The following is a 65,000-nucleotide window of genomic DNA, read 5'->3' on the forward strand; positions in this document are numbered from 1 at the left end:
ATGGGGTCACAGGAGAATTTCCAGAACCCTGAAAAATATATATATATACAAATACAGAAATATTGTAATATTGTCTTTGTATCTCAAAATCATTGTAATGTGCTTAACCTTAAAAAATAAAAATAATTAAAATCTCAAGGATAAAATTCAACCAGAGAGCGCCCTTAGATCATGGGAAAAGGCTGCACTTGACCTTTGCACTTGAATCATTCCCACCGTGAATGGCTAAGCCCGCAACGCTATGAAACCACACACTATTGTAGGGACGCTGATACTACCGTCCGCAATTGATATGGTGAAAACAATGTGTGGGGAGGCAGAGGCACAGAAACTTACAACAATACCTTTGTCAGATAATACTGTTAAACGACAAAAACACTGGCTGAAGGACTCAAACTCCACAGCTTATGCTCTCCAAATGGACGTTAGCTGTGAAGGCCAAGATGCCCACGCATTGACTTATCTTCGCTACACATGTCAGGGGATGCTATTCACGAGGACATATTGTTCTGTCTCATGATTCCTGAGCATAAAACGGTATATGGGATGTTCAGTGTGCTGTCTGGCTAAATTGACGAAAAACAGATTCCACATGGGATTCCACATGGGATCGACTGGTGGGCTTTTGCACAGATGGGGCTCCATCTATCACGGGACGGCGGGCAGGTCAAAGGGAATACCCTTCCATCTCCCTATGAGCATTAATGCTGCTTTCAAAACAACTGGGAACTCGGGAATCTCTGACTTTAGATTTCAGTGCGTTCAAGATAACTGGGAACTCATAAAGAAACGACCTCCTACTGGGATAATTTTTTGAACAGTCATCCAACTTGGAATTCCAGCTCGGGTACCTGGGCCTCTTTCGAGAGCTCTGACTTTCCGACCTGAAGTTCACAGACGTCATGATTTGACCTCGTATTTTTACGAGTTCCCAGTTGTCTTGAAATCACCATAGAATTCATGGTAGGCTTCCCTTCACCCGCTCATATCTGGTGAAGGGTAGCCCAGGGGTCCTGGGCCAAAAAAGTTTGGTAACCCCTGCCCTACACCTAAACAGTGCAGAATAATGCCAGGCTGGAGGGGGATGGGCCACATAAACTCATGTAATCCTATATCGCAAGCTCTAATAGACAACTTCCAAGTCAAATGTGCTCTCATTCAGTGCTGTATGGTCCCGCCTGACAAAAATACATACAATTACACATGTATTTTGATGTTGTGGTTATTGTAATCGGCTCTAAGGAAAACAAGTGGGCTCAGACATCAAAATTACATTTTTGGGGTCCAAGGCTCCTTGAAGGATTTTGCATCTTTACCCCTTACTCTTGCAATTTAGTCAGCGGGTCTACCACAGATTATCTTTGGGGCCAGCCTGGATTTGGCCTCAAATCCAATATGACATCAAAAATCCAATATGGCTGCCATAATAGCATTTGTGGAGGATAAATCACATATATTTTTTAAAATTGTATACAACACTCATGCCCATAAAGATTGTTGTGGTGTAAAAAATTAAAATAAAAAGATTCTGCTTCAAATATGGCCAACTGAATTTACTCGTTCGCCTACAAATTAACTGCCCTGGTTTAATTTGTGTTGTGTTATTCAGTCTTTAAAAGGGTTTCATAAGGCTCTTGTTACAACTAGAACTATGAGTGTGTTTGGATAGCTGATGCCAACTAGCTTTTCAATGTGTGTTCAGGTTTTTCACGACACAAGCACATAGCCACTGGGCATAGACGTCAGTTCAACATCTAGTTTTGCATTTACATTTGGTTGAGTTGTCAAATAACATGAATTCAACATGAAATCAACAACAAAAATGTAATATCATTGGATTTAGGTTCAAATCTGGGTGAGAAATAGGGCTTCCCGAGTGGCACAGTGGTCTAAGGCACTGCATCACAGTGCTAGAGGTGTCACTACAGACCCTTGATTGATCCCAGGCTGTGTCGCAGCCGGCTGTGACCAGGGGATCCATGAGGCGGCGCACAATTGGCCCAGCATCGCCGGGGTTAGGGGAGGGTTTGACCGCCCGAGATGTCCGCTCTAGCTACTCCTGTGGCAGTCCGTTCACATGCTTGCCTACTTCGGTCGGCAGTTGTACAGTGTTTCCTCCGACACATTGGTGCGGCTGGCTTCTGAGTTAAGTGAGCAGTGCGGTGTGGCAGGGCCATGTTTTGGGGGAGCAAGGCTCTTGACCTTTGACTCCCGTGTCCGTACGAGAGTTGCAGCGATGGGACAAGACTGTAACTACCAATTGGGGGAAAAAGGTGAAAAAAAAGACTTGCGTTGATGACTTTTGCAGCAACAAGGACAGATTCCATTTCAGGCACTCGAGACTCATTGACTAACTGGAATGTAATATAGGCCTTAATGATGTAGGGGATAATCCAGTGGTAGAATGGTTGGTTGTCTGGTAGTGAAGGAGAGTCTGTGAAAGGACTGTCACAAACAGATCTGCCCTTACATATTTTCAACACCTAATTGACCTAAGTGTTTTTTTATATCAAACGTGGCAAAAAGTCATGCAGTCCTACATATTCCTTTACAGAGCATTCAGAAAGCATTCAGACCCCTTGACTTTTTCCACATTTTGTTATGTTATAGCCTTATTGATTGATTAAATTGTTTTTTCCCCTCATCAATCTACACACAATACCCCATAATGGTTTAGTAAAAATGGGTTTTTAGACATTTTTGCAAAATAATTCAAATTAAATCGCATTTACATAGGTATTCAGACCCTTTACTCAGTACTTTGTTGAAGCACCTTTGGCAGTGATTACAGCCTCAAGTCTTCTTGGGTATGACGCTATAAGCTTGGCACACCTGTATTTGGGGACCTTCTCCCCATTATTCTCAGCAGATCCTCTCAAGCTCTGTCAGGTTGGATGGGGAGCGTCGCTGCACAGCTGTTTTCAGGTCTTTCCAGAGATGTTTGATCAGGTTGAAGTCCGGGCTCTGAATGCCACTCAAGGACATTCAGAGACTTGTCCTGAAGCCACTCCTGCATTGTCTTGGCTGTGTGCTTAGGGACATTGTCCTGTTGGAAGGTGAAACTTCGCCCGAGTCTGAGGTCCTATACTAGAGTTGCTTACCAGGATGATATTGAATGTTCCCGAGTGGCCTATTTACAGTTTGGACTTAAATTAGCTTGAAAATCTATTGCAAGACTTGAAAATGGCTGTGTGGCAATGATCAACAACCAATTTGACAGAGCTTAAAGAATTTTTATTTAAAAAAATTAATAATGTGCAAATATTGTACAATTCAGGTGTGCAAAGCTCTTAGAGACTTACCCAGAAATACTCTGTAATCACTGCTAAAGGTGATTTTAACATGTATTGACCCAGGTGTGTGAATACTTATGTATTTAATTTTCAATATATTTGCCAAATTTTCTACAAACATGTTTTCACTTTGTCATTATTATGTTTTGTGTATCGATAGGTAAGAAAAACAAATACATTTGATCCATTTTCAATTCTGGCTGTAACAAAACAAGATGTGGAATAAGTCAAGGAGTGTAAATACTTTCTGAAGGCAGTCGGGTAGGATGGTTATTTGGCCTATATTCACTGTTGGTAGTTGGCTAGGATTCCGGTTTGGGGCAGGCCCAGCAGGAGATAAGGAGAGTGACAGAACCTGTGAGGGTAATCTCAGGTTACCTAGAGGTTACTTAGAGTGTAGATCATAGACTATGAATATGTTGGTTATGAGGGACGTACACAGCTCCACTCAGCTCCACACAGATACACATTTGAAGATGATCCCTGGGCTTTGATGGAAAGTAAAGGTGTTGCAGGGTAGGTGGAACTGATCAAACATGGTGCACAAAGGCCGCTCACTCACAGTCAATCCCCAACCATCATACACGATGACATACAGCATCTTTGCTTAAGTTTGACCATACTAAGGGTCCTCTTGTTTGCCATAGATGGCATTATGTCCTTAGGGATGTTGGGATTACTGAACAGTTTCCTAGACCAGTGCATGAGTCACCCCAGCATGAGAGCTCATTCTTCACATGCAAGTTCAGTTCAGGTGTCACATGGGCTGGCCAGTCATGGGTAGTAGCAAAATAGGGCAATGCATGGCAGAACTTTCCAGATGGCATTTTGGCTGTTGAATGGCCTCCTGACATATGGCAGTCCAGAACCACGGTGTCTCTGTCTTTATTAACTGCCAGAGGGGGGGCTGATGGTGGAGTGGGCCTATCATGGACAGTTCTGGGAGATTCAGGAGGTGTGTTGGATCAATGTGGTGAACTTGCATCCTCTCCATACACCACAATGTCACCAAGTCAACATGCACATCAACTCCAGGGCAGACTGGGAGATTCAAGATGGAATTAATATTTAATAGGCACAATTTTCTATGACATGTGAAGGTCCACTAAGTTAATGGCATTTCTTGTCAATAAGTGTCAGGTTGTGTTGGATCATTGTAGTGAACACCTGCCTTATGCGCTTGTCATCATGTGTTTTTGCATCTTCCCCATACACCATAATGTCACCAAGTCAACTCATACCGGCAGCTCCAGGGCAGAAAGACAGAATGGTGGACATGATTTTGATTTTTTTTTTAAAAGATGTGCCAGCTCTACCCGAACAGCATAAGAGCGCATACACCAATGAGGATCACAAATGTAGTGAGTCAGCAGAAAGTCATGTTGGATTTTGGCAGCCCCTTTGGACTAGCAATAAATCAAAGCTTACTTGTAAGTAATATGGAGGTGTGACTACCCATCCCGCATGCGGGAGCGTAATCATCGACTGACACTAATTAGCATAACGCAACGGACATAAATATTCCTAGAAAATATTCCTATTCATGAAAATCACAAATGAAATATATTGAGACACAGTTTAGCCTTTTGTTAATCACCCTGTCATCTCAGATTTTCAAAATATGCTTTACAGCCAAAGCTAGACAAGCATTTGTGTAAATGTATCGATAGCCTAGCATAGCATTTTGTCCAGCTAGCAGCAGGTAACTTGGTCACGGAAATCAGAAAAGCAATCAAATTAAATCGTTTACCTTTGATGAGCTTCGGATGTTTTCACTCACGAGACTCCCAGTTAGATCGCAAATGTTCCTTTTTTCCAAAAATATGATTTTTGTAGGCGAAATAGCTCCATTTGTTCTTCACGTTTGGCTGAGAAAACGCCCGGAAATTGCAGTCACGAAAACTCTGAAAAATATTCCAAAATAGCTCCATAATATCGACAGAAACATGGCAAACGTTGTTTATAATCAATCCTCAAGGTGTTTTTCAAATATCTATTAGATAATATATCCGCCGGGACAATTCGTTTTTCAGTAGGACCGATTGGAATAATGGCTACCTCTGTATTTTACGCGAGAGTCACTCTGGGAGCCATCAGGTGACCCCTTGCGCAATGTAGCCGCTTATGGGTATTCTTCAACATAAATGCATAAAACTATGTCACAATGCTGTAGACACCTTCGGGAATACGGAGAAAGGGTAATCTGGTTGATAGCCCATTTAATGCTCAATAGGGACACATTGGAACGCAGCACTTTCAAAACACGAGACACTTCCGGATTGGATTTTATACTCTGTTATAATCACAGACAATATTTTTACAGTTTTAGAAACTTTAGAGTGTTTTCTATCCTAAGCTGTCAATTATATGCATATTCTAGCATCTTGTCCTGACAAAATATCCCGTTTACTACGGGAACGTTATTTTTCCAAAAATGAAAATACTGCCCCCTAGTCACAAAAGGATAACTTATTAAGAGCCCAATCCTGGAGGCACAATTTATCCCACAGTAGGGGCAAGTTGTAGAGCTAGGGAGAGGGTGTCCAGGGTTCTCTTTCCTTTCGTTGTAGCCTCTGAGTTTCCTCATTGATCCTCAGAGGCTTGTGACTTGAAATACTTTGTGTTGAAATACCATGCAGTCTGCTGCTTTTTCTATATCCAGACAATGGTGTTTGAGTGTAATTATGGCAGGCCTATTGGATTCCAAACATAGTTGAATTACACAAAAAATGGTATTGCGTACAGGTCATAATTAGAGTACACAAATCTGAAAGATGTCTTTGATTAAAAGCATGTACAGTACCAGTCAAAAGTTTCAACACACCTACTCATTCAAGGGTTTTTCTTTATTTGTACAATTTTCTATATTGTAGAATAATAGTGAAGACATCAAAACTATGAAATAACACATATGGAATAATGTAGTAACCAAAAAAGTGTTAAACAAATCTAAATGTATTTTATATTTGAGATTCTTCAAAGTAGACAACCTTTGCCTTGATGACAGCTTTGCACACTCTTGGCATTGTCTCAACCAACGCATTTCAATTAACAGGTGTTCCTTGTTAACAGGTGTGCCGTGGTCAGATTACACGTATGCTAGGCTACAGGACTTTTTTGCAAGCACGGACTGGAATATGTTACGGGATTCATCCAATGTCATTGAGGTTTATGCTCCCTCAGTCACCGGCTTCATCAATAAGTGCATCGACGTCGTCTTCCTCACAGTCACCGTACGTACATTTCCAAACCTTAAGCCATCGAATACAGGCAACATCCGCACCGAGCTAAAGGCTAGAGCTGCCGCTTTCAAGGAGCGGGAAACTAATCTGGATGCTTACAAGAAATCCTGCTATGCCCTCAGACGAACCATCAAACAGGCGTCAATACAGGACTAAGATAGAATCCTACTACACCGGCTCTGACGCTTGTCAGATGTGGCACGACTTATAATGGACTACAAAGGGAAACCCAGCCGTGAGCTGCCCAGTGATGCGAGCCTCCAGACGAGCTAAATGCCTTTTTATGCTTGCTTTTTGAAGCAAGCAACACTGAAGCATGCATGAGAGCACCAGCTGTTGCGGACGACTGTGTGATCACACTCTCCATAGCCAATGTGAGCAAGACTGTTAAGCAGGTCAACATTCACAAAGCCGCAGGGCCAGACAGATTACCTGGACGTGTACTCAAAGCATGCGTGGTCCAACTGGCAAGTGTCTTCACTGACATTTTCAACCTCTCCCTGACAGGCTATAATACCTACATGTTTCATACAGACTTCCATAGTCCCTGTGCCCAAGAAAGCGAAGGTAACCTGCATAAATGATTACCGCACCGGCTGGTCATGGCTCTCATCAGCACCATCATGCCGGAAACCCACGACCCACTCCAATTCGCATACCACCCCAACAGATCCACAGATGACGCAATCTCAATCGCACTCCACACTGCCCTTTTCCACCAGGACAAAAGGAACACCTAAGTGAGAATGCTGTTCAATGACTACAGCTCAGCGTTCAACACCATAGTGCCAATAAAGCTCATCACTAAACTAAGGACCCTGGAACTAAACACCTCCCTCTGCAACTTGATCCTGGACTTCCTGACGGGCCGCCCCCTGGTGTTAAGGGTAGGCAAAAGCACATCTGCCACGCTGATTCACAACACTGGGGCCCCTCACGGGTGTGTGCTTTGTCCCCTCCTGTACTCCCTGTTCATCCACGACTGTGTGGCCAAGCACGACTCCAACACCATCATTAAGTTTGCAACAGTGGTAGGCCTGATCACAGACAACGATGAGACAGCTTATAGGCAGGAGGTCAGAGACCTAGCAGTGTGGTTCTAGGACAATAACCTCTCCCTCAATGTGAACAAAGACAAAGGAGCTGGTAGTGGACTATAGGAAAATGAACCAATTAACATCGACATGGAGATAGTGGAGCGGGTCCACATCAACAATGAACTATCAAGGTCCAAACACACCAAGACAGTTGTGAAGAGTGCACGACAACACCTTTTCCCCCTCAGGATACTGAAAAGATTTGGCATGGGTCCCCCAGGTCCTCAAAACGTTATACAGCTGAGGAGTGCTGAGGAGTATTTCTGTCTGTTATTAAAAAAAAAACTTTTGTGATGAAAAACTCATTCTAATTGGCCAGTCCTGCCTCCCCAGTGGGTGGGCCTGTGCCACTCCTGCCCAGTCATGTGAAATCCATAGATTAGGGCATAATTAATTGATTTAAATTGACTGATTTCCTTATATGAAATTGTATCCTGTTGCATTTATATTTTTGTTCAGTATAAAATCCAAAGAGCAACCTTTGACTGAAAATAAATGTCAATTTTTACTGTCTGAGCCTACTTGTTTTCCTTATAACCTATTAGACTACAATAGCCACAATGTAAAAAAAAACATGTTTAACTGTACACATTTTTGTCAGGCAGGACCATACTACACTGAATAAGAGCACATTTGACTTTGAAAGTTTTCTATTAATCAGCTACCAAAATGAGTTATCTTACATTCATCAGAAATATTCCTATTTGATATTTCTGCATATGTGTTTACAGGTATATATTTCCAAGGTGCATTAAGATATCCCAATACTGTTTATTTGTGTATGTAGTGAACTAACTACTTGTATTTACAATTTTAGCAATATCAGCGCTTGTAATATTGGGCAACATTAACTTTTTCACAACCATCCATTTCATAAATGAGAGATATTAGAGATGTGAAAAAACATGGTTGTGTTTTGTTCTACCTTGGGTATGGGTATCTAAAAAATGAAAGCCCTTTTTCAGTATTGGCCACTAGCCTAATCAATTCAATTCAGGGGGCTTTATTGGCATGGGAAAAACATGTTAACATTGCCAAAGCAAATGAAGTAGATGATATACAAAAGTTAAATAAAAAATACAAATTAACAGTAGACATTACACATACAGAAGTTTCAAAAGAATAAAGACATTACAAATGTCATATTATGTATATATACAGTGTTGTACAAATGTACAAAAGTACACAAGGGAAAATAAATAAGTATAAATATGGGTTGTATTTACAATGATGTTTGTTCTTCACTGGTTGCCCTTTTCTTGTGGAAACAGGTCACAAATCTTGCTGCTGTGATTGCACACTGTGGAATTTCACCCAGTAGATATGGGAGTTTATCAAAATTGTTTTTTTTTTTCAAATTCTTTGTGGATCTGTGTAATCTGAGGGAAATATGTGTCGCTGATATGATCATACATTTGGCAGGAGGTTAAGAAGTGCAGCTCAGTTTCCACCTCATTTTGTGGGCAGTGTGCACATTCTCTTGAGAGCCAGGTCTGCCTATGGCGGGATTCTCAATAGCAAGGCTATGCTCACTGAGTCTGTACATAGTCAAAGCTTTCCTTAAGTTTGGGTCAGTCACAGTGGTCAGGTATTCTGCCACTGTGTACTCTCTGTTTAGGACCAAATAGCATTCTAGTTTGCTCTGTTTTTTTTTGTTAATTCTTTCCAGTGTGTATCTTTTTCATGATTTGGTTGGGTCTAATTGTGCTTCTGTCCTGGGGCTCTGTTGGGTGTGTTTGTGTTTGTGTTTGTGAACAGAGCCCCAAGACCAGCTTGCTTAGGGGACTCCAGGTTCATCTCTCTGTAGGTGATGGCTTTGTTATGGAAGGTTTGGGAATCGCTTCCTTTTAGGCGGTTGTAGAATTTTCTCTTTTCTGGATTTTGATAATAAGTGGGTGTCGGCCTAATTCTGCTCTGCATGCATTATTTGGTGTTCGACGTTGTACACAGAGAGGATATTTTTTGAACAATTATGCATGCAGAGTCTCAATTTGGTGTTTGTCACATTTTGTGAATTCTTGGTAGGTGAGCGGACCCCAGACCTCACAACCATAAAGGGCAATGGGTTCTATGACTGATTCAAGTATTTTTAGCCAGATCCTAATTGGTATGTTGAATTTTATGTTCCTTTTGATGGCATAGAATGCCCTTCTTGCCTTGTCTCTCAGATCGTTCACAGCTTTATGGAAGTTACCTGTGGCGATGATGTTTAGGCCAAGGTATGTATAGTTTTTGTGTGCTCTAGGGCAATGGTGTCTAGATGGAATTTGTATTTGTGGTCCTAGCGACTGGACCTTTTTTGGAACATCATTATTTTGGTCTTACTGAGATTTACTGTCAGGGCCCAGGTGTGGCAGAATCTGTGCAGAATATCTAGGTGGTGCTGTAGGCCCTCCTTGGTTGGTGACAGAAGCACCAGATCATCAGCAAACAGTAGACATTTGACTTCATATTCTAGTAGGGTGAGGCCGGGTGCTACAGACTTTTCTAGTGCCCGAGCCAATTCATTTATATATATGTTGAAGAGGGTGGGGCTTAAGCTGCATCCCTGTCTCACCCCACGGTCCTGTGGGAAGACATTTGTGTGTTTTTTGCCTATTTTAACCACACACTTGTTGTTTGTGTACATGGATTTTATAATGTTGTATGATTTATCCCCAACACCACTTTCCATCAATTTGTATAGTAGAACCTCATGCCAAATTGACTTCGAAGGCTTTTTGAAATCAACAAAGCATGAGAAGACTTTGCCTTTGATTTGGTTTGTTTGTTTGTCAATAAGGGTGGGCAGGGTGAATACATGGTCGGTTGTACGGTAATTTGGTAAAAAGCCAATTTGACATTTGCTCAGTACATTGTTTTCATTGAGGAAATGTACGAGTCTGCTGTTAATGATAATGCAGAGGATTTTCCCAAGGTTGCTGTTGATGCATTTTTCAAATTTGTCTCCACTTTTGTGGATTGGTGTGATCAGTCCTTGGTTCCAAATATTGGGGAAGATGCCAGAGCTAAGGATGATGTTAAAGAGTTTTAGTATAGCCAATTGGAATTTGTTGTCTGTATATTTAATAATTTAATTGAGAATACCATCAACACCACATGCCTTTTTGGGTTGGAGGGTTTTTATTTTGTCCTGTAGCTCATTCAAAGTAATTGGAGAATCCAGTGGGTTCTGGTAGTCTTTCATAGTTGATTCTAATATTTGTAAGACTCTCTCTCCCCTCTTCTCTTGCTCCCTCACTCCCCATCTGCCTCCTTCCTTTCCTTCCTCCACGGGCCTGTTGGGTCACTCTAGGTCTGATGAGAAGAGAAAATATGACGTGAAGACGAGAGAAAGAGGGCTCAAGGAGGAGAGAGAGAGGGAGGAGGGAGGGAGGGAGAAGGGGTAAAGGTCAGCTTCCCCAGGTCATTGCAGTAAATCAGAATGTGTTCTCAGTCGACTTACCTGGTAAAATAAAGGTAAAATAAATAAAAAGGTCTAGGAAATTTGTAGCAGATGAAACACGACATTTACGTGTGCACACACCAACCAAACACACACACTACCCTGGTGCCTGGCAAATTTGGAGGAAATCAAATTGCCCCATCTATCCTGTTACCACCTACCCCCTCTACACCAGTGATGCCCAGTTCCAAACCAACATTTTAAGAATGTGCCTGCACCCTTTTAAACTTGCAAATGTGGTAGGTTGAACTGGATGCTTACAAAGTGCAGGTTGAGGAGCTGTTTTTTAATATAGGCCTACTGCACAGTTGAAGTCAGAAGTTGTTTATTTATTTATTTATTTCACCTTTATTTAACCAGGTAGGCAATTTGAGAACAAGTTCTCCTTTACAATTGCGACCTGGACAAGATAAAGCAAAACAGTTCGACACAAACAACAACACAGAGTTACACATGGAGTAAAACAAACATATAGTGCATAATACAGTAGAAACAAGTCTATATACGATGTGAGCAAATGAGGTGAGACAAGGGAGGTAAAGGCAAAAAAAGGTAATGGTGGCAAAGTAAATACAATATAGCAAGTAAAACACTGGAATGGTATATTTGCAGTGGAAGAATGTGCAAAGTAGAAATAAAAATAATACGTTTAGGTTGAAGTCATTAAAACTCGTTTTTCAACCACTCCACACATTTCTTGTTAACAAACTATAGTTTTGGCAAGTCGGTTAGGACATCTACTTTGTACATGACACAAGTATTTTTTTTCCAACAATTGTTTACAACAGATTATTTCACTTATTACAATCAGAAGTTTAAATACACTAAGTTGACTGTGCCTTTAAACAGCCTGGAAAATTCCAGAAAATTGTGTCGTGGCTTTAGAAGCTTCTGGTAGGCTAATTGACATTATTTGAGTCAATTGTAGGTGCACCTGTGGAAAAATCAGTGCCTCTTTGTTTGACATGTGAAAATCAAAAGAAATCAGCCAAGACCTCAGAGAAAAAATTGTAGACCTCCACAAGACTGCTTTATCCTTGGGAGCAATTTCCAAACGCCTGAAGGTACCACGTTCATCTGTACAAACAATAGTTTGCAAGTATAAACACCATGGGCCCACGCAGCCATCATACCGCTCAGGAAGGAGATGTGTTCTGTCTCCTAGAGATGAAAAGTGCAAATCAATCCCAGAGCAACAGCAAAGGACCTTGTGAAGATGCTGGAGGAAACAGGTGCAAAAGTATCTATATTCACAGTAAAGTCCTATATCGAGTCCTATATCGACATAACCTGAAAGGCCGCTCAGCAAGGAAGAAGCCACTGCTCAAAAAAACGCCATAAAAAAGCCAGACTACGATTTGCAACTGCACATGGGGACAAAGATAGTACTTTTTGAAGAAATGTCCTCTGGTCTGATGAAACAAAAATAGAACTGTTTGGCCATAATGACCATCGTTATGTTTGGAGGAAAAACGGGGAGGCTTGCAAGCCGAAGAACACCATCCCAACTGTGAAGCACGTGAGTGGCAGTATCATGTTGTGGGGGTGCTTTGCTGCAGGAGGGACTGGTGCACTTTACAAAATAGATTTCATCATGAGGATGGAAAATTATGTGGATATATTGAAGCATCTCAAGACATCAGTCAGGAAGTTAAAGCTTGGTCACAAATGGGTGTTCCAAATGGACATTGACCCCAAGCATACTTCCAAAGTTGTGGCAAAATGGCTCAAGGACAACAAAGTCAAGGTATTAGAGTGGCCGTCACAAAGCCATGACCTCAATCCCATAGAAAATGTGTGGGCAGATCTGAAAACGTGTGTGCGAGCAAGGAGGCCTACAAATCTGACTCAGTTACACCAGCTATGCAAGGAGGAATGGGCCAATATTCACCCAACTTATTGTGGGAAGTTTGTGGAAGGCTACCTGAAACGTTTGACCCAGGTACAACAATTTAAAGGCAACGCTACCAATTACTAATTGAGTGTATGCAAACATCTGACCGACTGGGAATATAATGAAAGAAATAAAAGCTGAAATAGATCATTCAGTTTACTATTATTCTGACATTTCACTTTATTAAAATAAAGTGGTGATCCTAACTGGCCTAACACATGGAATTCTTACTAGGATTAAATGTCAGGAATTGTGAAAAGTTAAATGTATTTGGCTAAGGTGTATGTAAACTTCCAACTTCAACTGTATATATTTATTACCTTTTTCACAGTTTTCATGATTTACAATTTCAGACAAGGCAATGGCAAGTCAAACCCAATGTCCAAACAACTCATGCCTCTATTCAGTCTTAAATGGTTCCAGTTGTATGTAACAGTGAGCTAGCTACTAAACAAAAAAAAATACCCTGTCTTTCAAAGATAATTTGTAAAAATCCAAATAACTTCACAGATCGTCATTGTAAAGGGTTTGAACACTGTTTCCCATGCTTGTTCAATGAACCATAAACAATTTATGAACATGCACCTGTAGAACGGTCGTTAATACACTAACAGCTTACAGACGGCAGGCAATTAAGGTCACAGTTAAGAAAACTTAGGACACTAAAGAGGCCTTTCTACTGACTCTGAAAAACACCAAAAGAAAGATGCCCAGGGTCCCTGCTCATCTGCGTGAACGTGCCATAGATATGCTGCAAGGCGGCATGAGGACTGCAAATGTGGCCAGGGCAATAATTTGCAATGTCTGTACTGTGAGACGCCTAAGACAGCGCTACAGGGAGACAGGACGGACAGCTGATCATCCTCGCAGTGGCAGGCCACGTGTAACAACACCTGCACAAGACCGGTACATCCGAACATCACACCTACGAGACAGGATGGCAACAACAACTGCCCAAGTTACACCAGGAACGCACAATCCCTCCATCAGTGCTCAGACTGTCCGCAATAAGCTGAGAGAGGCTAGACTGAGGGCTTGTAGGCCTGTTGTAAGGCAGGTCCTCACCAGACATCATTGGCAACAACATCACCTTTGGGCACAAATCCACCGTCGCTGGACTAGACAGGACTGGCAAAAAGTGCTCTTCACTGACGAGTCACGGTTTTGTCTAACCGGGGGGGATGGTCGTATTCACATTTATCGTCAAAGGAATAAGCATTACACCGAGGCCTGTACTCTGGAGCTGGGTTCGATTTGTAGATGGAGGGTCCATCATGGTTTGGGGTGGTGTGTCACAGCATCATCGGACTGAGCTTGTTGTCATTGCAGGCAATCTCAACTCTGTGCGTTACAGGGAAGATATCTTCCTCCCTCATGTGGTACCCTTATTGCAGGCTCATCCTGGCATGACCCTCCAGCAGTTTGACAATGCCACCAGCCATGCTGCTTGTTCTGTGCATGATTTCCTGCTAGTCAGGGATGTGACTGTTCTGACATTGCCAGCGAAGAGCCCGGATCTCAATCCCATTGAGCACGTCTTGGACCTGTTGGATCGGAGGGTGAGGGCTAGGGCCATTCCCCCCCAGAAATGTCTGGGAACTTGCAGGTGCCTCGGTGGAAGAGTGGGGTAAAATCTCACAGCAAGAACTGGCAAATCTTGTGCAGTCCATGAGGAGGAGATGCACTGCAGTACTTAATGCAGCTGGTGGCCACACCAGATACTGACTGTTACTTTTGATTTTGACCCCCCCCCTTTGTTCAGGGACACATTATTCCATTTCTGTTAGTCACATGTCTGTGGAACTTGTTCAGTTTGTCTCAGTTGTTGAATCTTGTTATGTTCATACAAGTATTTACACATGTTCAGTTTGCTGATAATAAACCAGTTGACAGTGAGAGGATGTTTATTTTTTTTGCTGAGTTTAGAACTCTAATCTTAGTCTAATTTCAAAACACACACACAAACACTTCTATATCAGATCGTTATAGAGGACTAATGGAGATATCTGCAAACCATAACATCTGAATGATCCCAACACATCTGCTGCAACAGTACTTACGTGTGTGTGTTTGTGTGTGTGTGTATGTGTGTGTGTGGTTATGAGAGTTTAAGACCCTGTTTCATTGGTATGGAAGGTTTATTATCAAAGAGCATGACTGGTTTATAATAATAATACAAAACCACCTATTAGTCATCTGCAGAGAGAGAGAATAGAGAGAGAGAGAGACATGGAGATGCATGTGTGTGTGTGTGTGTGTGTGTGTGTGTGTGTGTGTGTGTGTGTGTGTGTGTGTGTGTGTGTGTGTGTGTGTGTGTGTGTGTGTGTGTGTGTGTGTGTGTGTGTGTGTGTGTGTGTGTGTGTGTGTGCATTTAGGAGCGATGACATGATGAGAGGGTGATGACGTGATGAGATTCCCCATGTCCCAGGAGATATGGAGGAGCGGAGGTTTAGGATGCTGTGTGTCCTCCATGAAGACAGGGCTGTTTGTAAAAGCTGAGGTAAAAGCTGAGATAACTCCTGACACTCCGACTCATGGGGGACCTTTTCCACTAATTAATACCTAATGATTTTCCTCATTACTTTTTCACTGAGATATTAACTGAGTGTACAAAACATTAGGAACACTTTTACCTAATATTGAGTTGCATCCCGTTCTGTCCCTTTAGAACAGCCTCAATTCGCCGGGGCATGAACTCTACAGGGACAATTGCCCACATTGACTCCAATGCTTCCCACAGTTGTGTCAAGTTGGCTGGATGTCCTTTAGGTGGTGAACCATTCTTGATACACATGGGAAATTGTTGAGCGTGAATAACCTAGCAGCATTGCATTTTTGGACATACTCACCTACTACCATACCCCGTTCAAATGCACTTAAATATTTTGTCTTGCAAATGTACCTTCTGAATGGCACACATACATGATCCATCTCTCAAAGTAAAAAACATATTCTTTAACCTGTGTCCTCCCCTTCATCTACACGGATTGAAGTGGATTTAACATTTGATAATAATAGGGGATCATAGCTTTCACATGGTCAGTCTATGTCATGGAAAGAGCAGGTGTTCCTAATGTTTTGTACACTCAGTGTACCATGAGTTGTTAAACAGTGAGTGAGTGTAGTAGAGGAATAAAGTGGGAGGAGAGCACTGAGATGGAGAGGGAGAGAGAGAGAGATCCATAGTGTGTTTCTACTAAGAGTAATCTGTGCTGTAGCTGAGTGAACAACCCCAGTACCTCCGTCCCACTGTCTGGACCTTGTCAACGAAAGACAACACCATTACTATTACTGGGATTTCAATAATCGTTTATAACGTGAACAGCCTTTGCAGCAACTATGTGGATTTACAACATTATTTTTACTCTCTTAATCGTCTGTTATTCAGGTAAGTTTGGGAGACAGTCACCAGGGCATTTTAGACTTTATGATTGTAGGCTAATTGAGATTCAGCAGTTTGTTGTAGAACTTTTCTCCTCGCCCTGCTAGCGTAGCCTAATGTCGAATGGTGGATGTGATTTTCTACAAGACAACACATCATAATAACCTGTTTAAATCTGTTACCTTTCAAGTTTGTCAAGTTTAAACTGTCGCGCAGCTTTCTGTGAGGAATATAGAAACCTTAGAGCCCATCTCTGTGATGCTTCTACAGCAAACTTTCGTAACATCATTTTTTAAAAGCCAATTAAGATAAGAACCTGTGCGTTTTATGTAAAACTATGTATATCGAGCTGAAGCACTAGACGTAACTCTCTCTGCTCTCATGTGTCTATTCCGCTTGATGTGTTGGTGGAAATAGGCTAAATTCATACACGTTACACTCAGACGAGTCTGACGTGAACTCGCTGATCCCAGCCAGCATTCACCATTTAGAAAGAACATAATGTTTGCTGTAGGCTATTGATACTACTTGTATAGGTATTCTTCCATAATGTGGCTCTTATTAGGCCATACATTTATACACTTTTATTGAGGAGGAGAATACTGGAGTATTAAGACTAAACAGAGATATAGCCTGACAGTCTGCTACTGTGCTGTTTATGTGTGAGTCAACACTGCATTGTGCATGTGTGTGTGTGTGTGGGGGGTGAGAACCACAGCATTGAGTGGATGTGGAACAACATGAGCGTATCAGTCCCTGCTGGAGAGGAAGGGGTGGAAAGAAACTATGTGCATGTGTGAGAGAAAGAGAGAGAGAGGAAGGGTAGGGGTGGTAGGTAGGTAAGTGTGTCCCAGCTGAAACGGAGAGGAGAAGAAAGAGTTATCTGTCCGTCTGTAAGTATGTCAGTAAGGGGACAAGGAGTGATGAGTGTGCATCTCATTAAGACATTCATATTAATGGGGGTAAAACCATGCTAATTTAAACATCATGATGCTGCTGGGTTTGTCTCAGTCCTGATGGGAACATCAATACAGCCTCACTGGACAGGGGCTGGACACTGCATTCAACACCTGCATTTCATACTGTGTGTGTGTTAGAGTGCAGGAGGAATGCATTACAGGACTACCAGAGGAGTGATGGCGTGAGATTGGTCCAACTGCCAGACTCTGCCCTCCATACCAAAAGCAGGAAGTTGAGCATTGTGAAGTGTGCCCGTGGTTGCAGCCGCAACAAGATACTGCTCTTCACCTGCAGGTAGGTGTGGTGCATCTGTGACCAACCCCTGCGTATAGCAACAATTTCTGCGCTTCCAGCTTCATATTCTATGTGTCTATGACCATGTTTACATGCAAACCAATATCCCGGTATTATTCGGGATACTGAAGTATTCTGTTTTTGAGTTGATGCAAATAAACCTATCCCGTTTACAATAACCCAAAATAGTTTGTGTCCCGGTTATGAGAAACCTGGACAAATGCCTGGGATAGGCTGATCTAAGATGGGATAGTGTGGGATGTAGGCATCTTATCCTGTTTACTGTTGTTTTAGTTTCACATGTCATGTGTGTTGTGTGATGATGTTTTATCTGTTTGTCAAACCACTTCAAAAAGTATGCTACCTGCACAGTTTTATCCCCCATAATAATTCAGCCTACTATAATTCATTTACTATAATTTACTACTAGCAACTTTCACCCCTAATTTAGACAAGTTTCTGCTTATAATTTACAACATTTGGTAGGCCATATTATAATTCACGACATTTGGTAGGTCATTTGTTTGTCAAATATAGTTTGAAACATGGAACTTCTCTTCAGTCTTAACTTGTTGCCCCAGAAGACTAAATAAAGAAGTGCTCACTGGTAACAGTGGCGGTAGGTGTTGTTTAAGATGAGGGAGGACGATAATTTTTTCATGAGCATGGCCTTATTTCTATTACAGCATATTGGATGACTGTCATTCATATTCCATTCACCCAGCTCAATGTAACATCAATAGGTTTAGGCTACTGCACGGTGCTAACATTTTCCCTATACCCATCATGAGGTTGCTACAACGTAGCCTATGAATGAAAATTTACAATGTAGGTGCACAGGTCAAGAGAAATTGAGTAATCAAGGTGACAGACATTGACACATTAAATACCACCTAGCACAATTTTTTCCTGCATCTAGCTGATCTAGTGTGTAATCATTTGTCCAACAGTTGCAAACGAGAGTTTCTATTGGTGTAATGTTCGTCGTCTTCCTCTGATGAGGAGTAAGAGAGGTCGGACCAATTTGCAGCGTGGTATGTGTCCATATTTATTAAAACGAACACGGAAATAACAAAATAACAAAGAGAAACGACCGAAAACAGTTCTGGCTGGTGCAGACACACAACAGACAACAGAAAACAATCACCCACGAAACTTAATAGAAAACAGGCTCCCTAAATATGGTTCTCAATCAGGGAAAACGATTGACAGCTGCCTCTGATTGAGAACCATACCAGGCCAAACACAGAAATAGCAAATCAAAAACTAACATAGACAACCCACCCAACTCACGCCCTGACCATACTAAAACAAAGACATAATAAAAGAACTAAGGTCAGAACGTGACAATTGGACAGATTCAGGTATGTTTATCCCTGTTTTGTTCAGTTTGCTTCCATTTAAGAAATGTTTTTCAACAGAATTTGCAGTATGAATACACCCCTGATCACACGCAATCACAGTTCACTTTCATAGCAGCCAGATTATTTTATAAATCCTTCTTTCATCTATGCACTCTCCTCCTCTCACCTTTTCTCTTCACTTGTTGACTCCAGTGCACAACACATTACCTTTCCAAGCCAAACCTTAATTTCATAACCGCTAACAAATACACACGGCCTACATCATTGTCACCATTTTATCTAATGTCAAGGCAACAACATAGCTACTAGATCTAACATGTTAGTAAACCCGCTACAATCATGCAGTAGGAAAATTGCAATTGGCTCAGAATATGGCAGCACAGATGGCCCTTGTATGTACACAGAGAGCTAATATTAATAATTTGCATGTCAATCTTTCCTGGCTCAAAGTGGAATAGAAATTGACTTAATCAATATTTCTATTTACAGTACCATGCAAAAGTCTTTGTGTTTTTCCTATTTTGTGGCATTACAACCTATAATTCAAATTTATTTTTATTTGGATTTCATATAATGGACATACACAAAATAGTCCAAATTGGTGAATTGAAATGAAAAAAATTACTTTTTTAAAGAAATGTAAAACATTTCTAAACGGAAAAGCAGTGGGTGCGTGCATATTCACCCCTTTGTTATGAAGCACCTAAATAAGATCTGGTGCAACCAATTACCTTCAGAAGTCACATAACTAGTTAAATAAAGTCCACTTGTGCAATCTAAGTGTCATGTGATCTGTCACATGATCTCAGTATATATACACCTGTTCTGAAAGGCCCCAGAGTCTGCAACACCACTAAGCAAGTGGCACCACCAAAAAAGCGGCACCATGAAGACCAATGAGCTCTCCAAACAGGTCAGGGACAAAGTTGTGGAGAAGTACAGATCAGGGTTGGGTTATAAAAAAATATCAGAAACTTTGAACATCCCACGGAGCACCATTAAATCCATTATTAAAAAATTGAAAGAATATGGCACCACAACACACCTGCCAAGAGAGGGCCGCCCACCAAAACTCACAGACCAGGCAAGGAGGGCATTTATCAGAGAGGCAACAAAGAGACCCAAGATAACCCTGAAGGAGCTGCAAAGCTCCACAGCAGAGATTGGAGTATCTGTCCATAGGACCACTTTAAGCCATACACTCCACAGAGCTGGGCTTTATAGAAGAGAGGCCAGAATAAAGCAATTGCTTAAAGTGTTTGCCAAAAGGCATGTGGGAGACTCCCCAAACATATGGAAGAAGGTGCTCTGGTCAGATGAGACTAAAATTGAGCTTTTTGGCCATCAAGGAAACCGCTATGTCTGGCGCAAACCCAAGACCTCTCATCCCCCAAGAACACCATCATGTTTTTCATCATCAGGGACTGGGAAACTGGTCAGAATTGAAGGAATGATGGCACTAAATACAGGAAAATTATAAACCTGTTTCACTCTTCCAGAGATTTGAGACTGGGACAGGGGTTCACCTTCCAGCAGAACAATGACCCTAAGCATACTGCTAAAGTAACTCCCAAGTGGTTTAATTAAAGGGAAACATTTAAATGTCTTGGAATGGCCTAGTCAAAGACCAGACCTCAATCCAATTAAGAACCTGTGGTTTGACTTAAAGATTGCTATACTCCAGCGGAACCCATCCAACTTGAAGGAGCTGGAGCAGTTTTGCCTTGAAGAATGGGCAAAGATCCCAGTGGATAGATGTGCCAAACTTATAGAGACAAACCCCAAGAGACTGTAATTGCTGCAAAAGGTGGCTCTACAAAGTATTTTTGGGGGGGTTAATAGTTATGAATGCTCAAGTTTTCAGTTTTTTTTTGTCTTATTTCTTGTTTGTAAAACAATAACAAATATTCAGCATGTTGTGTAAATCAAATTATACAAACTATTGTATACTACTAAAAATCTATTTTAATTCCAGGCGACAAAAGAGGGAAAAAATTACAAAATAAATACAAAAGAATGGTTGTTTTTTTCTTTGTATTGTCTTTTACCAGATCTATTGTGTATTTTCTCCTACATTCCTTTCACATTTCCACAAACTTGTGTTTCCTTTCAAATGGTACCAAGAATATGCATATCCTTGCTTCAGGTCCTGAGCTACAGGCAGTTAGATTTGGGTATGCAATTTTAGGCGACAACTGAAACAAAGGGGCGGATCCTTATGAGGTTTTAATGTTTCACTGTTTTTTTAATGACATGGTCCTCCTCAGTGATAGGTCCTGTGCGAAATGTCCAAATGTCATCCGTTTTAAGGAAATGAAAAGCTGAGAAAACGACGAAACACGTTTCTGATAAGACTTCAGTTAGTCTTGGATGCATATTTTATGTAGTTGAAATACTGTTTGCTTGCAAAACAGTTTCAAAGATAACACATTACACGTGCTTTCACATTTTCTCTATAGAGGTGCTGAATTAAAAAATATATATTTCTCCACTCCTGTTCCTGAGACAAAATGAACATATGTTGTATAATTTCACTCCAGGAAATGCATAGCCAAATTCTGCAGGAGTTAATATTATGTTAGATGCTACATGTGAGATGTTATAGGCCTACAGTCAGTGTCCACATTTCACTTACTATTCCATTTAACTCATATGAATTTAAATGAGGAATATTGAATGTTTATTCATGGCAGGAAGACTCATGAGTGGGATATCAAAGGTGCAAACGGCTTATCCAAAATAAGACCTTAAGTGGGGTATGAGCTACTCTCCGGAACACTGTCCGTATGTAAATATGGTCTATGACAACTGTCAAGAGTTGTTTTCCACCTGTAGTTAGATATTGTCGCTGTCAAGTTTTTGATTAATTAAATGCAGTAACTCCCTTCATTTCATGACTCTAGAACCAAGAAAATGTATTCAAAATAGCTTCGGAATTTTCATAATTGTATTTTCAATAATGGGAAAATATGGTGCTTTTTTAAATTCCTGAAAAGTTTATGTTTTGGAGAAAATACATTTTCATCAGACAGCGACAATATACTGTATTTGTTGTCTAAGCCAGTATGACACCATCCCCTGGCCTTCTTTGGCAGCAGCCCAAACTCTATATCGTAATCATGTGAGGGCTGGAGCCAATTCCATTTCAATTCCAGTCAATTCAGGAAGTACACAGAAATTAAAATTCTCTTCAATGCTTTTCAATGAGGAACATTTGGAATTGGAATTTGGTTTTCTTTTGATTGCCTTCTAAATGGAATTGTTCCCAACCCTGCTTACTGTAATACCCTACCACTCTGTAATGAGAAGTTCGGTTTCCCTTAGTGTCTTTCAGCAGCAAAATTAGTCTGGTATGCATGTCTAGGTTTCCCCTGACAGAATCAGTCCTCTCTGCAGTCTCCTTTCAGCAGTAGCAGGCTTGGCGTCAATCCTATTTCAATTCAGGACACATACTGTATTATCTGCATGTTAATTCTAAGTCCATTTGGATAAACATGCCTGCTAAATGATTATACTACATAAATCAATCAATATTTCACTCCATCCCTTCCCTCTCTCTCTCTCTATCTATCTAGAGCGTTCTTGTATGATCAGAAAAACAGGAAATGCCAGTGGCTGTCGTTTGACAGGAACTCACCAGGAGTCCAAAGCCAACATGACTTCAACTACCAACTCTACCAGAAGAAAGGTATTGTACACTATCTCCCTGTCTTTCTCTCTTTCTGTCCTCCAGCCCTCTCCCCCTTCTCTCTCTACAGGCAGTAGAAAGGTACTGCTTACAAGTGTCTAAAGTGCCTCGTACTCCTTGTTCTCATCAGAGTTTGGTACCTGGGTTAGTAATGTTATGTATGTATGTGTAGAGTAAAATGGAACAGTATGGAGGATGTGAGACCCGTCCCAACATGTTCTCTCAGATGCTCTGTGCTCTGTCAGATGAGAAAAGCAGAAATGTTCTTACAAACAGAGTCCTTTTTTTGTTGACTGTCCTCTCTCTCTCTCTCTCTCTCTCTCTCTCTCTCTCTCTGACCCACTCTCTCTGTACCTCTCTCCCTTGTTCTCTATCTCTTTCTAGCCTATGTGCAGGAGTGCATAGTGGGGACAGGAGTGAACTACAGAGGGAGAAGGTCTGTAACGGCCAGTGGAATCAGGTGCCAAGCCTGGGCCTCTCCTTTCCCTCATGAACACAAGTAAGCTAGAACCTGTGTTTGTGCATGTGGTGTGTGTGTGTGCGCCTGTGTGCATGTGTGTAGAGTGATACATTAGCTGGTGATTAGTCTTAAGGGGCCAGTCATTCATCAGTACTAGTCCTCTCTGAACTCACTCTAACACTTTACACAGTCAGGGATCATTTCCTGTTTTAGTCTCCCTGTTTATGTAGGGTGTGTGTGTTCAAGAGGGTTTATACTGTAGTAAAACCTGTTAATTAAGTGATAAAAACCTGAGAGGGAGAGAGAGAGAGAGAGAGAGATAGAGAGCACAGGGAGAGAGATAGGGAGAGAGAACACAGGGTGAGAGAGAGAACACAGGGATACAGGGAGAGAGAGAGAGAGAGAGAGAGAGAGAGAGAGATAGAGAGCACAGGGAGAGAGATAGGGAGAGAGAACACAGGGTGAGAGAGAACACAGGGATACAGGGAGAGAGAGAGAGCGAGAGAGAGAGAGAGAACACAGGGACACAGGGAGAGAGACAGCTCATGACAGAAGTTCATTAGAGGAGCACCCCCTCCTCGTTCCTCCTCTCGTTCTCCTCTTACCTCGCCCTTCTCCTCTTCTCTCCTGCTGTTTTTGCCTTTCTTCCCTGTGCAGTCAAATCAAATGTTATTTGTCACATGCGTCAAATACAACAGACCTTACAGTGAAATGCTTACTTACAAGCCCTTAACCAACAATGCAGATTTAATAAAATACCAAAAAAAGTAAGAGATAAGAATAACAAATGATTAAAGAGCAGCAGTAAATAACAATAGTGGGGGCTATATACAGGGGGTACCGGTACAGAGTACAGAGTCAATGTGTCAATGTGTGGGGGCACCATTGTCAAGGTAATTGAGGTAATTATGTACATTGAGGTAATTATGTACATGTAGGTAGAGTTATTAAAGTGGCTATGAATAGATTATAACAGATTGTAGCAGCAGCGTTCCAGCTATGACTAGGGTGACTGGAGTCTTCGACAATTTTTAGGGCCTCTATACCGCATGGTATAGAGGTCCTGGATGGCAGGAAGCTTGGTCCCGGTGATGTACTGGGCCGTACGCACTACCCTCTGTAGTGCCTTGCGGTCGGAGGCCGAGCAGTTGCCAAACCAGGCAGTGATGCAACCAGTCATGCTCTCAATGGTGCAGCTGTAAAACCTTTTGAGGATCTGAGGACCCATGCCAAATCTTTTCAGTTTCCTGAGGGGCAATAGGTTTTGTTGTGCCCTCTTCACGACTGCCTTGGTGTGCTTGGACCATGTTAGTTTGTTGGTGATGTGGACGCCAAGGAACTTGAAGCTCTCAACCTGCTCCACTACAGCCCTGTCGATGAGAATGGGGGCGTGCTCAGTCCTCCTTTTCCTGTAGTCCACAATCTTCTCCTTTGTCTTGATCACGTTGAGGGATAGGTTGTTGTCCTGGCACCGCACGACCAGGTCTCTGACCTCCTCCCTATAGGCGGTCTCAGCATTGTCAGTGATCAGGGCTACTACTGTTGTGTCATCAGCAAACGTAATGATGGTGCTGGAGTTGTGCCTGGCCATACAGTTATGAGTGAACAGGGAGTACAGGAGGGGGCTGAGCACACACCCCAGATGGGCCCCCGTGTTGAGGATCAGCGTGTTGGATGTGTTGTTACCCACCTTTACCACCTGGGGGCAGCCCAGAGGGAGGTGTTTAGTCCTAGGGGCCTTAGCTTAGTGATGAGCTTTGAGGGCACTACGGTGTTGAACGCTGAGCTGTAGTAAATGAATAGCATTCTCACATAGGTGTTCCTTTTGTCCAGGTGTGAAAGAGCAGTGTGGAGTGCAATAAAGGTTGCATCATCTGTGGATCTGTTGGGGTGGTATGCAAATTAGAGTGGGTCTAGGGTTCCTGAGATAATGGTGTTGATGTGAGCCATGACCAGCCTTTCAAAGCATTTCATGGCTACAGATGTGAGTACTACAGGTCTGTAGTCAGTTAGGCATGTTACCTTATTGTTCTTGGGCACAGGGACTATGGTGGTCTGCTTGAAACATGTTTGTATTACAGACTCAGACAGGGAGAGGTTGAAAATGTCAGTAAAGACACTTGCCAGTTGGTCAGCATATGCTCGGAGTACACGTCCTGGTAATCCATCTGGCCCTGCGGCCGTGTGAATGTTGACCTGTTTAAAGGTCTTACTCACATCAGCCGCGGAGAACGTGATCACACAGTCGTCCAGAACAGCTGATGCTTTCATGCATGTTTCAGTGTTAATTGTCTCGAAACGAGCATAGAAGTTATTTAGCTCGTCTGGTAGGCTCGTGTCACTGGGCAGCTCTCGGCTGTACTTCCCTTTGTAGTCTGTAATACTTTACAGGCCCTGCCACATCTGACGAGCGTCCGAGCCGGTGTAGTACAATTCGATCTTAGTCCTGTATTGACGCTTTGCCTGTTTGATGGTTCATCGGACGACATAGCGGGATTTCTTACAAGCTTCCGGGTTAGAGTCCTGCTCCTTGAAAGCAGAAGCTCTAGCCTTTAGCTGGGTGCAGATGTTGCTTGTAATCCATGGCTTCTGGTTGGTAATGCCAGTGACTGATGTGGTGTACTCCTCAATGCCACCGGAAGAGTCCCGGAACATATTCCATTCTGTGCTAGCAAAACAGTCCAGGAGTTTAGCATCTGCTTCATCACTGATCACTGGTGCCTCCTGCTTAAATTTTTGCTTGTAAGCTTGAATCAGGAGGATAGAACTATGGTCAGATTTGCCAAATGGAGGGCACGGGAGAGCTTCGTATGCGTCTCTGTGTGTGGAGTAAAGATGGTCTAGAATTGTTTTCCTTATGGTTGTTAATTTAACACTTTTGATAGAAATGAGGTAAAACTGATTTAAGTTTCCCGGCATTAAAGTCCCTGGCCACTAGGAGCGCCGCCTCTGGATGAGCGTTTTTCTGTTTGCTTATGGCGGTATACAGCTCATTGAGTGCGGTTTTAGTGGCAGCATCGGCCTGTGATGGTATGTAGACAGCTACGAAATATACAGGTGAAAACTTTCTTGGTAGATAGTGTTGTCTACAGCTTATCATGAGATACTCTACCTCAGGCAAGGAAAACCTTGAGACTTCCGTAGATATCTTGCACCAGCTGTTGTTTACATAAATGCATAGGACTCGCCCCGTGTCTTACCTGAGGCTGCTGTTTTGTCCTGCCGATAGAGTGTATAACCCACCAGCTGTATGTTCTTAATGTTGTCGTTCAACCATGACTCGGTGAAACATAAGATATTACAGTTGTTAATGTCCCGTTGGTAGGATAAACGTACTTTGAGTATGTCCCATTTATTTTCCAGCGATTGAACGTTAGCTAGCAGGTTGGAAGGCACGGGCACGTTAGCCACTCGTCGCCTGATCCTCACAAGGCACCCTGATTTCCTTCCCCAGCGAATGTGGGGATCTGGGCCTGGTCGTGTCTGTATTATATCCCTCCCGTCTGACTCATTGAAGAAGAACTCTTTGTCCAGTTTGTGGTGAGCAATCGCAGTTCTGATGTCCAGAAGCTCTTTTCGGTGATTAGAGACGGTAGCAGCAACATAATGTACACAGCAAGTTACAAACAACGTGAAAAAACAAACAAAATAGCTTGGTTGGTTAAGAGCTGATAAGACTGCAACCTTCCCCTCCGACACCATCACAAGGAAGTACCAATGACTCGCTCAATATGGAAGTGGCCCGATGATGAGGATGCTTTGCTACAGGACTGTTTTGCTAGCACAGACTGGAATATGTTCCGTGATTCATCCGATAGTATTGAGGAGTATACCACCACAGTCACCGGCTTCATCCCAAAGTACTTACATATCCCAACCAGAAGCCATGGATTACAGGCAACACCTAGCTAAAGGCTAGAGCTGCCGCTTTCAAGGAGCGGGACACTAATCCGGACGCTTATAAGAAATCCCGCTATGCCCTCAGACGAACCATCAAACAGGAAATGTGTCAAATACAGGACTAAAATGAAATCCTACTACACCGGCTCTGACGCTCGTCGGATGTGTCAGAGTTCTGTTAAGACTTGGTATGTCAAGCAATTACAGATAAATTGTGTGCATGTGTGCTTTATCAGTGAGTTTACACTGGGGCACCCACACATTACCATATGTTGCATTATGTTGCCTAGCTCTGTGCCTTCCAAATTGTTTCAGCTGTGACCCATATAAATCCTTACAATTGATCATGTGAGTCAGCAAACAAAACCACAATTGAATTGTTCCTCAGTCAATATGTAGATGTGTATGACTCAAGGTTACTTAGTAACACATTCTACGCTCCACCTTGGAGATTTCCCTTTTGCCTTTCAACTCTGCACCAGATAGAATGAGAATATGTTTGTGATTGAGTGAGATATTGATGAACACTGAAGTTCTTCTCTCCCTCAAGTTTCCTACCAAGGAGGAACAGGAAGAAGGAGCTGACAAACAACTACTGTCGTAACCCTGACAACGCTATTTCAGGACCATGGTGCTTCACTACAGACCCCAACGTCAGACACCAGGACTGTGGAGTACCTGAGTGCTTACAAGGTAGGACACCCACGCATGCACATACACACACACACACACACACACACACACACACACAAATTGACCACTGCCAACAACTAGTGGCTCTAACATGGTGGATTCTCTCCCTCAATGCCCCTCATTGGTCTCCACTTATCTGTGGCAAACTGCAGCCAAGTGGAATATCAGGTGTGTTCTCAGTAATGTAGAATTATCCAACTGTTTCTGATGGTATTGGCCTGAATTGCTGCATGCAGAAGAGTGATTCAGTTTATGTTGTCGATTCTCATTTCATCTTTCCCTGGCTTTGTTAACTATTTCAACCCAAAGGGACCCCGTCTGCTTTTTTGCTTTTCAGTCTATACTTAACCCATGTTCCTAGTGGGGATTCTTACTCTAGTAGGTCAGTTAAATGTCTTTAACTTTAGGCATGGAGCAGTTTTCCCACCACAGCCCATGTTCTTTTCCAGTGCACCATTTAACTGCACTGTGATCCCTTCTCCCTGTGGAACTGGATCATGGTCTGTGGTATCTAGAACTGGATGACGCAAACTGTCACAGGAGAAATCACTGTTTCTCAGAGGTCTAGAGGACAAATGTCCTCTGTGGATAGTACAACCTATCTAGTTAATAAACAGCTGACGGTGATGTGATAAGATGTGTATGAAATACACAGGACTACCAGAGATGTGTGTGGGAGGGAGGAATCCACAAGGTTGTTATAAGATTCTGAATGTAATGGATCTGTGTTGTAATGGGAATGTGTGTTTTGGTCCAAAGAAAAATGACTGGAAAGGTTGATTTGAAAGAAAGTTTCCAGTAATGAGGAACACTGGGACATCACACACACACACACACACACACACACACACACACACACACACACACACACACACACACACACGCCCGCAAACACACAATCATATACACACATAATGAGAATAGTAGACTCATAAACATCTGTTTCTAATCTGTTCTGCTCTGCTGTTTACACTGCTCCACACACACACACACACACACATACACACTGAATGTTGACTCACTTGACTTAAGGGGAGACATTTTACACAAACTATTAAATAGATGGGACAACTATTTTGGTATTACATGTAGTATTTATGTAGTATCTGCATAAATAATGTCCATGGCACGTGTGTGTCCCCAGTGGAGTGTGTGAGCTGTAATGGGGAACGCTACAGAGGTCCCATGGATCACACAGAGACGGGACGGGAATGTCAACGCTGGGACCTAGAGGAACCACACAAACACCTCTTCCACCCCAAGACACACACACACACACACACACACACACACACACACACACATGCATACACACTCAGTTTGAGGTTTAATATGAATTACAGAAACACAAGGATGACTAAAGACGTGTTAACGAGTCTAACACTAATCCACACCACCTGCTGCTGGGGCAGGACACACACACACACACACATACAAACACACACACACCCTTCAACGCTGTGATGAAGAGGTTCTCAGTACCTCTGAGGCTCTGTTAATGTCCTTAGGCCATTTTGCCACAACTTTGGAAGTATGCTTGGGGTCATTGTCCATTTGGAAGACCCATTTGCGACCAAGCTTTAACTTACTGACTGATGTCTTGAGATGTTGCTTCAATTTATCCAAATAATTTTCCATCCTCATGAAGCCATCTATTTTGTGAAGTGCACCAGTCCCTCCTGCAGCAAAGCACCCCCATAACATGATGCTGCCACCCCCATGCTTCACAGTTGGGATGGTGTTCCTCGGCTTGCAAGCCTCCCCCTTTTTCCTCCAAACAGAATGATGGTCATTATGGCCAAACAGTTCTATTTTGTTTCATCAGACCAGAGGACATTTCTCCAAAAAGTACGATCTTTGTCCCTATGTGCAGTTGCAAACCGTAGTCTGGCTTTTTTATGGTGGTTTTGGAGCAGTGGCTTCTTCCTTGCTGAGCGGCCTTACAAGTTATGTCGATATAGGAATTGTTTTAATGTGGATATAGATACTTTTGTACCTGTTTCCTCCAGTATAAGGTCCTTTGCTGCTGTTCAGGGATTGATTTGTACCTTTCGCATCAAAGTACGTTCTTCTCTAGGAGACAGAACGTGTCTCCTTCCTGAGCGGTATGACGGCTGTGGGATCCCATAGTGTATATACTTGCGTACTATTGCTTGTACAGATGAACGTGGTACCTTCAGGCATTTGGAAATTGCTCCCATGGATGAAGCAGACTTGTGGAGGTCTACAATTGTTTTTCTGAGGTCTTGGCTGATTTCTTTTGATTTTCCCATGATGTCAAGCAAAGAGGCACGGCGTTTGGAGGTAGGCCTTGAAATACATCCACAGGTACACTTCCAATTGACTCAAATGATGTCAATTAGCCTATCAGAAGCTTCTAAAGCCATGACATCAGTTTCTGGAATTTTCCAAGCTGTTTTAAAGGCACTGTCAACTTAGTGTATGTAAACTTCTGGCCCACTGGAATTGTGATACATTAAATTATAAATGAAGTGATCTGTCTGTCAACAATTGTTGGAAAAATGACTTGTGTCATGCTCAAAGTAGATGTCCTAACCAACTTGCCAAAACTATAGTTTGTTAACAAGACATTTGTGGAGTGGTTGAAAAACTAGTTTTAATGACTCCAACCTAAGTGTATGTAAACTTCCGACTTCAACTGTATGTATCTACATCTGTCCCAATGACTTGTTGAAATCCTTCTCTTCTGTTTGGGTTGTAGGTATCCTGATAAAGGCCTAGATGACAACTATTGTAGGAACCCAGATGGACGTCAACGACCGTGGTGTTTCACCCTGGATGCACACACATCCTGGGAGTACTGCAACATCACAGCCTGCCGTGAGTGTGTGTGGGTGTGTGTGCATGCATATGTATGTGTGTGTGTGGTGTGACTAACTACTCCAAATGTACAGCTTCCTGTACCTGTCATTCCACCCCCTCCTCTCTCTCTGATTGAATAAGCCAGAGGAATGCGGTTTTGAGTAACACACACTCATTCCCAGTTATGTCATGGCTAATAGACTGTGTGTTTATTTTAGGCTGTATCACAACCGGCCCTTATTGGGAGTCACATAGGGCGGCGCACCATTGGCCCAGCGTCGTCTGTGTTTGGCCAGTGTAGACTGTCATTGTAAATAAGAATTTGTTCTTAATTGACTTTCCTAGTTAAATAAAGGTCTAAAAAAAAGTGAACCTATAGAAGGTTGACGGAGAACAACACTCACACTGTGTTTGTTGATTCTTTGTTTCTGTTTGGCTCTTCTCTGTTAGTCATCAGCAGCGCTGGAACTGGGACAGATAGCATCTTACCGGTTGGACTCTCTCTCTCTCTTTGTCTCTGTGATACAGGCCTTGGAAGTCAACCCAGTCCAGTTTTATGGTCTAACCCTTAAACGTTGTGTTAATGAAACCAAGGCAGAAAGAAAGACATAGAAACAAAGAGTTGTATTGTTTTGGCCTTTTCTATTCCCTGGTCTTGTCTTTATCATCCTCACCAGTAGCACTCTATTTTTAGACAGATCCACAAAATACTGTTTAGATTGTGGAGAGACAAAAGCTGCCACGTATACTTGTATAAAACATTTATCAGCGTTGTTTCCTCATTATTTCAGTTTAATCAACTACATGACTGCAATATAATCTATAGAAAATAGAGGTGTTTTAGTCCAAGTGAGTCTTGTTCTTGCTACTGTGTCTGAGTGGCACAGTGGCCTCAAGGAGAAGCTGGTGTAGTTTAACAGATGTTACAGGTGATATGGCTATATTTAACCATGGTGCATTTCTCACTCACCACACACACACTGTCTCTTTCTCCTTGCCTCTCTCAGCCTCAGACAGTGTGGGAGAGGTAGATGTGACTACCAGGTGTTTCCTGGGTCGAGGTGAGGGCTACAGAGGGACAGTAGCAGTAACACCCAGTGGGGTGACCTGTCAACGCTGGGACTCACAGTACCCCCACAACCACACATACATACCCCAGGACTATCGCTGCAAGTGAGTGACTGGACACACATCGACAACCCGACACACACTATATTACATGTTGAAGGGCAACTTCACCACTTTTCAACCTCATATTCAAATATAATGTTAACAAGTTATTCCCAATGACATAAGTTAAAACATGTAAAAGAGTGATTTTCAAACACTATGAGATTCGTGGTGACGTGGGGAGTCAGATAATATCTCCCTCTTGTAACGGGATTCTTCCTGGGAAGGAGAGGCGGACCAAAATGCAGCATGGTTATCTTTATACATCTTTAATCAAGCTGATGAACAATACAAAAACGTAACGTGAAAAACCAAAACAGCCCTGTCTGGTGCAAACAAACCCAGAAACAGGAACAATCACCCACAAAACCCAACACCAAACAGGCTACCTAAATATGGTTCCCAATCAGAGACAATGACTAACACCTGCCTCTGATTGAGAACCATATCAGGCCAAACACAGAAACAGACAAATTAGACACACAACATAGAATGCCCACTCAGATCACACCCTGACCAACCAAAACATAGAAACATACAAAGCAAACTATGGTCAGGGTGTGACACCTCTGGCTAGAAACACAGTGCAGGTTTTGGAAATCACCATTTGTCTTACTTTTAATCCTACCCTTTGATATCACGGAGAATTATTATAAAAAAACCTTTCTTCTCATCTTTTTAACCACAGATCGTAGAAACATGCTGCTTTCACATATGTAGACACTGGTTTGGTGCTGGAGATAATGAATAGGAGGTTGAAAAAGGGTGGAGTTGCACTTTAACTTGTTTAGAGAATATATCTTTATTGTGTGAGTGTGTATGTTGCAGAGATCTGAGGGAGAACTACTGCAGGAACCCTGACGGCCTTGACCTCCCATGGTGCTTCACTTCAGACCCTAACGTTCGCAAAGCATTCTGCACCAACATCCTCCGCTGTGGCACACAGAATACTGAACCCCATGGTGAGAGCCTAGCATAATCAAAACCACAGTAGTCTCCTGAGCTAAAGTCTATATCTCCAGGAACTAATACAGGTCTTCAGGTCTCAGACAATGGTAGTGCAATAGACATTTACTGCTTTTGGTTTAAACTAACATGTGAAGGGGTGGTGGGTAGCCTAGCGGTTATAGCATTGGTCCATTAATCAAAAGGGCACTGGTTCAAATCCTGAGCGACTAGGTGAGAAAAATCTGCCGATGTACCCTTGAGCAAGGCACTTAACCATAATTGCACCTGTAAGTCGCTCTGGATGAGAGTGTCTGCTAAATTATGTAAATGTAATAGGTTTCTGGCTCCTAAATATTTTTATTTTGACCATGCAAAATAGATGGATTCCTGATGCAGATATGTTTTCTCTGAATAATAATATACTTAATTAGTTCAGTGTTGTCCCTGAAGTATGATCTCCTGAGCAACTTAGAAAGTATGTTTCTATAGAAGTATTACTGAAGGACTCTGGGAATCACAGCCCAATGCACATAAATTAACTAGCTCTGACAGCATTACAACATCGCTCTGTCCCATTGGACAGTGTGGAGAAGAGGCCAGTAAGTGGATCTGGAATACAGATTCATTAGGGTTGTGTTTTTCTTACACTCTGGGACAGCTGGGACAGTTTTGTGACTGGTGTTTTGTGGTCATATTCTGGTATACCAATCAAGACAGCAGAGATTGTATACTTTTAATACCATATTTCCCTGTGGTTGGTGTGGTCTGTAGCATTCTGACTTGTATTACAGTAACATAAATATGTTTTCATATTTTATTATCCTGTTATCATACTGTACGTGTGTGTGCGTTCCAGACTGCTACGAGGGCAACGGAGAGAGCTACAGAGGAGAGGTATCTAGGACCAGGTCAGGTCTTCCCTGTTCCCTCTGGAGAGACCACAGGTAACAAAACCACATGCTACACATCTGCGTGTGTGGGGGCGCATAGATGGGAGTAGGGCTGTGGCGGTCATGACATTTTGTAAGCTGGTGATTGTCGAGCAAATAACTGCCGGTATCACGGTAATTGACCGTAAATTAACATAAACACGTTTAGCCATTTAATATAGCCTACACCATCACAGTTCATCCATGATTTATTTTGGATTTATTGTGAGAAACGTGATATGAAGAAAATGTTTATTTCAGAAAAACAGGATAGCATACTATGAGTTGTGCTTACGTTAGGCGCTAATGTGGCTATGCCATATGGCTGTAGGCTACACTAGTTCATTTAGCAGACAAGATTTGCTTAGAATGCCGTGGCATTATTTCATAGTATGAAGAATACAATTGAACCTGCTGTATGTATGCTGTTCTGCCTGCGGCTATAGAACCCTGACCTGTTCACCGGACGTGCTGCCTTGAACTGCTGTTTTCGACTCTCTCTACCGCACCTGCTGTCTCTAACTCTAAATGATCGACTATGAAAAGCCAACTGACATTTACTCCTGAGGTGCTGACCTGTTGCACCCTCTACAACCACTGTGATTATTATTATTTGACCCTGCTGGTCATCTAGGAACATTTGGAACATCTTGGCCATGTTCTGTAATAATCTCCACCTGGCACAGCCAGAAGAGGACCACCCCTCTGGCCACCCCTCAGAGCCTGGTTCCTCTCTAGGTTTCTTCATAGGTTCCAGCCTTTCTAGGGAGTTTTTCCTAGCCACCGTGCTTCTACATCTGCATTGCTTGCTGTTTGGGGTTTTAGGCTGGGTTTCTGTATAGCACTTTGTGACATCGGCTGATATAAAAAGGGCTTTATAAATACATTTGATTGGCTTTATAAATACATTTGAATCAATTTGATTGAATAAAATAGAAAGGATATTTTCTCCAAATGATTTTCAATGGAGTGCGCTCATGCAGCTATTCAGTGTTGAGCAGGTCCTCCTGTATGCTTAATTTAGTGTTATTTATGCAACCTTAGTTGTGATACAAACGTTGGGCTATATGTTTTGTAGTACATGCGGCTCTAATGATGAGTAGAAAAAAGTTGCATCAAAGGCATGAGCTCTTTGTTTCTTATGCAGGCTGTGCACACTTTATCAGTCTCTCATTCACAATTTGTCAAGCACTCTCACAAGGCCTCGAATTGTCCGACAGCATCCCACATGTGTGGCTGTAATGCCCCCTAAAGAATGTTATGCCTTTTGCGGCCAAAGTGGCCGATGTGCCTATGAGGTGAATATAATCATTAGGATTCTCTTCTACCGGATGCGTGCTCCGAAGCATCTCTCACATGGCTCTCTCAGATAGCTCTATTCTTATTAGCCAATGCATGTCACCTGATCAGGTTCTTCTCACAGGCATCTGAGCTCCGAAGTAGGCTACAAGTGAAGACAGACACATCGGGCAACTGCCTTCTTATAGAATTCCGAGACGCATATTGAAGATGTTAGAGGAACTGTCCACATTTACTTTTTATCAGCCAACAAGATGAGTAGGTCTAACAAACAGCAAAAGTTCTAGCTTATGTCAATCTACTATTCCCCATAGAACATAACTTGACCTATTCTATTGGTCAACCTGTCCTTCTGTGTGAGAAATAAATATTCCAAATATAGTCTGGGACAGTTGTGGAATGTGATAGATCCCAAATTAATACAACCACTGCATCAAAAAAAATGTAAAAGCAATGAGGCTGATACAACAGTTCAGAATGTTTAGCATAAAATGTTAATAAACTATTAGGCTATTTGTTCACAGCCAGCAGTGCTCCCACGGCAGTAGGCTATAAGTGCAAATGTTCCAAAATGCAATTAGCAGGAAAACACATTCTCAAAAGTGACCGCAAATGTGATTATTCATTTAATGCTTTATTATGGTAAAAATGATCTTCCCCAAACTTGAAACTCACACGCCGCCTACGTGTAAGGGATTTCTTCCATTGACGGAGAGGCGGACCAAAGCGCAGCGTGGTTATTTTGATTCATGTTTTAATAAATCACTTCACATGAACAAACTAACAAACTAACAAAAACAAGAACCGTGAAAACCCAAAACAGCCCTATCTGGTGCAAAACACAGAGACAGGAACAATCACCCACAAACACACAGTGACACCCAGGCTACCTAAGTATGATTCTCAATCAGAGACAACTAATGACATCTGCCTCTGATTGAGAACCATACTAGGCCGAAACATAGAAATACCCAAATCATAGAAAAACAAACATAGACTGCCCACCCAACTCACGCCCTGACCATACTAAATAATGACAAAACAAAGGAAATAAAGGTCAGAACGTGACACTAAGAGCCAGTTAGGCTCTCCACCGGTTATAAAGTGGATTAATTTGCCTAATTTTAAGTAGTTATTTGGCCACTTTAGTTGTGATACAAACCTTATCAAAACATATAGGCCTATGGGCTAGGCTACACGTGGTGTGTGACTATACTTTGAAAAAGTTGCAAAAAAAAGCAATGCGCTGTTTCTTGCCTAACTGTACATGCTGTGCATCATTCACAAGTGATAATATATCTTTCACAAGTGATAGGCTAATATTGTCACCCATCAGACTATTCTTAATTTAATTTTGTCTTTACATACAGTACCAGTCAAACGTTTGGACACACCTACTCATTCCAGGGTTTTTCTTTATTTTTACTGTTTTCTACATTGTAGAATAATAGTGAAGACATCAACATTATGAAATAACACATATGGAATCATGTAGTAACCAAAAAATAGTTAAACAAATTCTTCAAAGTAGCCACCCTTTGCCTTGATGACAGCTTTGCACACTCTTACCATTCTCTCAACCAGCTTCATGAGGTAGTCACCTGGAATGCATTTCAATTAACAGGTGTGCCTCGTTAAAAGTTCATTTGTGGAATTTATTTCCTTCTTATTGCATTTGATCCAATCAGTTGTGTTGTGACAAGATAGGGGTGGTATACAGAAGATAGCCCTATTTGGTAAAAGACCAAGTCCATATTATGGCAAGAACAGCTCAAATAAGTACACAGAAACGACAGTCCATCATTATTTAAGACATGAAGGTCAGTCAACCTGGAACATTTCAAAAACGTTGAAAGTTTCTTCAAGTGCAGTCGCAAAAACCATCAAGCGCTATGATGAAACTGGCTCTCATGAGGACCGCTACAGGAAAGGAAGACGCAGAGTTATTTAGAGTTACCAGTCTCAGAAATCAGCAATTAACTGCACCTCAGATTGCAGCCCAAATAAAATGCTGCACAGAGTTCAAGTAACAGACACATCTCAACATCAACTGTTCAGAGGAGACTGAGTGAATCAAGCCTTCATGGTCGAATTGCTGCAAAGAAACCACTACTAAAGGACACCAATACGAAGAAGAAACTTGCTTGGGCCAAGAAACATGAGCAATGGACATTAGACCGGTGGAAATGTGTCCTTTGGTCTGATGACATACGGATGATCTCCGCATGTGTGGTTCCCACTGTGACGCATGGAGGAGGAGGTGTGATGGTGTGGTGGTGCTTTGCTGGTGACAGTGTCTGGGATTTATTTATAATTCAAGGCAGACTTAACCAGCATGGCTACCACAACATTCTGCAGCGATAGGCCATCCAATCTGGTTTCCGCTTAGTGGGACCATAATTTGTTTATCAACAGGACAATGACCCAAAACACACCTCCAGGCTGTGTAAGGGCTATTTGACTAAGAAGGAGAGGGATGGAGTGCTGCATCAGATGACCTGGGCTCCACAATCGCCCGACCTTAACCCAATTGAGATAGTTTGGGATGAGTTGGACCGCAGTGAAGGAAAAGCAGCCAACAATTGCTCAGCATACTACCGTTCAAAAGTTTGGGGTCTTACTACTTTTGCACACACTGTACATAGATGTTTCTATTGTGTTATTGACTGTACGTTTGCTTATCCCATGTGTAACTCTGTTGTTTTTGTCGCACTGCCTTGCTTTATCTTGGCCAGGTCGCAGTTGTAAATGAGAACTTGTTCTCAATTGGCCTACCTGGTTAAATAAAGGTGAATTAAATATATATTTTTTAGAAGTGTCCTTGTTTTTGAAAGAAAAACACATTTTTTTGTTCGTTAAAATAACATCAAATTGATCAGAAATACAGTGTAGACATTGTTAATGTTGACTATTGACTATTGTAGCTGGAAACTGCTGATTTTTTATGGAATATCTACAGAGGCGTACAGAGGCCCATTATCAGCAACCATCCATCCTGTGTTCCAATGGCACGTTGTGTTAACTAATCCAAGTTTATCATTTTAAAAGGCTAATTGATCATTAGAAACTGTTGTTCTGATTAAAGAAGCAATACATCTGTCATTCTTTAGATTAGTTGAGTATCTGGAGCATCAGCATTTGTGCGTTCCATAACAGGCTCAAAATGGCCAGAAACTTTCTTCTGAAACTCGTAAGTCTATTCTTGTTCTGAGAAATGAAGGCTTTTCCAAGCGAGAAATTGAAGATCTCGTACAACTCTGTGTAATACTCCCTTCACAGAACAGCGCAAACTGTCTCTAACCAGAATAGGAAGAGGAGTGGGAGGCCCCGGTGCACAACTGAGCAAGAGGACAAGTACATTAGAGTGTCTAGTTTGAGAAACAGATGCCTCAACTGGCAGGTTCATTAAATAGTACCCGCAAAACACCAGTCTCAACATCAACAGTGAAGAGGTGACTCCGGGATGCTGGCCTTCTAGGCAGTGTTCCTCTGTCCAGTGTCTGTGTTCTTTTGCCCATCTTAATCTTTTATTTTTATTGGCCAGTCTGAGATATGTATTTTTCTTTTCAACTCTGCCTAGCAGGCCAGCATCCCGGAGTCGGCTCTTCAACGTTGCCATAATTGTGAATGGTAGTGTATGTGGGAACTCCTTCAAGACTTTTGGAAAAGCATTCCAGGTGAAGGTGGTTGAGAGTATGCCAAGGGTGTGCACAGCTGTCATCAAGGCAAATGGTGGCTACTTTGAAGAATCTCAAATGTAAAATATATTTTTTGGTTACTACATGATTCCATGTGTTTTTTCATTGTTTTGATCGCTTCACTATTATTCTACAATGTAGAAAATAGTAAAAATAAAGAAAAACTCTTGAATGAGTTGGTGTGTCCCAACTTTTGACTGGTACTGTATACTAAATAATGTGTGAAAGGAGTTTTGATTTAGAATGGAACATTATCATGCACCTGTCTCAGAACAGGGGCCAGGGGAAAAACACATGTAATCTATGCACTTAAATAGCGAATGGAGGACGCTTTTCCCATGGTTCATTTTCATGCCAGCCAGGTAGACTATACTCCTGTTGTAAAGAGAAGCAATGTGCTTAATATAAAGTTGAGAAATAAATATAGTAGCCCTAGCCTATAGAAAGCTAATGGGATCCTCCTCTTTTTAATAAGGTCATCAATTGCATAGCCTATAGAAATGTTGCACAACATGAGCTAATGGGCTCTCATGAAGTGTTTGACTTTCGATGTGACTTTCGATCACATTTATATTGATGTCAGAGTGATTAGAGGGACAATAGAGTGTGGAGTACCAGGCTGTTAGCAAGTTTGGAATTTAACTGAGGTCATGACTCATGACTGCCGGTGTGGCGGTAATACGGTTACCGTAACAGCCCTAAGATGGAGTGCCCTCTTCAGAAACACATGGTTGAACCTAAGAGGTCATGTGGGAGTTAACCTGTAGCTGACATGTGGTCAAGTCATATTGGTCTAACAAAGAGTCAGAGCCTGGCTGTTCTCAAGGAGAGAAAAACTGGTCCATTACTCCACTCCACTGTAATGGATGGTTGAGTGGGTGTGTAATAAAGCATCTGGAGGACACACTGCAGGCTCCCTCTGACCCTGAGCCTCTTCCCTTCTCGGAATACTTCAAAGCCAATCGGTTCCTCTGCTTGGCTCCCGCCCAGAGGTCAGAGGTCAGCAGTTATTGTTTATGTTAGAGAGACTCAGAGGGATCACTCTCTCAGCACGCACGTACACGCACACTGTGCATTTGTGAATGGTCCTCCTCTGAATTCCCCTATTATCATCCTGGAATGTCTGGGAAGGAATTCTGTTCCAAACATTATGATCGTTGCCCTCTGTCACTTTAGGTGTGTGTGTGTGTGTGTGTGTGTGTGTGTGTGTGTGTGTGTGTGTGTGTGTGTGTGTGTGTGTGTGTGTGTGTGTGTGTGTGTGTGTGTGTGTGTGTGTGTGTGTGTGTGTGAGGAAGAGACGGGGAGAAAGAGAGCTGGGTAAAGAGAGAGGCCATACACAGCTGTCTCCTCTCATTATGATGGGCTGACAGTCTGTCTTTAACTGTCTCTCATACTCTTCTTTGCTTTTCTTGTGTGTAGTTGGGACAGAGATGCAGCGGTGCTGACTGTGGGACAGGAGGCGAGTTTCTGTAGGAACCCAGACAGAGACACACATGGCCCCTGGTGTTATACTAACAGCACTGCTATACCCTGGGACTACTGCAGCATCAAACCATGTGAGTCACACACACACACACACACACACACACACACACACACACACACACACACACACACACACACACACACACACACACACACACCTGCTGTAGTGGCATTGTCACTGTGTTGTCACTGAGACCTCTATCTTGTGTTTCATCCTCTGTCACACAGGTGTACCATCAAAGAACTCTATTCCACAGAGAGGTCCGTCGCTCTACTCCACCTTCTGGTTTTCATGTTTCATCTTGTATTTGTCTCTGGGTATAAAATGGTTGTTTCAACATAGTTTCCTCTTTCTCAACTTGTCAGTGGAGATGTCCAATGTGTCATGTTTCATCCATAAGACGACCAGGATAGTAGGAGGAGCTCCAGTCGCCATCACAGACGGAAGCTGGATGGTCAGCATACAGAAACGGTACACACACACACACACACGCCTGGCTTTGCTTCTCTCTGTTATCTACTGTAGGTATAAACTCTGCTCTAGCGGCAGATGTATAGACCATTTGTCCAAGTGTTGGGGTTAGCAAAGGTCCATTCCCAGTGTGTAATATCATGGGTTGTGTTCCCTCCCCAGGTCCAGTCACTGGTGTGGAGGTTCTCTCATACGAGAGGAGTGGGTCCTCACTGACAGACAATGCTTCTCCTCATGGTAACTGTACCTCTCTCTCTCTTCCTCTTTTGCTCTTTACCTTTCTTCCTCTGCCTCTTTATCTTTACTATGCTTACATCCACCTGTATCCACACAGTGTTCCAGACTTGAGTGAGTATCGTGTGTGGTTAGGTGTATCAGACCTTCGTGGCTTGGCTCCTAACAGCTCCTTCAGACAGGAAGTCTCCATCTCCCATGTGATCTGTGGTCCTGAGGGCTCCAACCTGGCCCTCATACGGCTGGCTCAGTGAGTGCCTGAACAGATATATACAGTACAAACACTCCTGGTCGTATATTGTACGTTTTCTAGTCTTCTATTCTTCAACAACAACAAAAATATTTCTCTCACTCAGGCCTGCCCTCCCTGCAGACAGTGTCCACACCATTCAGCTGCCGGTGGCTGGGTGCTCCATTGCTGATGGCTCGATGTGTAGCATGCATGGATGGGGCGAGACCAAAGGTACACACACATACCATTGCATCCATCAGGATTATGTCATCTAGGAAAGGGACTGGTTAATCATTAGCTGTACTGTTGTCATGACTATAATCTCCCCTCCTCTCAACTATCACTCAGGTACGGGTCATGAAGGTGTACTGAAGGTGGTCCATCTGCCCATGGTCAGTAATGAGAGGTGTAGTGAACAACACAGAGGGAACCTCCACATCACAGACACCAAGATTTGCGCTGGGGGGAGGAAGGACGAGGGCGTCTGTGAGGTAAGGAAGCTGGTGAACTGTGAATGAAATGTGCCTGAAACACTTGGAACAGTTCTCTCTCATCAGGAGTTGACTGTATGTTTTTCCTAATGTATGTTTTATGTCTCTCCCCCTGTCAGAGGGACTATGGCGGCCCCTTGGTGTGCCAGGAAGGAGAGAGCAGGGTCATAGTGGGGGTCAGTGTCCATGGCAGAGGCTGTGCCCGTGCCAATCGGCCTGGCATCTTCATCAACGTCCCCTTCTACACCCAGTGGATCCACAAGGTGTTCCGACACTACCCCGAACCTCAGATCAACTAGGCACTACCCTCAGATCAACTAGGCACGACCCTCAGATCAACTAGGCACGACCCTCAGATCAACTAGGCACGACCCTCAGATCAACTAGGCACGACCCTCAGATCAACTTGGCACGACCCTCAGATCATCTAAATATCAAATACAGATAAACCTTTATCCCATCATCAATTAGAGACTCACTCGACCCCCCTTGATGTAGATACACCTGTGGCTCAGTCACGTAAGGACCAACTGAGTCCCTGTGCATTTGAAAGAGGGAAAACTCCAGCCATACAGAAAGAAATCAAACGCAACTCCAAACTTGATTCTGGAATTCAGACTCATGGGCTTCTATATGTCTTTGGAGTGGACCTGTGAAGTGGAATGTAATTGTGTTGATCAGACTGCTGGATCGATCCTTTAGATAATATAAATATGTAGTGTTACAGACATGCTACTAAGGACAACATAGGTGTGGATATGTGGTTGGCCAAACACCATGTGCTGAAGCTGGTAAGGTTTGGATGTTCAGGACTCATATTGTACACAATCAGTAAGAATCTGTAGACAATGTGGTAATAGGGGAGAGTGGGGTAAATTGAGACACCCCTTGTTTCTAGGAAACCATATACAAAATTAATAATGTGACCACATTTTTAGGAAGAGGTCATAATTTCATGGAGTCAGAAGGAAGAAAGCACCACCACAAAGTAAATTGAACGTATTGTGTTCCAGGTTTCATGATGCTTGTATCTAAACCAAAGTTAGATGTACATCAGTTGGGGTCTTTATAAGCTACAATATGAGGTCCAAAACCTAGCATGAAAGTGCATCCTTGTAGCTGTGTGGACTAATATAATCAAAATGTTTGCCTTGGTGTAAGTTGAGCCAATGGCCACCATACCCCCGTGTCATGCATATAAACTCATGATAGTGCATTTGAATTATTACAGAGTAGACATCATCATGCCCATTGTATACAAACGTAAAACAAGCAGGGGTCTAGCCGCCTTGAGTTTCTTGAGAGAGCAACCAAGGAAGTGAGAGAAGGGAAGAAGTCAATTTGAGCAGCAGAAAAGGATAGAAAAAATGGTCTTTATGACACTGAAGAGGTACGTTGACGATCAGCAAGGCTATGACAGAGTAGCAGAGGCACACAAGGTCTCATCTGATGACATGGAGTCTCAGCTTGCTGATCATATCAAGAATCTGGCAGACCAGTTTCATGGGCTTAGCCTTAAATGCAAAGAACTGGCACAACTGGCACATACGAATTGGCACATTGAAGTAACATCTCTATCCCAGGCAACTGGTCAAGAAATGAAAGGGTCAGTGATATTGAACAGAGAGATCTATCTGTATGTAGGCATACATTTAAGATATACACTATACCACACCCCCATTCCATTAATTCAACTTTGACCATCACCCACTATCACAGGTCACCATCACCCACTTACCTCAAGGCGGCTCAACTGACCTTGTTCCTTTGCTCAACTTAAGATGTGCCAAAATACCACATTTTTTTAACAAGCTATGTTTTCAAAACTGTTATGTTTCCATGAATTCTGATTATTTCCAGGGATACACAACATCCTGAAATACATTACGAAAGTGTGCTCATCAAACATCTCATTCGAAAATCATTAATATGGAATTGTTCCCCCCTTTGCTGCTATAACTGCCTCCACTCTTCTGCAAAGGCTTTCCACTAGATGTTGGATCGTTGCTGCTGGGACTTGCTTTCATTCAGCCAATAGAGCATTAGTGAGGTCGTGTACTGATGTTGGGCGATTAGGCTTGGTTCGCAGTCAGCTTTCCAATTCATCCTGAAGGTGTTCGATGGGGTTGAGGTCAGTGCACTGTGCAGGTGAGTCAAGTTCTTCCATACCGATCTCGACAAACCATTTCTGTATGGACCTCGCTTTGTGCACTGGGGCATTGTCATGCTGAAACAGGAAAGGGGCTTCCCCAAACTGTTGCCACAAAGTTGGAAGCACAGAAGCTGTAGCGTTAAGATTTCCCTTCACTGTAACTAAGGGGCCTAGCGCTAATCATAAAAAACAGCCCAAGACCATTATTTCTCCTCCACCAATCTTTACAGTTGGCACTATGGATTCAAGCTGGTATTGTTCTCCTGGCATCTGCAAACACAGATTTGTCCGTCGGACTGCCAGATGGTGAAGCATGATTCATCACTGCAGAGAACACATTTCCACTGCTCCAGAGTCCAATGGCGGCGAGTTTTACACTACTCCAGCTGATTCTTGGCATTGCGCATGGTGATCTTAGGCTTGTGTGTGCCCGCTTGGCCATGGAAACCCATTTCATGAAGCTTCTGACGAACGGTTAATGTGCTGACGTTGCTTCCAGAGGCAGTTTGGAACTCTGTAGTGAGTGTTGCAACCAAGGACAGATGATTTTTGAGTGTTATGCGCTTCATCACTTGGCGGTCCCCTTCTTTGAGCTTGTGTGGCGTTCCACTTTGAGGCTGAGCCATTATTGCCCCTAGAGTTTTGTACTTCACAATAACAGCACATACAGTTGACTGGGGCAGCTCTAGCAGAGCAGAAATTGGATGAACTGACTTGTTGGAAAGGTGGCATCCTACTGTATGACGGTGCCACATTGAAAGTTACTGAGCTCTTCAGTAAGGCCATTCTATTGCCAATGTTTGTTTATGGAGATTGCATGGCTATGTGATTGATTTTATACACCTGTCAGCAACGGGTATGGCTGAAATAGCCAAATCCACTCATTTTAAGGGGTGCCCACATACTTTTGTGTATATGTAGATATCTTTGGTAGAAACAATACTAATTTTCACTTGACATAGTGATGCTGAATGTAAAAATGGCTCAACCTACCCCAATCTCCCCTACACTTGATTCCTGAAGTTACTTGAATGTACTGCAAATCAAAAGGCAGTAGCTCTCCACTTCTGTAGTGTTTCTTCTGTACTATGCCAATAAGTGTCACAGTGTAAATAGTTTGCTGAGTTTGACTCTAACACTCGGTATGTGATATTGGTCTTATAGACCTGTGAGAGGATGATGAAGTTGGCCTTTTAGGAATATGGAAAGATCAATATGAAGCCATTGAATGTAAATTTGTTTTATTTCTGTATATGTACAGTATTTTAAAGGTAAAAGGGAACGGATTGCAACTCCAAGCCTTACCAGTGTCCTCTTACCCTCTCCCCTCCTTTCTTTCTATTTCCACTTCTCTCCTCATCTCTCCTCCCATCTCTTACTGCAGTAATGTATTCTGTTTGATAAACACACCGAACTCATTACCACAGGCCAGTATGACTGATTCCGTGTGTGTGTGCGTGTGTGCATGTGTGCGCATGTGTGTGTGCGCATGTGTGTGTGTGTGTGTGTGTGAGAATTCTATTGGAGTGAGTTATATTCCCTCCCCTCCCACAGCCTCTGGCAGACATCCAGTAACTCTCTACTCTGGAAATTAACTTTCACAGAATCTGTTACTGCAAACTGTTACCGAAATGGAGGTGTACTGTATTTTTTATGTTATCATTGTGGAAGTATTAGCCTCTCTATCTATCACACGTCGGTCTGACTATTTCACTGGGAATGTGAGGGGTCAAACAAGTAGGCCCACTTTATAGCTCTTCTTATAGTTCTAGCATTTGTATTTCAACATTTAGTGAAGTTGTGTTCTGTGTGTGTGTGTGATGCTGCTATACAATGTTAGATTATCTGTACCTGTATACTCTAGGCTACTGTACATGTATTGTTTTTCATTTCAATACTCAATTTCAATACAGTACTATCATATACCTGTAATAGGCTACACCGTGTTCCTTTCTCAATGTTATTGTGCATGGCACAATGGCCACATACAATGAGTTTGTCTATTTAAAAGGCATTAGGTGGTTGGGAGTGTAATCATTAGACCTCATTTCCATTTCAACCTTTCTGGGAGAATTTGTAACAAGGTGTTATAACAGTAGGGCCTAGGCTTCTACAGGTGTCATTTATTACATTTGCTTCAGAAAGCATCCATAAAATTAACAGAAGGAAATTGTCTTTGACACGTGGCTCACATATCAAGCTCATTAAAAGCACCAATGCTAACATACATAGGACAAGACAATTAAAAGGTAGGCACTAAGTGCAGCATTAGCATTTGTGCCTAAATGTACTGTTTAAAATTGTTATTGCAGAGCGAGGATTTGTTGTGGATATTCACTTTGACTTTGTACTGTACAAGCGGCCTGGCAGAAGCAATTTGTTTGCTGAGTAGGCAAGTTTGTAGTTGGTTAGGAAGCTGCTCTGAAGTGTATCTCATCAATAGACTACTCCCAGTCTGGAATTGACATCTTTCATGTTTTACCTCCATGGCAGACGAGCTGCAGACGCTGGTCAAACCCTCCTCAGTTGAATCCTAAATGATGGTATTTTTTCCAAGCTAGTTAGACTGAAGCGTTGTGAGAGGTGTTACCTGTCTAGCTTATTCCAAGACCAACAATTATCTGTGGAATCATGTTTTATGTTTTGTCTGGACCCCAGGAAGAATAGCTGCTGCTTTCGCATCAGCTAATGGGGATCCTAATAAAATTCCATTATGGAACTCGGCTGCAGTGTCCACTAGGTGGTGATAGCGTACAGGCAATATGTGGAGGAAGAATAAGATTTAAACCATAAGAGTCTAATCCCTTGCTAAACTGGAGGAGGGGGATCATTTTGCTATTTGATTTACACCCCTTGAAGTATAAAAAAATGACATTTTTATATGGCCCTACTGCTATTAGTCCATGCAAACACATTGAATACATATTCACCAAATAGAACAAGAGATAGTCCCCCCCAAAAAGGAAGTTTGTCATGAAGTGTCTGTCCTATATCTGAGAGATGTAACTGCGTATTTTTGGAACTAAACAGTTTCCATATATACTTCCATTCATTTTTTCACCTGATCACGGAGGACCTTCAGATGAGTCTTGTGAAGCCCGTGGGTGTCCTAGAACAAAACAACCGACATGTACACTACCGGTCATATTCTTTTAGAACGCCTTCTCAATCAAGAGTTTTTCTTCATTGTAGAATAATAGTGAAGACATCAAAACTATGAAATAACAGATATGGAATCATGTAGTAACCAAAACATTTTATATTTGAGAGTCTTCAAATAGCCACCCTTTGTCTTGATGACAGCTTTGCACACTTGGCACCCTCTCAACCAGTTTCATGAGGTAGTCACCTAGATTGAATTTCAATTAACCGATGTGCCTTCTTAAAAGTTAATTTGTGGAATTTCTGTCCTCAATGTGTTTGAGCCAATCAGTTGTGTTGTGACAAGGTAGGGGTATACAGAAGATAACACTATTTGGTAAAACACCAAGTCCATATTATGGCAAGAAAAGCTCATATAAGCAAAGAGATACGACAGTCCATCATCACTTTAAGACATGAAGGTCAGTCAATATGGAAAAGTGCAGTCGCAAAAACCATCGCTATGATGAAAGTGGCTCTCATGAGGACCGCCACAGGAATAGAAGTCCAGAAATTGCAGCCAAAATAAATGCTTCACAGAGTTCAAGTAACAGACACATCTCAACATCAACTGTTCAGAGGAAACTGTGTGAATCAGGCCTTCATGTTCGAATTGCTGCAAAGAAACCACTAGTAAAGGACACCAATAAGAAGAAAGGACTTGCTTGGGCCAAGAACCCCAAGCAATGGAGATTAGACCGGTGGAAATCTGTCCTTTGGTCTGGAGTCCAAATTGGAGAATTTTGGTTCGAACCACCTTGTCTTTGTGAGACGTGGTGTGGGTGATCTCCGCATGAGTATTTCCCACCTTAAAGTATGGAGGAGGAGGTGTGATGGTGTGGGGGTGCTTTGCTGGTGACACTGTCTGTGATTTATTTAGAATTCAAGTCACACCTAACCAGCATGGCTACCACAGCATTCTGCAGCATTCTGCATTCTCTTAATTTGTTTTTCAACAGGACAATGACCCAACACACCTCCAGGATGTGTAAGGGCTATTTGACCAAGAAGGAGAGTGATGGAGTGCTGCATCAGATGACCTGGCCTCCACAAATCAAATAAAATGTTATTGGTCAATTACACGTGTTTAGCAGATGTTATTGCAGGTGTAGCGAAATGCTTGTGTTTCTAGTTCCGACAGTGCAGCAATATTTAACAAGTAATGTCTAACAATTTCACAACAAATACCTAATACACACAAATCTAAGTAAAGGAATGGAATTAAAAAATATATAAATACATGGATGAGCAATATCAGAGCGTCATAGACTAAGATACAGTAGATAGTATAGAATACAGCACAGTATATACATACTGCATGAAATGAGTATTGCAAGATATGTAAACATTATTAAAGTGACATTATTAAAGTGACTGGTGTTCCATTTATTAAAGTGGCCAATAATTTAAAGTATGTGTATGTAGGCAGCAGCCTCTCTGATGGCTATTTAACAGTCTAATGGCCTTGAGATAGAAGCTGTTTTTCAGTCTCTTGGTCCCACAATCTCCCCGACCTCAACCAAATTGAGACGGTTTGGGATGAGTCAGACCGCAGAGTGAAACAAAAGCAGCCAACAAGTGCTCAGCATATGTGGGAACTCCTTAAAACAGTTGGAAAAGCATTCCAGGTGAAGCTGGTTGAGAGAATGCCAAGATTGTGCAAAGCTGTCATCAAGGAAAAGGGTGGCTACTTGAATAATCTCAAATATAAAATATATTTTGATTTGTTTAACACTTTTTTGGTTACTAGATGATTCCATATGTGTTATTTCATAGTTTTGATGTCTTCACTACTATTCTACAATGTAGAAAACAGTAAAAAATAAAGATAAACCCTTGAATGAGTAGGTGTTCTAAAACTTTGACCAGTAGTGTTCGTGTTCATGAGAATCCACAGAGGGGTCATTAGTGTGTTTCCTAAACTGTTCAGATGCTACAGACAGAAGCTGGCAGTTTGGCTGTACCGACTTCTGTCGAGTCCCAAGACGCTTGTGGGGATCATAGAGCAAAACGGAGAACACCAACGTGTTCGTGAGAGTCTTATCTTCCCTTGGAATCTCTTCTTTACATATTTTATAGTCCAAACCGCAGATTTAGGGCTGTGTGTATGTCACAGCGGTGATGCTGTGCTAGAGCAGGGTTCTCCCTGACTGACGGTGTCTTTAGTGTTGGCTGCTCTTATAGACCTGCACCCACATCATTCCCCACATAAGCCACTATGCATCCAAACACACTTAAACAGGGGCATGCCTAATAGACACTGAAACGCAAGGGATGGAGCTGGAAGGGACAGAGAGGGAGAGGGGATTAAATGCGGAATCCATTGATGTAGCATTAAAGATGTCACAGCCAGCAGAAAATACACAGAATTGACATTTTCTGTTGTGTGAGTTCTGCATGCTACTGCTGACATGCACAACACACACACACATGGCCACCAGTGTCCCAGCAGATGTGTGGGGGCCATACTCGCAAACTTTTGATTAGACCTGAGGTTTATACTTGTGGTTAAAAATAGTTAGCTGCTATCTTTTCTCATAGGCCAACCTGGCACAATAAGTAACCTGGCACTATGCGAGGCCAACCAGCTGAGCACATGTTTATATTCGGTAACAGAATAACGAATCAACCTATCAGATACCTTACACGATAGATCCACCATCCAATTACATTTGTCAAACAGGTCAACTTGGCCACCAGAGGGAGATTCTAAAACCTCCATCCTCAAGTTTTATTTGTTTACCCCTGTCTCAGTCATAGGTGCAGTGTGCAAATATACATTACATGACGCTTCCTTGACTAGGCTACTGATGTTACACAAAATTCTAAAGGCACGTTTCTGCATATGTGAAAAAATGCAAACTTTTTGCCTACTGTTTCACACATTGATTTGCTTTTAGCGATAAAACAAGTAAGAGGATTATACTTTTATATTTGTAGCTACACTGTAAAAAACTGTAAAAGAAGATGGCGGTCTTGTCAAATAGCTGTATTTCCCTACTACTTTTCCACATTTGTGTTGCGGTATGCTAAGACAGTTCGCCCGAAGTTTGAGAGATACCACAGCTGTAAGTTCAAACCCCAAGGAAAATAACACTCCACTGCTGGTCCTCAAGTCAAATAACGCATATGTGACAAAGTACATAATTATACCAATGCATAGAAAATAATCATAGGCCTATATGTAAAATGTTCTATAATTATTAGGCCCTATCATATCAGTGTGTTTCTCTACAAGGCTGACAAAATATGTACAGTTGAAGTTGGAAGTTTAAATACACTTAGGTTGGAGTCATTAAAACTTGTTTCTCAACCACTCCAAAAATTTCCTGTTAACAAACTATAGTTTTGGCATGACGGTTAGGACATCTATTTTGTGCATGACACAAGTCATTTTCCAACAATTGTTTACAGACACATTATTTCACTCATAATTCACAGTATCACAATTCCAGTAGGTCAATTCCAGTAGGTCAGCTTACATACAGTAAGTTGACTGTGCCTTTAAACAACTTGAAAAATTCCAGAAAATTATGTCATGGCTTTAGAATCTTCTGACAGGCTAATTGACATCATTCGAGTCAATGGGAGGTGTACCTGTAAATGTATTTCAAGGGCGACCTTCAAACTCAGTGCCTCTTTGCTTGACATCATGGGAAAATTCAAAACAAATTCAGCCAAGACCTCAGAAAAAAAATTGTATACCTCCACAAGTCTGGTTCATCCTTGGGAAACAAAAATAGACCTTTTGGCCATAATGACCATTGTTATGTTTGGAGGAAAAAGGGGGACGCTTGCCAGCCGAAGAACACCATCCCAACTGTGAAGCACGGGGGTGGTAAGCATCATGCTATGGGGGTGCTTTGCTGCAGGAGGGACTGGTGCACTTCACAAATGAGATGGCGTCATGAGGATGGTAAATTATGTGGATATATTGAAGCAACATCTCAAGACATCAGTCAGGAAGTTAAAGCTTGGTCACAAATTGGTCTTCCAAATAGACAATGACCCCAAGCATACTTCCAAAGTTGTGGCAAAATGGCTTAAGGACAACAAAGTCAAGGCATTGGAGTGGCCATAACAAAGCCCTGACCTCAACCCTGTGGAAAATATGTGGGCAGAACTGAAAAATCGTGTGCAAGCAAGGAAGCCAACAAATCTGACTCAGTTACACCAGCTCTGTCAGGAGCAATGGGCCAAAATTCACCCAACTTATTGTGGGAAGCTTGTGGAAGGCTCCCGAAAACATTTGACCCAAGTTAAACAATTTAAAGACAATGCTACTAAATACTAATTGAGTGTATGTAAATGTCTGACCCACTGGGAATATGATGAAAGAAATAAAAACTGAAATAGATTATTCTCTCTACTATTATTCTGACATTTCACATTATTAAAATAAAGTGGTGATCCTACCTGACCTAAGACAGTGATTTTTACTATAATATAATGGCAGGAATTGTGAAAAACTGAGTTTAAATGTATTTGGCTAAGGTGTATGTAGACTTTCGACTTTAACTGTAGCTCCTTATTAAATCATTGTCACGCCCTGACCTTAGAGATCCTTTAAATTCTCTATTTGGTTAGGTCAGGGTGTGATAGGGTGGGCAATCTAGGTTTTCTATTTCTTTGTTGGCCTGGTATGGTTCCCAATCAGAGGCAGCTGTGTATCGTTGTCTCTGATTGGGGATCATATTTAGGCAGCCTTTTCCCTCCGGTTATTTGTGGGATCTTGTTTTTGTGTAGCTGCCTGTGAGCAGCCCAGAATGTCACGTTTTGTTGTCTTCTATATTGTTTGTGGTAAGTACACTGCGCCTTGGTCCTTTCATTCAGACGATCTTGACAATCATTCTTAAACTTTATTTTCAAGGTGTTAATTCCACTTCCCTTCAACACCCTAACATAAATGTAATTCTACATTTCAATAGGGGAAAAAAATACATCCATTGGAGATTCAAATGTACACTGTGAGCTTTTGTGCAGTCACATACCACTCATGATCTATACTGAACAAAAATATAAACGCAACATGTAAAGTGGGGTCCATTGTTTCATGAGCTGAAATAAAAGATCCCAGAAATGTTCCATTTGCACAAAATGCTTATTTCTCTCAAATTTTGTTCAGAAATTTGTTTACATCCTTGTTCGTGAGCATTCCTCCATCCACCTGACAGGTGTGGCATATCAAGAAGCTGATTAAACAGCATGATCAGTACACAGATGCACCTTGTGCTGGGGACAACAAAAGGCCACTCTAATATGTGCAGTTTTGCCACACAACACAATGCCACAGATGTCTCACGTTTTGAGGGAGCCTGCAATTAGCATGGTGACTGCAGGAATGTCCACCAGAACAGTTGTCAGAGAATTTTATCTTAATTTCTCTACCATAAACTACCTCCAATGTCATTTTAGAGAATTTGGCAGTACGTCTAACCGGCTTCACATCCGCAGACCACGTATAAACACGCCCGCCCAGGACCTCCACATCCAGCTTCTTCACCTGCAGGATGTGCCACCCGGACAGCTAATGAAACTGTGGATTTTAACAACTGAAGAATTTCTGCCCAAACTATCAGAAACCATCTCAGGGAATCATCATCTGAGTGCTCATCGTCCTCACCAGGGACTTGACCTGACTGCAGTTTGGCGTCATAACCGACTTCAGTGGGCGAATGCTCACTTTCGATGGCCACTGGCATGCTGGAGAAGTATGCTCTTCACGGATGAATACCGGTTTCAACTGTATCAGGCAGATGGCAGACAGCGTGTATGGCGTCGTGTGGGCGAGCGGTTTTCTGATGTCAACGTTGTGAACAGAGTGGTGGTGGTGGGGTTCTGGTAAAGAACAAAATGTATAAAAACATGTTCCAAATTATAACATAAGCTACGGACAACGAACACAATTGCATTTTATCAATGGCTATTTGATTGTATAGAGATACCGTGATGATATCCTGAGGCCCATTGTTGTGTCATTCATCCGCCACCATCACCTCATGTTTCAGCATGATAATGCACGGCCCCATGTCGTAAGGATCTGTAAACAATTTCTGGAAGCTGAACATTTCCCAGTTCTTTCACGGCCTACATACTCACTAGACATGTCACCCATTCATTGAGCACGTTTGGGATGCTCTGGATCATCGTGTACGACAGCGTGTTCCAGATCCTGCCAACATCCAGCAACTTCACACAGCCATTGAAGAGGAGTGGGACAATATTCCATAGGCCACAATCAACAGCCTGCATGAGTCAAATGGTGGTCACACCAGATACTGACTGGTTTTCTGATCCACGCCCCTACTATTTTTAAGGTATCTGTGACCAACAAATGCATATCTGTATACCTAGTCATGTGAAATCCATACATACGGTTCTAATTTATTTATTTCAATTGACTGATTTCCTTATATGAACTATACCTCAGTAAAATCTTTAAAATTGTTGCATGTTGTGTTTATATTTTTTTCAGTTTAGTTAATTTTGTGAAAAAGTTTTGGATCACGTCCAGCTACATCAACGATTTTAATTGGCTGATACAAAATCTGTTATCGGATATAATCATGTGCTCAGTTGGTCGTCCTCAGCATTGTGGCTTATTGTGCCAGGTTTCCCTATGAGAAAAGATAGCAGCGAGCCATTTTAGACCACCCGTCTAAACCTTGGATCTAGGCAAAAGCTTGCGAGTATGTCCTCTTGGTGTCTCATCTAGAGGCAGAGAGCAGCGTGATTGCCATGGCTCCTGTCTGCTTAATGACCCGTAGCACACAGCTACTGTCACAGACCATCATGCCTGGCTGACTACTGACTGCTCATACATGTAGGAGGGAGGGAATGAAGGAGGGATGGAGAGGGAAGAGAGAGAGATATAGAGGGCTATATGGCTGATGAAAGTGCTCTCTATCATTACAATATTAACTCTTGGTTAAAAGGCCAAGTGCAATCTAAAACGTGGTTTCCTATGTTTTATTTACAGGTACATTTCCCCACATTGAGGTTGGAATAATACTGTGAAATTGTGAACATTATGATAATGCCCTTTTAGTGTAAGAGCTGTTTGAAAAGACTGCCTACAATTTCAGCCTGTTTTGGTGGGTAAATTAGTTAATAGACCAATAAGAAAGAGAGTTCCAAACCTCTCTGCCAATAACAGTTAGTTTTCAGTTTCCCCCTCCCCATTCAGATAATTCCCAGACAGTCCTAGCAAAATTCTTGCTTGAGAAATTGCTCTTTGCTAAGAAGCTATTTTTGTTATTTTTTTAACCATTTTAATTGAAAACATCATAGTAAGGTACTTATTTTAATGATCTCCGTCCCCAAACAAATTTGGTTGGTCTGGACCGGACCTAATCTGAACCAATCATAGACCTCTATGTTTCACAAGTTTGGAGATCAAAATACATCACAGTAGAGTACAGCAAAGTACCATATCAGTACAGCACAATAGAGTAAAGTACAGTACCAAACAACACATTTTCACTACACCTATCTGGTGTACAGTATGTGACAATATTTTGAAAATGTATTCTTACAGTAGAGTTCAGTCTGAACCAATCATGGACGTCTATGTTTGGCCCAAATAAATAACGGTCCTGGCCCAGACCAATCTACATCTGTGGTTGACGGACGTTGAAATTAAAGCCGGTCCAGACCGTACCAAAAAATTACGTCTGTAGACAGACTGATCAAATGTCAACTACTTTTCAACATCTATGGACATCCAGTGTCGGTCGGTGCTTAGTGGGTGAGGATACTGGTTACAGGAAATGGAAAAAGAGAGGAAGCTCATGAGTAGGTGTCAGTAAGAGTAGGGAGAGATGACATTAACTGGAGAGAGAGAGAGAGAGAGAAGGAGGAGAAAGAGGCAGAAAGAGGGAGAGAGACAGAAGGATTTTCAGACTTGGTTTGACCACCAGATGACAGAAAGAGAAAGAAAACAGTTCTGAGCTGAACATAACAGTATGGCAGTGGAAGGGAGGATAGTAACAGGTGACACAACTGTGGTTTGTGACTAGTATGACTTCCCGTTGTAGCCAATTCAATTGCAGTAATTCCATTACCATTTTTTTTTGCAATTTTGCTACCAATTTAAAAAACCAAATAGATACCAGTAAAAACACTAACTAATTGGTAGGTCTACCTTTACTTGTTTCTTCTGTAAACTTTCATTATTCTCCATCCTCATGAGGGAGAGAAACTATAAACTATATTATAGATATGAGGGTTTTTGGTAATGGAATTTTAAGGCACAGTTTCAGTTTCAATGTTTCTTAAACGTACACAAGGCAAATAATTTAGTTTGTGTGGGTGCACAATGAGTTCTGAGACAGACAGGAGGAGAGATATTTAAAACACAGGACTCCTACTACAGACCTCATGTCACGCCCTGGCCATGGAGAGGTTTTTATTCTCTATTCTTGGTTAGGCCAGGGTGTGATGAGGGTGGGCAGTCTAGTTTCTATATTTCTATGTTTTCTATTTCTTTGTGTTTGGCCGGGTGTGGTTCTCAATCAGAGGCAGCTGTCTATCGTTGTCTCTGATTGAGAATCATACTTAGGCAGCTTTTTCCCACCTGTGTTTTGTGGGTAGTTGTTTTCTGTTTTGTGTTTCTGCACCAGACAGAACTGTTTGTTGTCGTTTTTGCGCTTTGTTATTTTGTTCTAGTGTTCAGATTTTAATAAACATCATGAACACGTACCACGCTGCGCTTTGGTCCACTCCCTCTTCTTCAGACGAGCGTTACAGAACTACCCACCACCAAAGGACCAAGCAGCGTGGTAAGGAGGACTGGACATGGGAGTACATCCTGGACGGCAAAGCATCCTACACGTGGGAGGAGATCCTGGCCGGAAAAGATCGCCTGCCATGGGAGCAGGTCGAAGCAAGGAATGCGGAAGGCGGAGGCAGCTAGGAAAAGGGCGAAGGATTACACGGGGACAAGACTGGCACTAAAGACCGCGAGGCCACTCCCAAAAATGTTTTGGGGAGGGCACACGGGGAGATTGGCTGAGCCAGGTTGGAGACCTGAGCCAACGGGTTATGCAGGCTCTTAGCTCGAGACCTCCAGTGCGCCTCCACGGCCTAGTGTATCCTGTGCCTCTGCCAAGGATAGAGCCTCCTGTATGTCTCTCCAACCTGGTGAGTCCTGTGCCTGCGCCCAGAACTAATCCCCTTGTATGTCTCCCCAGCCTGGTGAGCCCTGTGTCACCTCCACATACCAGACTGCCCATACGTCTCCTCCCTTCAGTGATGATCCATGGCAAGAATCCTCCAGTGATGATCCATGGCACGAATCCTCCAGTGATGATCCATGGCAAGAAGCCTCCAGTGATGATCCATGGCAAGAAGCCTCCAGTGATGATCCATGGCAAGAAGCCTCCAGTGATGATCCATGGCAAGAAGCATCCAGTGATAATTCATGACAAGAAGCCTCCAGTGATGATCCATGGCAAGAAGCATCCAGTGATAATTCATGACAAGAAGCCTCCAGTGATGATCCATGGCAAGAAGCCTCCAGTGATGATCCATGGCAAGAAGCCTCCAGTGATGATCCATGGCAAGAAGCCTCCCGCTATGAGGGTCCCCAGTCTGGGGTCGGCGGCAAGGGTCCCCGCACCAGAGCCACCGCCGTAAAGGAGGCCCACCCGGACCCTCCCCTTTAGAGTCAGGTTTTGCGGCCGGAGTCCGCACCTTTGAGGGGGGGGGTACTATCACGACCTGGCCATAAAGATGTTTTTATTCTCTATTTTGGTTAGGCCAGGGTGTGACTAGGGTGGTGTTAAGGTATTTTTTTTAATCAATAATGACTAATTATGTATACATTTCAATCAGGACTGACTAATCAGAATACTATTATGTTACTGTATAGATGTATGAATTTTCTTTTAATCCTAGTACTGAATATAATGTGTGTAATTATAATCACGAATTAGAACAATGACTGTCTGTTCCTTTGTAGAAACTAATGAACTTATGGTCAGACTGGCTAGAATGCAGGAAGACCTTGGCTTGGTCATATATTATCTAAATTGGTGAGAGACGATGTAGGAAGGCTTGAGAACTATACTGCCATTGTACCGGAGTGGAGGAGAGACGGGACAGTCCAAAACCTAATGACGTCATTTTCAGTTTATAACCTGTTGTAAATTTTATCATGTTCACTACTCTCGAGAATAAACGCTAGTGCTTGATTTTGAGACTGGTCTCCGCCCATTTTATGCAAATAAGTTTCTTACAAATCCTTTGAAATGGGCTGAGTGTATTCATTTAATTGGGTATTAAACATATAGGAATTGAATTCCTCTAACAATCGGTCCTTCAAACGCCGGGACTAAATACCTGTCTCTGCCATCAGAAGGTAGTACGCCGAAAATCGTGCACGGGCGGGTCTAGTCCTGGCCTCTAGTCTAAGACCTGGCCTCTGAATTGAGGTTAAAGAACAGGCCGGTATACACCCCAGACTGACAGGGAAGGTGACTAGATCCAACGAACATTGCTTTTCCCAGTCGGCGACAAGGTCAGTAGCCTATATTCTCGATTCTGGGGGGAATGATTTAAGTTAGCTTTGATTTGATGTTCTAAAAGGTTTAGAATTTATCAAGAATTGGAGCTTTGCTATTCCAAACAGATCCAATGGGTTGTGTATGACCGATATACACTGGGTTTTGTATATATACTGGCAGGTTCGCGACAACCTGGGGTTAAGTGCACACCATAAATAAACTAGCTTGATAGATCCGGGTGCCTTGGAGGTCAGAGTGGTTATTAAGACGGGACAGGCAGTCCAAATGAGGAGGAGAGGGAAGCCAAAATCTAGAGGAATGGGATAAAAGCCAAATCTATAGACAAGAGGTTCCAGGAGAGAGGGAAGCCTAATATAGCGAAGTGAGACAAGATATTGGTGTACTTTAAAAGTCCTATGAGGCAACATGAAATAGGAGGTTAACTAGGGATTTACGACCCCTGGGTAATAGCTTATAGTTGTAATTGTGAGACATGGTATCTGATCGAGAGTCAAAGCTATAGACAACGTTTCCACAAAGGAGAAAACAAAGGAGAGAACTAGGTAAGGGTAAACAACACATACATAGAACATAGAAATACATACACATAGATAGTAAGTACGAACATTGCTACTAGGAGCGGCAAGGATTTATTAAACATGAGTAGTAAATCCTCAAAGGAGGTCCCGAAATTAATGGGAGATAAGAAATATATGCAGATAGAAGATAAGAGGAACGCCTATTTTAGCCAGACATGGAGGAGTAAGTCCGAATTTGATGAACGTTTAAATAAATAAAAACTGGAATCAATGATTAAACAAATAAATAGGGTTAGTGGAGACAAGACAGATAAACAACGGGCAGAGGGGCTAAATACAGCTAGGATGTGGTTAGCTGAGGCGAGGAAGAGAGTTGAGAACAAAGGGAAATGAAGAGAGGCGCCCAAAGTCTGACTCAGACAAAGAAACTGATACTGCTAAAATAGTCAGGAAGTGTTTAAATTAGGACTATTTTCTGGGAATTCTCGGTGCCGGAGTTTGCGACTACAGAAAATTATAATAATATGGCCGTTGGCGGGGAGTTTCTGTCATTCCAAATAGTGTTGGTGGTTCAGTGGTTAAATAAGTGCCTTTCAAGCTTGAGATCTGAGTTCGCTTACTGGTACATTTTGACTAAAATGTGATTTTTTAAATTGTAATTCAACTATTTGTACGTTTTGCCTGGAAAAATACGGTCGCTAGTGTTTGTATATGATATGAACTGAACGTTTTTAATAGGTTGTTTAGGTTGAATTGAGAGAATAATTCATTCAAAATAATGGCGAGGCAATTTTGATGTAATATGTTGTGTTGCCCAAAATGATCTGCTGAAATAATATATTGAGACGGGAGTCGTATTTATATAAATGTATCATAGAAGAGCAAGTTAACTAAACCTGATGAATTCTAAGGAATAACGGAGAGATACGATAAAGTTTTGTGCCATCAGGATGTTATATTTTTTTATGAATCGACTGACATACGATAAAAGTTTAGCAAAGAACATGGTACGTTCAAAATATTGGGGTATAGAAAGTTGGGAAGTTCGGTTGGTTTTACTTTTTCGATAGAATTTAAAGCAGAACTCAATCTGAATAGGGGATATATTTTTGACGAGAGACAGGTTGCTGCGTCATTACGTTGAATACACAATAACGTTCCTAAAATGATGACAGAGAAAATTGGTTGTGTCATTTAGAGGGAAGTACATTTAAAAAAAGTGGTGGAATATCGTCAGGATAGTCTGAAAAGATGCTACAGCTAGCAACAGAATTGCTAGGCGTTCCATTGGGCTATTTTTGGCTATAATATAGGGAGGTAAGAATAGTTGAATCGTAAAAAGTTGTGGTTGTTTCCCGGGTATGGATTTTTGGTTAGGTAACGCCAGTGAATTCGAACAAGAAGTGAACGTATTCTAAACATTATCTGTTTTCATTACGGGGAACAATGAAAGGTCTACAATAGGGTATGGCTGTCTGGGAGTGTTTTATTTTAAAGGGACAGTGCACGTTTATCACAATTGTGTGAGTGTAATGGCAGGGTATAAAGTATTTTGGTGAGACAATTTGGAGAAAGACTGAATGAGTTACATGAAACATCGAGGAAATTTAAAACGAATGATTTGAGGGTATCATAATTATTAGGTTTTGTTTTTGTAGTAAACGTTTGGGTTAAGGGGATTACCATGTTCCCAGAGACAAGATATCTTAAAGGGGTACACTCACATATGGAATTTTAGGAGTTTTATTTTCTGAGTTTTAATTAGACGAGTACATTTTTTAAAGATAAAGGGTTCTTTAATGTGTCTAATATGGTATGGAACATGAATGTAAAGGGGTAGTGTGACTTTTGACCAGTTTTCATGGCATTCTCAGGTGGTCTGATCAGCCACAGGGGGGAGCCATTTGAATATGAATTTGTGGTCATGGGTGGTACTGGTTTTTAAGGTAAATTAATTATAATGGAGTTTATAGCTCTTGGACATAATTATTAGTTCAGAACCATAATTATTAGTTTTGAACCACAGAGGATGGTCTTTTGAGGTTTGGACAGGACACAGTTTAAGCAAATAGAGCAGGACAATACATTATAGAAAAGGTGATTTTATAAGCATTACAATTATTTATGAATAGAAATAAGTTGCAGTTCTTAGGGATGGTAAATTACGGTAGATAAGGTTTCTCAAATTATGCAACATATATTCAATTATTGATGTGACTGATTTTTAAGTTTAACCCATGTTATTTTTTTAGATAAAAACAGTGGATTCCCAAAGGAGAGATTTCATTAACACAGGAAAGGGATATGATATGGTTAGCATTCGTTTTGGCTTGAATTAACCATTAGAATATTTTTATTTTAAAGTAGATAAGACAATTGGCAGAGAATTGGTACAGGATAGATATGAATGGACGCCCAATGGATAATTGGACAAGTGGAGAATGAAAGGGGCGTTCCTACATGATAATGTCACAACATAAGGATAATTGACTAATCTTACCTAAGTCATTGTTTAGGTTAGGCAAGGTTGTTACCTGGGCATGGCCAGGTATCAAAGGGGGGATGGTTAAGTTGTGGTCTAGGATAGGAAACTTAGTGGCCTATTGGATAATAAACTAATAATAAAAATGTTTTAGCTAACAAGGCATAGAAGTCAAAGATATAATCAGACAGAACATATGAGAAACTGTTTGTTAAACCACTCGAATGTTACTTTAGCAGTATCCTTCGGGTCATTGTCCTGCTGGAAGGTGAACCTCCGTCCCAGTCTCAAATCTCTGGAAGAGTGAAACAGGTTTCCCTCAAGACTTTCCCTGTATTTAGCGCATTCCATCATTCCTACAATTCTGACTAGTTTCCCAGTCCCTGTCGATGAAAAACATCCCCACAGCATGATGCTGCCACCACCATGCTTCACTGTAGGCATGGTGTTCTCATGGTGATGAAAGGTGTTGGATTTGTGCCAGATATAGTGTTATCCTTGATGGCCAAAAAGCTCAATTTTAGTCTCATCTGACCAGAGTACCTTCTTCCATATGTTTGGAGAGTCTCCCACATGCCTTTTGGCGTGCACCAAACTTGTTGCTTATTTTTTTCTTTAATCTTATGGGATTGATTTGACAACATCCGGTGAAATGGCAGAGCGCCAAATTCAAATTAAATTATTATAATTATTTATCTTTCATACAATCACAAGTGCAATACACCAAAATAAAGCTTAACTTCAGCCACTGTGTCAGATTTCAAAAAGGCTTTATGGAGAAAGCAAACCATGCTATTATGTGAGGACAGCACCCCATCAAACAAACACATGACAATCATATTTCAACCCTCCAGGTGCGACACAAAACTCAGAAATAACGATATAATTCATGCCTTACCTTTGAAGATCTTCTTCTATTGGCACTCCAATATGTCCCATAAACATCACAAATAGTCCTTTTGTTCGATTAATTCCTTTCGTTATATCCCCGAAATGTCCATTTATTTGGCGCGTTTCATTCAGAAAAACACCGGTTCCAACTCGCCCAACATGACTACAGATGATCTAATATATTACCTGTAATCTTGGTCCAAATGTTTCAAATAACATTCCTAATCCAACTTTAGTAATTTTAAAACGTAAATAATCAATAAAATTTAAGAAGGGATAAACAGTGTTCAATAGCGGGTAAAATCAAAGTGGAATGAGCTTCAGGTTGTGCGCCCCAAACAAAAGAGTCCACTTGGCTCGACTTCCAGAAAGGAAAGGGCTACTTTTTCATTACTCAAAGGAAAAACATCAACCAATTTCTAAAGACTGTTGACATCTAGTGGAAGCCATAGGAACTGCAAGCATATTTCTATTAAAACGGGCTTGCCATAGAAACCTAATGGAAAACAGATTGACCTAAAAAAAATCCCTGGATGGACTGTGCTCGGGGTTTTGCCTGCCAAATCAGTTCTGTTATACTCACAGACATTATTCAAACAGTTTTAAAAACGTGAGAGTGTTTTCTATCCAAATCTACTAATATTATGCATACCCTAGCTTCTGGGCCTGAGTAGCAGGCAGTTTACTTTGGGCACGCTTTTCATCCGGACGTGAAAATACTGCCCCCTATCCCAGAGAGGTTTTAAGTAATGACTTTCTTATGGCCACTCTTCCATAAAGCCCAACTCTGTGGAGTGTATGACTTAAATTGTTCCTATGGAGAGATAATCCATTCTCTGCTGTGGAGCTTTGCAGCTCCATCAGGGTTATCTTTGGTCTCTTTGTTGCCTCTCTGATAAATGCCCTCCTTGCCTGGTCTGTGAGTTTTGGTGGGCGTCCCTCTCTTGGCACATTTGTTGTGGTGCCATATTCTTAAAATGTTTTAATAATGGATTTAATGTTCCTCCGTGGGATGTTCAAAGTTTCTGATATTTGTTTATAACCCAACCCTGATCTGTACTTTTCTACAACTTTGTCCCTGACCTGTTTGGAGAGCTCCTTGGTCTTCATGGTGCCACTTGCTTGGTGGTGTCCCTTGCTTTGTGGTGTTGCAGACTCTGGGTCCGTTCGGAACAGGTGTATATATACTGAGATCATGTGACAGATCATGTAACACTTAGATTGCACACAGGTGGACTTTGTTTAACTAATTATGTGACTTCTGAAGGTAATTTGTTGCATTAGATCTTATTTAGGGGCTTCATAGCAAAGGGGGTGAATACACATGCACACACCATTCATTTCTTTTTTCTTTTAAAAAATTTTAAAATTTCATTTCACTTCACCAATTTGGCCTATTTTGTGTATGTCCATTACATGAAATCCAAATAAAACATATTTTAAATTACAGGTTGTAATGCAACAAAATAGGAAAAAACATCAAGGGAATTAATACTTTTGCAAGGTACTGTATCACTATGTTGTCAAAAAAAGTAAGACTGTTATTGTTTCCCTTCAATAAAATGCATCAAAACTACGTTCTGCACATTTCTGCTAATTGTCTGCTATACAAGTGCTATCTCTTGCTAAAACATTTGTTTACACCTATGCAGTACCTTCAGAAATAATAAACCTCTACTTTAGTAAAAAAAATAACAATTTGACAGGTGTGTTGTAATAATAAAAACGAGCGGTGTCCACTGATTGAATGCAGTCTTTCTGTGTTGTGAAGAGGGAAAACCCAGATATTCATGAAGATTGTAATGAATGACAGGTTGTTTCTTCATGCAAAAAATATTTGGGGTTTAAAATTCAATTCAGCTGCTTTATTTTTAGGGTTAGGTGAAGGCGGGTCATTTTTTACCCTTAGGACAAGGGGAGTATACAGAATGTTAAGACTACACAATGGTTAAGGCATTCACTTTCTGACACTTTCTGGGAAGCCTCTCTTCCCCTCTCCATCTATGTGGTCCTGCTCTCTGATGAAGCCATCAAGGATGGATGGATGGATGTGTAGATGGGTGGATGGGTGGATCGGTGGATGGGTAGATGGATGGATGGGTAGATGGATGGATGGATGGATGGTTGGTTGGTTGGGTGGATGGATTGATGGGTGGACGGGTGGATGGGTGGGTGGACGGGTGGATGGATTGATGGGTGGATGGATAGACAGATGGATGGATTGATGGGTGGATGGATTGATGGATGGAGGGGTTCCAGCTGTGTCTGTAGGTGGCATCTCTTCGTCTCCTGTTCTAGTATCACATAAAAGGTCTCTTACATTTTGAAGTATGTGTGTGTGCGTGTATCTGTGCGTTTGTGTGTGTGTGTGTGTAAGTGACAGTGAGTTTCCTTGCCTGTATGTGTACAGTTCTCCTGCGGTATGTGAGTGTGTATAGTGCGTCACCCTGCACTCTCTGTCCCAGGTGCCCAGTAGGAATGGGCATATGGTAACCCTGTGATACGAGCTGGACTTAATGACATTACTGCCACCACAAAAAAACTTCTGACGTCACTGTCCTCCTCCTCAGCCTGAGGAAGAGATACCAGAGCCCTGTAGGCATCCTTACACAGAGAAGCTTGGGATGGAGGGAGGGGTGGATAGGTGATAGAGGAGGAGACCCTCACAGGCTTATTTTAACCTCTGTAATTAGAGTGAGTGAGTGATCGTGGGAGGTTGAACGAGTGAAAATCTCTAGTACTGCCAGCATAGCACAGCATGAAATTCACAGCCAGGTCACACGGTATACAAGTCAGTATTCGACGTCTATCCATGTCTGAGGACATCAGGAGATGATGTGGAAATAAGCCACTAGGGGCAACACTGTTACCTTCAAGTAGGTTCTGGTTTTGTTAGGGCATTCAAAACTAGCAATAGAAATTTTGTTTTAAGCCTAACCCAAAATTATATTTTATATAATGTATTTTCTTTTCAACAAAACTGTATGAACAAGACTGAAAATGACTTGTATGCTTACTAATTATAGTATAATCAAATAATAAAATACTAACTATAAGATTTACCTTATCACTGTAAAATATATATTTGTATGTTTGGTGTTAGAGAAAATGTGCATATTTGGATGAACGTCTAATTCTGACGTGAGACTGTGAGAGCTAGTTGGAAATTCAAAGCTTAAAATGTATGTGTGTATGTGTCTGCTCGAGAGTGGTACACACTTGAGCGCTTCTCATTGTCATCAATCATTGCTCTTCTGTTGCCCCGGTGATGACCTTTAAAAGAACCGGAGGCGGGGCAATTACTGTAATTTGTGCTTCCACGTTTTTATTGGCTATTGCTACTGAAAGCACTTTCTCTTCCGCTCTCTCCATCTTCCCCCTTTCCTCCTCCCTCTCTCTCCTTTCTCTCGCTTCCCTATCAGCAGGCTGTTTCGCTTACACACACAAACACACACACACACACATTGTGACAAACACTGTGATACACACACCAGTAGTCGAACCTACAGGTTATGAGCATCCAGAATGGATCACTTTATGTGTTGACTTCTCACAAAGCCTTATGCCGTGCTCTGTTTTCTCTGTCTCTTACCTTCCTGCATCCATCACTCCATTCTCTCCTTCATTACAACCCTCTCTCTGTTAAACTAGCTTTTAATGTCTGTGTAGGCTCTGCTGTGTGTTTCACATACAGGGTATAGAGGCAGTGATCAGAACATGGAGAGAACTTAGGGCAATCACCAGTTAAACTGAGAAACATCTGTGATGAGAGCGCTAAATTGCTGTGTCTGTCTGTG

The 65,000-nt window shown here is 41.9% G+C and overlaps 1 protein-coding gene across 1 annotated transcript; it reads left to right on the plus strand.

Moving 5' to 3' along the window:
* Positions 1–16,194: 16,194 nt before the first annotated feature.
* Positions 16,195–43,366, plus strand: LOC112219242 (hepatocyte growth factor-like). Its single transcript, XM_042301574.1, has 18 exons — positions 16,195–16,359; positions 17,451–17,607; positions 22,547–22,659; positions 23,044–23,158; positions 27,570–27,712; positions 28,857–28,974; positions 30,432–30,553; positions 31,543–31,708; positions 32,534–32,667; positions 33,510–33,597; positions 39,999–40,135; positions 40,293–40,325; positions 40,431–40,536; positions 40,699–40,773; positions 40,871–41,020; positions 41,127–41,233; positions 41,351–41,493; positions 41,613–43,366. The coding sequence occupies exons 1-18, from the start codon at positions 16,311–16,313 to the stop codon at positions 41,790–41,792; spliced, it is 2,136 nt and encodes a 711-aa protein (XP_042157508.1). The 5' UTR covers positions 16,195–16,310; the 3' UTR covers positions 41,793–43,366.
* The last annotated feature ends 21,634 nt before the right edge of the window (positions 43,367–65,000 follow it).

This window comes from Oncorhynchus tshawytscha, linkage group LG19 (assembly GCF_018296145.1).
Source record: "Oncorhynchus tshawytscha isolate Ot180627B linkage group LG19, Otsh_v2.0, whole genome shotgun sequence".
Classification (NCBI taxonomy): Eukaryota; Metazoa; Chordata; class Actinopteri; order Salmoniformes; family Salmonidae; genus Oncorhynchus; species Oncorhynchus tshawytscha.

Excerpts from the sequence above, each read along its gene's own strand:
- LOC112219242 (XM_042301574.1), top strand. The coding sequence starts at position 16,311 with ATGTGGATTTACAACATTATTTTTACTCTCTTAATCGTCTGTTATTCA. Across the intron at positions 16,360-17,450 it reads CTTAATCGTCTGTTATTCAG|AGTGCAGGAGGAATGCATTA; the intron begins GTAAGTTTGGGA and ends TGTGTGTGTTAG. Across the intron at positions 41,494-41,612 it reads AGGACGAGGGCGTCTGTGAG|AGGGACTATGGCGGCCCCTT; the intron begins GTAAGGAAGCTG and ends TCCCCCTGTCAG.